The sequence below is a fragment of the Pristis pectinata genome, chromosome 28 (genome assembly GCF_009764475.1).
Source record: "Pristis pectinata isolate sPriPec2 chromosome 28, sPriPec2.1.pri, whole genome shotgun sequence".
Classification (NCBI taxonomy): domain Eukaryota; kingdom Metazoa; phylum Chordata; class Chondrichthyes; order Rhinopristiformes; family Pristidae; genus Pristis; species Pristis pectinata.
This window is the reverse complement of record NC_067432.1, coordinates 21,029,665-21,082,422: the sequence shown is the minus strand read 5'-3', so window position 1 is coordinate 21,082,422 and position 52,758 is coordinate 21,029,665. Positions and strand designations below refer to the sequence as shown.

The window sequence follows — 52,758 nt, the reverse complement described above, 5'->3', positions numbered from 1 at the left end:
AACAAGGAGCATCTGGGAAACACATCTGTTCATTAAAGCAGTTGATGATGAACTGCCTGAGACATGGTACATAAAGTGGTGCAATGGTTAACAGTGTGACATTGCCCTTTAAGGTCACAGTGACTCCAACAACCTTAAAGTGGCAACTCAACCTCACACTGATAAACATATACCACAGATTTAATGCTGCAATAACTGCAGCCGTAATAGACAATATTTGACGCGAGCCACATAAAGATATACAAGGCCGAATTTTAGCTCAAAACCTTTTTGCCACGTTAGAGATTAAAATCTTGTACAGGATTTTACATTCTGACCCTGAACTCACTTTGAACTTGTCCACTTCCTGTCTGATCAGAGGCTGGATGAAGAATGAGAAGACAATCTGGTCAAAGGAAACAGGTGGTTATTTAACCATTGTAAGGCTGGATTCTTGAAATAAGTGTCTTTACCGTACTGTTTATAGACCAGAAAGAACAAGGGTGTTTCCTGCGGAATCTGCAGGCTAATCCATTTCCATCCCCTGTGATCTGCTAACTCTGCTAGACACAAATAGGCCTCAGAACATCCTCTGTTCCAGTAATGACCACTATTTAACCACTGTTCAGCTGCCTAGCCGCCATTAGAACACCTTCTTATCCGGCCCCAGATCCATTGTTTGGACCTTTCCACTGGCTTAGGATTCCTGGAGCTTCAAACCTTCCATCCAAAATTTGGAACCATGTTCCTAACTGCTCCCCTTACCTGATCTCTCACTCCCCAGACTTCAGCCTTGTAAATCAGGCTTCGCACTTGAAGGGCCTCCAAACTCAATCATACAGCCTGGAGGCAGGAGTCCCAAAGAAAAGGTTACGTTTAGTAGAACGTTAAGGAAACCCATTCTTCCAGGTTCCCCAACCTTGCATCAGCACCTTTCATCCTTATCCGCCTACCACGCAGAGCTCCCCTGTCATTTGTAACAAATGACCGAACGTTTGATGAATGAAATAAGTTTTAGGGAACACCTTAAAAGAAGGGAGGTGTTGAGATGCGGAAACAGTTTAGAAAAGGAAATTCCCAGAAGTTGCAGCCCAAGCTGCTGAAAGCACAATTCCTAACGGTGAAGCAATGAAAGTTCAGGAAATGCAAAAGGCCGGATCTGGAGGACACAGAGATCTCAGAGGGCTGCAGGACTGGAAGATAAAGGAGGTCACATGGCAACATTCATCATTAAGGACTCCCACTATCCGGGCCATGCCCTCTTCTCATTGCTACCAGGCGTGAAGTACAGGAGCATGAAGACCCACACCTCAAGGTTCAACAACAGCTTATTCCCCACTGCCATCAGCTTCTTGAACCCACCTGAAAAACCTCTAATTCTACCTCAGATTATATTTCCCTCAACTTGCACTAATGTCATTATGTTTATTAGTTTATTGTGTTATATAAGTTATGCATAATTTATGTTAATCTAAGTTTATGTAATGTGTGTCATGTTTATAATGTACTGTGATGCTGCTGGGGCAAAAAGCCAATTTTCATGGCATGTATACCCTGGGTGTGTCTGCCCATGACAATTAACTTGAACTTAAACCTTGAAATGTCCCTCGGGGTTTGCCTGAGGTGAGTACAGTAGGGAAATGAAGTTGTTAATTCTAGCTGAGTGCAGTGACAGAATTGGATACCTGTACTGTCTTCTAATCCTCAAAATCTGAACAACATACATCATGAAAACCCTTCAGGAATAAATGCAGTACATTTGATAAAAAAAACAAGGCAGAGTCTCCCTTAGATTCTTGCTTCATATTGTATTCTTATTCACATGTCATCTTTTGTAAACAGTCATTTTGACATTGCTGCATGAACTACAGGATATATATAGTTCAAATGCAATCAGAGCATTTGATATGTTGTAATCAGTAATGAGATTCTATTCTAATATCAATATCGTCACTGTTTTTAGGGCATCTTGCAGAAAGACTGAGACCATTCAGCCATTGTACCTGTGGTAGCTCTGTGGAAGTCCTGCTTCTTCAGCATTGTTCTGCAGTTCTTTCAAGCCTCTCTGCAACTCCCTATTAAAAGTTACTATTAATTCTGTTGCTGCCAAATTTTCAGAAGGTGCAATCCAACCTATACCAACCAGCTGCACGGATATTCACATCCCCCCTTGGTTCTTATTGCACAGAACTGAAACTTAGCAACTTATTGCACTGCACAGGATAAGCATCGAAACTGACATAATTGATGTGGATTTCATTGCCGAAATCATTGGCGAAAGCATATTAAGTGCATTGTGTTTGGCACTTACATTACAATTGCTCTTAAATACACAGATCTATTAACTTTACACAACAGTACACTTGGGAGAATAAAACAGTATTAATACCAAAATAGAAAATGAACTTCATTTACAAGGCACCAATACAATTTTCTACTAATAAATTTTCTCTAATATTAAACCTGCCTACCTATTTAATTAACAAATTATGCATATTTGGGCAGAAAAATAAAACATTTAATACAATCAGGGTCTACTTGGTCTTTGGGTCTTCTTTCCTTTTTAGGAAAAACTCTGGGCTATTGATACATCTGTAGGCAAGTATCTGTGGCAGAATACCATAGAGTCCATTTATTATTAGAAAGGCCAGGTGGGTGTCCTCTGGTACTCTGTATGTATAAGGAGTCCTGGAATGAAGGGATGCTCCAATGTGTGAAAACTGTGCCTGTTTATTAAAGAAAAACAAACATTTATAAACACTGCATATGCAATATCAATCAATAAAGTGATTAATTAACAAACTGGGTCTGCATGTGCATTGTATTTGCATTTATGGCTGTTCCCATTAGAATTATATGAAGTCATGTATTTTTTTCCTATGGGGAAAAATAATTGTCTGTGAGATTGCTACAAAAGAGCTGGTGAGATGAGATGATGTGGCAGGAAATACCCCTGTTGGGACCACCACCGTCCACTCCTCCCCTCCCCACCAGGTATGACCAGTGTGATGTGGCAGGGCCCAAGGTCACAGTGGATTTCCCCTGCTCTCTATCATGCAATGCATGTCCCAGGAAATGGTGCAAGTACCAAGATGCAGGGAGAGAAGGACAAGGTTACCTCCCTCTATCTTTATACTCCAATGTGTGAAAACATTTAACAGGAAGATGTGGGGAGAGCTCTCCCCCATCCAGCCAGCTCCCGAGACTTACCTGGAATAAACCTCAGTCTCAACAAAGATCTCAGTTGGGCTTACTTCAACACTGGGAGAGAGGGGGAAGTTTCTGTTTAGCACTGGTGCATAATAGTCCATTTAAATCATGGAAGACCCACATAGCCCATCAGTCTGAGGTTTGTTTGAAGCAGGTGAGTACAGGTTTGGTCTCCCATCTAAGCAAGGAGATACTTGTGATGAAAGGAATGCTTCAAAGGATCATCAGATTGATTCCTGGGAAGGCAGGTTTGTCACCTGCGGAGTTGTTATGCAGATTAGGCCTACGCTTTCTAAACTTGAGAGGAATGAGAAATGATAATTATTGAAACATACAAAGATCTTGTGGAACTTGACAGGCCACATGCAGAGTTGATATCTTCCCTGGCTGGGATATCTGGAACCAGGGGTCATAGACTCAAAAAAATGAGTTGTCATTCAGGACAGAGATAAGAAGGAAGTTCTTCACCCAGATGGAAATGAATCTTTGGAATTCTTTTCCCAGAGGATTGTGGAGTCTCAGTCACTGAGAATATTTAAGGCAGAGATGAATAGATGTGTAGCTCTTAATCATGGAATATGGGGTTAGCACAGGAAAGTGGCGCTCTTAAAAGAGGGATGAACATCCTGCTCCTGCTTCTATTTCTCGTGTTAGGTGTGCAGGAAGGAATCAAGCAACACCATCCTTACCCATCAAAATAGGTTAGAAATTGTGATGATGCCTGAAAAGAGCAGTGCCGTGGGGGATCCAACCGCCAGTTTTATGCTCAATGTATGTTAGAACAGGCCTTGCTCAAAGGCCTGTTGTCCATGACTTCCTGCCATTGGGGAGGGTGGACTTCTTTGAGGAAGTGAGTCACGCAGCAGACAGAAGGGGGGTATATCATTGTGGGAGATGACTGTGGGGTGGGGGCATAAAGAGGATTGTGAGGGAAGGGTAGTTGTGAGTGGAAACAGTTAGAGGTGTTAATTGAGGAGGTGATCAATGTTGGTAAGCTTGGGGAGATGATTGGGGAGTCTGAAATCAGCGGCCATGAAGGCAGGGCGCTGGGCACAATCAGGAAAGAAAGACTGAGAGAAAGCTATTTGAAGGAGATAGGCACCTCAGGCTTCCAGTCAAAAGCCTAGTTAAGTTCAGGCACTTTGCAAATAACACCAAGGCACACTTCATCTTCATTAAGGTCTGCTTTAGTGTGCGAAACTTGGTTGCACAACATAACCTTGCCCAAGTAACTATAAGAGCGTTCCACATTGTTTGATATCACAGTACGCATCCCGCGGTCTCCATGCTTACGTGTCTAATACACAGAGAGAATCTGGAATAAAGTCACAGGAGTGTGCACACAACCACCTTTAATGACTGTGTCTTTTATAAAGTTCTATCACAGAGTGCACAAAACATTGAGTTAAATGATGGAATTTCAACATAAGTGGTTTCTGCGGCAACATTCAGCAAGGATAGCTGTGAAGAATCTTTTGCTTAAATGTGTCCATCTTGCCTTATTGCCATCTTTGAATTAATCTCTCTGATTGATACTGAGCGGTTGGTTAAACAAACTGGTTTCCATGGTAGATCAAGCTACAAGGTTTACACCATTCTGTGGCTATTTTTACTGCAGGCAGCTGACATTTAAAATAGCATCATTGTATCTGGGATTGGGTATGGCCATTACTTTACTCTGTAACATCAACAGAGTGCAAGTAGGAGATCAAATAATATCTTAAATTAGGAGTGCAACATGGCTCTGCAGTTTGCTTCATTCTGTGGAACACTGTGGCTCTCAAAGTACAATTTAAGCTCACTTGGCTATTTTATCCTTGATCCACTTTCAGATTCCTACTATCTATTGTTAACCAACTATCTTCATTCATTCCTCCCCTGAACCCTTCCTTCACCAACTATGGCCAATACTTCATAGCTGAAAGCACTACTCACATTCCATCCCTGTTTACAACACACATGACCTAGACGTCTTATAAATAGAATGTATAATAGGGAATAAGTAATGTGCCTCTCAATGGAGTCAAAGTATATCCATCCATGCCACTAGTTTATAAACATTTCCTCTTCATTTGAAAATGTTCACTGGTGAGCACATAAAGTGCTTAAGCTGAAATGACTGGGGGTGCGTAACAGCTTAAGCACTTTATGTGCTCATCAGTGTTTCCAATACATTCATTGTTTTGAATGACAGGATAGGAGATGGTGGCTTAGTGGTAGCACTTCTACTTCTGAGGCAGCACGTTGTGAGTTCAAGTACCACTCCAGTGATTGACATGTACCATTCAGGCTGATGGTCTAAGTGTGGCACAGAGGTGACAACCTTTTATTGAGCTAAATAACCAACTGTTCCTCGGATAGGCACAACAGGTCCTAGGTTACAATGCTAAAGAGCAGCAGGGGAATTTCCTAATATTTATCCCTTGGTTAATATCACTAGAATAGATTATCAATGCATTAACACATTTCTATTTGTGGGATTGCGCTGTTTGTAAACTGCGTGCTGTGCTTTCTGCATAGTAACAATGATTCACGTCCGAGGTACCTCAACAGCTGTAAAGCACTTTAATATGTGAAAGGCATTTTAAAATGCTAGTTTTTCTTTAATGTGGGATTTGGGGATTTGCATGCTTGTTTGCAAGAGAAGACTGGAATGGAATTTGCAGGAGTTTTCTGTAAAAGTGACTGTAGTATATGGTTTTGAGAATTCTCCAGCAAATGGAAGCAATTATCTGACTTAATGCATGGGGATAAAGAAATGTAGCTTAAACCACTGCAACAGGGAGGATCTTCTTTTTTGCTTATTTACATTGAAAGCTGTCAAAAAATATACAATGCATGAGAAACTATTCATCAAATTCACATCTTTGTATTTATTTAGCAAACAACCAGGAATGATACTGTGGTGCAGCTCAAAGAGCTGCTGCCTCACAGCTCCACAATCTGGGTACGATCCTGACCCCCAGTACTGTGGCGTTTGCATTTCTGCCTATGACCACATGGGTTTCCTCCTGGTGCTCCAGTTTCTTCCTGCATCCCAAAGATGTGCAGGTTGCTAGGTGAATTGGTGACTGTAAATTGTCGCCAGTGCGTAGTTGAGTGATAAAATCTGGCAATAGTTGCTGAGAATGTGGGGCGAATAGAATGGGTGCTTGAGAGCCGGGTCTTGACTTGATGGGCTGAAGTGCCTGAAGCTGCGCTGTATGAATATGACAGAGGCTTAGTGATCCCGAAAGAGTGTTCAAATTCACCAAGAACTTTGGTGAAATTCAATTCAACAAAACTGCTCCAGGAAAATGAGTGTGAAAGCTGCTGGATTTTTGTCACTGATGTCCCTTCAGGAAAGGAACCTTCTATGTGTCTGACCAATGTGTGGTTCTAATTCCACACTCTGTGGTCAGATCTTAATAACTTTGTGGCAAGAGACTGGCAACATTTACAACCACATCATTGATGCCAACATCAGAGAAATACAAATAAAAGGGCCAACCTGTGCTTGATATGGATAGCCCTGACCCACCATTCTGTGCCATCCCCGTGCCCGGACTAACCTGGTACAGATGGTGGGTCCAAATGTCCTCAGCCTTCTGATCCTCGAGTTGGGTGAGGTGACAGACCACCACCCTCACCACTGAAACATCCTGACAACCCTCAACAAGAAGCAAGGCTAGGGCCAGAGTCTCATTCTTTGTTGAAGTTGACAAGGGCGTATATGAGTTTTCAACCATGTCAGATGTATGGACACATTTAAATATTAAAAATGCTTTAAATAATTTTAAAAGTATTAAAACACAAATCAGTAATTGAAACCATTAAAACAAATTTTAAAAAACTGAACTTAACCACTCAACTGAAGGGAGATTCTTGGCTCTGGCTGGGGTGGGGCTAGAGGCAGATTCCGTGGAGGAATGCCAGCACGATCTTGCCTGTGGTGGGAGGGGTTGGTAAGTTCACCATCACGCAGGCTGCAGTCTGTATGGCTCTGCTCAAAATGCCTCTGAAAGTGCAAAAGTGTTTCTAAAATGCTAAAGCCAGAATCTCCAGCTAAACTTGAGTAATAATGATGTTTGCAAAGTCTGATCCTATTTTTATGAATCCTGAATATTTTTCCTGAGAGATGACTAATGTAATAATGAAGATAGAATGGATAGGATGGGTTTGTTCTCCTTGGAGCAGCGGAGATTGAGGGAGGACCTGATGGAGGTATACAAAATTATGGAAAGGGTAGAGGATGAGAAAGTGTACCCAGAGCTGAGATGTCTAAAACCGAGGGCATAAGTTTAGGGTGAGGGGGGAGAGGTTTGGAGAGCATCTGAGGCCTACTGCCATTCATCAAGATCATGCCTGATCTACTGCAACACCATTTTCCAGCACTATCACCCTATCCCTTGATTCCCTTTTAACCAGAAATCTATGGATCCACCTTGAATGACTGAGCCTCAACAGTCCTCAACTAGACAGACGCAGTCTCCTCTCATGCAGCGAACCTGCCATCCATGGAACCAGTCTAGTTCATCTTCACTGACTCCCTCAATACCAAGCACATCCTTCCTTAGGTAAGGCAACTAGAATTATCATAGAGAACTGTCGTCATACAGCATGGAAACAGGCTCAGCCTACCGACCATCTAGCACCCATTTACACTGATCCTACACTAAACCCATTTTATTCTCCCCACATTCCCAAAACCTTCACCCCTCCATCCCTTGAAATTACCAAGGGTAATTTTCTCCACCTAGCTTTGAAATTGTACTAGGGGCAATTTACCATGGCCAGTTAACCTACCGACCTGCATGTCTTTGAGTTATTGGAGGAAACCAGAGGACCCAGTGGAAACCTATGCAATCAAGGAAGAAAACTCCATATATGCTGCAGAGGAGGTCAGGATTGAACCCAGGTCACTGCAGTTGTGAGGCAGTGGTTCTACTAGTCGGTGGCCTTGAAGAGACTGACTCCAGGTGAAGTCTCACCAAGGCCCTATATGAATGCAGTAAGACTTCCCTACTCCTGTACTCAATTCCTCCTGAAAAAGGCCAACCTAATTGCTTTCTGGACTTGCATAATAGCTTTCAGTAACACGTACACATACCCCTATGGAATTTAACTCGAACAAGTGCAAAGTGTTGCATTTTGGTAAGTTAAACCAGGGCAGGACTTATGCAGTCAATGGCAGGGTGATGGAGACTATAGTAGAACAGAAACCATAAGACATAGGAGCAGAATTTTAGGCTATTCGCCCCATCAAATCTACTCTGCCATTCAATCATGGCTGACTTATTTTTCCCTCTCAACCCTATTCTCCTGCCTTCTTCAAGTAACCTTTGACGCCCTTACTAATCAAGAACCTATCAACCTTCACTTTAAATATACCCAATTACTTGGCCTCCACAGCCATCTGTGGCAATGAATTCCACAGATTCAGCACCTTCTGGCTAAAGAAGTTCCTCCTCATCTCTGTTCTAAAGGGACATCCTTTTATTCTGAGGCTGTGCCCTCTGGTCCTAGACTTTCCCACTTCTGGAAACATCCTCCCCATGTCCACTCTATCCAGGCCTTTCAATATTCGATATGTATCAATGAGATCCCCTTTCATCCTTCTAAACTCCAGTGAGTACAGGCTCAAAGCCACCAAATGCTCCTCATATGTTAACCCTTTCATCCCTGGGATCATTCTCGTAAACCTCCTCTGGACCCTCTCCAACACCAGCATGCCCTTCCTTAGATATGGGGCCCAAAACTGCTCATGATACTCCAAATGTGGTCTGACCAATGCCTTATAAAGCCTCAGCATTACTTCCTTGCTTTTATATTCTTGTCCTCTCAAAATAAATGCTAACATTGCATTTGCCTTCCTTACCTCTGGCTCAACTTGCAAGTTAACCTTTAGGGAATCCTGCACTAGGACTCCCAAGTCCCCTTTGCACCACCACTTTCTGAATTCTGTCCCCATTTAGAAAATAGTTAAAGCCTTTATTCCTTCTACCAAAGTGCATGACCATACACTTCCCTACGCTGTATTCCATCTGCCACTTCTTTGCCCATTCTCCCAACGTGTCCAAGTCCTTCTGCAGCCTCCCTGCTTCCTCAACACTACCTGCCCCTCCACCTATCTTTGTATCATCCATAAACTTGGCCACAAAGCCATCAATTTCATCATCCAGATCATTAACATACAACATGAAGAGTAGCAGACCCAACACTGACCCTGGGGGAACACCACTCGTCACTGGCAGCCAACCAGTAACAGCCCCCTTTATTCCCACTCTTTGCCTTCTGCCAGTCAGCCAATCTTCTATCCATGCTCGTACCTTTCCTGTAATACCATGGGCTCCTATCTTGTTTAGTAGCCTCATGTGCGGCACCTTGTCAAAGGCCTTCTGTAGATCCAAGTAAACAACATCCACTGACTCTCCTTTCTCTATCTTGCTTGTTACTTCCTCAATGAATTCCAACAGATTTGTCAGATCTCCCCTTAAGAAAACCATGCTGACTTTGGCCTATTTTATCATGTACTTCCAAGTACATCGAAACCTCGTCCTTAATGATGGACTCTAAAAACTTACCAATCACTGAAGTCAGGCTAACTGGCCTATAATTTCCTGTCTTTTGCCTGTTTCCATGCTGCACAACTCTATCAACAGTACTCATGCCTCACTATTTAACAAACACCCTGCTTTTCTGTTACGTATACCGAAGTCAATAACCTCATATCTTTCCACTTTAGTTTCCATGTGGCATATTCTGGCCCATTCACTCAGCTTGTCCACATCCCCTTGAAGCCTCTTTATAACCCCCTCTGTACAAACAATCCCACCTAGCTTGGTGCAGACAGCTATTATGATACTTGGTCCCCTCAGCCAAGTTTTTGATATAGATTATGAATAGCTGAGGCTCAAACTCCAATTCATGCCATTGTCCACCAGTCACAGCTTGCCAAGCTGGGAAAAATCAGGTTATTCCCACTCCTTGCTCTCTATCCAGTAATCAATTCTCAATCCACATCAATATATTATGTTTAACTCCATGTGTTTGAACTTGCTAATCAAACTACTGTGTGGAACATTATCAAAAGCCTTCAAAAAATATAAATGCTCCACACCTACTGGTTCCCACTTATCTGTTGTACTAGTCACATTCCCAAAGAACTCCAGCAGATTAGTCAAATATAATTTTCCTGTCATAAATCCATGCTCGTTCTGCTCAGTCCCATTGTTCTATTCAAGGTATTCCGTTATTATTCTTCATTATAGATTCTAGCATTTTCTCTAGCATTGATGTTAGTCTAATTGGTTGGTAGGTCCCCGTCTTCTCTCTCCCTCCTTTCTTAAATAGAATTTAAGAGCTTTTGAAATCCAGAATTTCAGAGCTTTTAAAATGTTTCTCTTTCCACAGAGCAGTCAGTATCTCTGAAGCCACTTCTTTCCAAACCCTGACATGTTGATCATCGAGCCCTTTTATCAGCTTTCAATCTCACTGACTTCCCTAGTGCTATTTTTTCACTAATGCCCAGTTCCTCATTCTCTTTAAACCTTCAAGTTCCTAATATATCTGGCATGTTGCTATTGAACCAGATTTTGCCAGCCGTACCAGTAGTGTGCACCAGCACTGCGTAAAAACAAAGTAAAAACAGAAAATGCTGGAAGCACTCTCTGAGCTGACGCATTAACTCAGTTTCTTTTTCCACAAATGCTGCCTCTTTTGCCCTCTTGTTGTTATTTCAGATTTCAACTGTCGGCAGTTTTTTGATGTTCATGTAGAAAAAAATATTGTTTTCCACTTGGATTATCTCATTACCGTATCGTGTAGCCACTAACCCTGCTGCCAGTGGAGATAGTTTCCACCATATATCATATTATGGTTCATTGCTATTAACTTACTTTTTAACTTCCTCTCTTCTAAGAACATCCTCAGTGTGTGTAGTTTATATAAACTATTCACACACAAAGCTGCTTGTTTCTTCAAAGCTACAGCACAATAGTCTGGAGTTCCCATAGCAACTTTTACTGATCCCACAACTCTCTCTACACCACAGTGTGATCGTGTGCAGTGTGAAAAATCCTCCAGAATGCATCAGGATGATTTCTTTTGCCAACATTTAGTTCAGGCTTTTCCTAAGGATGCAAACTGTTTCCTCTTCCAAATGCTTCCAGAAGAAACAGAGGATGAAACTAGTATCTGGCAGATGAAAGTTTAGTATCTGGCGGATGAAGGTTACATTTCTTGTCATGGGTTTAGATCATGGGTCCAAAAATTTCAAAGATAAGGATGTAAGAGTTAGTATTTTCTAACTATCTTCTTGTCTTACTTTTCCCAGTTAAAACAATGAAGAAATAACATTTCCCAAGCTCGGGATGCCTGAAAACCCTTTCCAACTAATTAATGTAATTAGGAAAAGCAGCAGCAAAGATAACACAGCACAATGTTCTAAACGGAATATTTTATCACTTTCTGTTGAGGGACAAATATTAACTTAAAATATCAATCTTCTGCACATAATCTTACATTTTGAGAGAGCAGTCAAGGCTTTGAGATTATATCCCTCCCTGAAAATGCATCCCCAGTTGATAGCAGTGATGAATTTCACCAGATGAGGACAATGCACTAGTCCAACCGTACAGTGTGTTCTGTATTGCTGATATCAAATTACAATAAGGGTCAGATTACAGATTTTAATATTTTAAACCTCTGACCTGTTCCCAATCCAGCCATGAGCTCTTCATTGTGGACCACAGAGGCAAGATTAACACAACAGAAAGCACTATTTATTCATCTCTATGGTATAATCCAAATTTTAATACCATGGTGATGAGCTGTGACATCTACAGCTGCTGTAAAAGATTTACACTACCTCTCCCAACCAAGTGAAAAGAGATCAATTTATTTTACAGATTATCAAGGTGCAAGATGGCTACACAGGCTGATAGGGTGGTAAAGAAGGCGCACGTTATGCTTGCCTTTATTAGTCAAGGGACTGAGTTCAAGAGTTGGGAAGTTATGTTACAGCTTTATAAAACTCTAGTCAGACCACATCTGGATTATTGCATTCAATTCTGCTGGCCCCATTACAGAAAGGATGTGGAGGCTTTGGAGAGGGTGTAAAAGAGGTTTACCAGGATGCTGCCTGGATTAGAGGGCATGTGCTATAAGGAGAGGTTGGACAAACTTGAGTTGTCTTCTCTGAAGCGATGGAGGCTGAGGGGAGATCTGATAGAGGTTTATAAGATTATGAGAGGCATAAATAGAGTAGACAGCCAGTATCTTTTTCCTAGGGTTGAAATGTCTAATACCAGAGGGCATGCATTTAAGGTGAGAGGGGGAAAGTTCAAAGGAGATGTGCAGAGCAAGTTTGTATTTTTTTTTACACAGAAAGTGGTGGGTACCTGGAATGCACTGCCGGGGTGGCGGTGGAGGCATATACAGTACAGACATTCAAGAGGCTCTTAGATAGGCACGTGAATGTGCAGGAATTGGAGGGATATGCACATTGTGTAGGCAGAAGGGATTCGTTCACTTGGATATTTGATTACTAAGTTAATTAGTTTGGCACAACATCGTGGGCTGAAGGGCCTGTTCCTGTGCTGTGCTGTGCTGTACTGTTCTACGTTCAAAATAACTTCTGTCTGCTGAAGACTTTAGGCCAATTTTGTAACTCAGTTGACCAAAGGTTCTGCTGGCACACTGAAGGCTGTGGAAAGTCTCATCATTGACATCTGCCTTTGCTGACAGCTGGCTCCGAGAAATGTGTTTTTCAAGCTCTCGACATGAAGCTTTATTGTCAGAGGGCAGTGTGTTGCAATCAGTGCAGCTGATAGAAGACCTTGGTCTTGCAGATGTTGAATGTAAGGCCCATCCTCTTGTATGAAGAATCTTTAATGGCTTGGAGCTCAGTTTCTGACTATTTGCAAACACAAGCTTCTACTACTGAAATTTGGGTAACCCTGGTTCTGCAGTGTATTTGCTATCGGCTGAATCATGGGGAAAACACACCAATGGTTGGAGCCATGTCTTGCACAAAGGAAAATGGTTGTGGTTGTAGGAGGTCAATCATCCCAGCCCAGGACATCACTGCAGCAGTTCCTTGGGGCAGTGTCCTAGGGCCAACCATCTTCTGCTGCTGCATCATTGACTTTCCTTCGTTACAAGATCAAAAATGAGGACGTTCACTGATGACCGCACAGTCATTACAAACCATTCAAAACTCCTTAACAAATGAAGTAGTCAACCTCGGCATACAGCAAGACCTAAAAAACATGCTGGGATGGGCTGAGAAGTGGCCTCAAAACTTCCAGGCAATGATCATCTTCAACAAGAGAGAGTCAAACCAGCCACCCTTGATGTTCAATGGCATTACTACTGCCAAGTCCCCACCGTCAGCCTTCTGGGGATCAGAAATTGACCAGAAACAAAAGCAGGTCAGAGATTAGGGGGAATGACTCATCTCTTAATAACTCAAAGCCATTCCACCAACTTCAAGACACAAGTTAGCAATGTAATGGAAGGCTCTTCACTTCCTGATAGGCAGGGCAATGCTTAAAAAGCCCAACATCATCCAGACCAAAGCAACCCACTTTACTGATGCCCCATCCACCACCATCCACTACAGCTGCACAGTCTACCACTATACTGCAGTTACTCACCTAGGCCACTCTGAAAGCATCTACCAAACCCACAACCTCCACCGTCAAGAAGGTCAAGGGCTTCAGGCAGAGGAGAACGCCACCATGTGCAGGGTCCCCTCTCCACCAAATCACACACCATCGCCAATTGAAAATATATCGCTGTTCCTTCATCATTGCTTCTTCTAAATCCACAACCTCCCCACCAATTAGCAGTGTGGGAGCTCCTTCACCAGATGGACTTCAGCAGTTCAAGAAAGCAATTCACCACCACCTTCTTTATGGCAATTACAAATCAGAAGTAAATGTTGGCCTTGCCAGCAATACCCAATGAAAAAATAAATAAATAAAAATAAAATGTTTCTTTACATTTTTCTAGCAAGCTACCAGCACCTTCTCAGGATATCTGGAGATGGGCAATAAGTATCACCTTGCCAAGAATACCCACCTCTTGTGAATGATTTTTTTTAAAAAAGAAAACAACACCTAAGTTGTTTTTACTGAAATCGGAAAGTGAATCGAAAACATAAGAATTTTCAGTACTATTGAGTCGTGGGCAAGTGGTAGCCATGGTTCAGTTGGCTATACCTAGCTCTTCAGAAGGTTGGAGTTACATTTTAAACAATGCATTATTCTTAAGATTGCAGCACTTAAACAATGTATTGACAGCTTTATTAGTATAAAGACTGATTTATTAAAAGGATGATTAGAGAATGTCATGTGTGCAGTTGTAGTCAGCACATTAGTTAGAACAAAATAATCTTGTTGGAACATTACAGTAAATGAAGGGAGCAGTGAGTACCATTGCTGCTGCTTTGCAGTAATGTTTCTGTGAAACACTGTTATTATTTCTGGAGGCAGAACTAGTTGGAAATTTAATAAAAGGCTTGGAAACCTTATTTGATAATTATGCAAAATGATCATGTTTTGTGTGGCCGATTGCCAAAAATGATGAGATATTTTGCCATATAAAAGCAGAAGTGACACAAACTGACTCGCGTAATGGTTTTCTGAAAAGCCTGACTCCAACACATGAGTCACATTCACAGCTGCAAAGAACAGAAAAAATACACACCAACTCTAATCCTTGTTTCCTTGACATTTTGCCTTTGTAAATATGTGATCAGAAGTGGCACCTTGTGGAGCCCAAGATGGCTGCCACTGTTATTGAATCACAACACAATGTAATTCGAGGAGCTGAGTGACTTCTGTTCATAACAACCATATTCGTATTTATATTTACAATGTTGCTAAGTACTTCCAAGGACCCATGTTACTTTCCCTCATCTTCTTTCAAGATAAACACCACTACCAATGGGTACCTCTCCAAGTCACACCCCATCCTGACCTGGACATTTATCCCCACTCATTCATTGTCACTGGCTCTAAGTCCAGGAGCTACCAATCCAACAGCACCATGGAAAATCATCACTTGAAGGTCTACAACAGTTCAGGAAGACAGCTCACCACCACTTTCTCAGTTAGGGATGGGCAATAAATGCTGTCCTAGCCAGCAAGGCACACATCCTGAAAAACAAATATTAAAAAAATGTTCTATTTTACAATCTTCTCTGAGTCACATCTCCAAGAATCAACCCTTACTCTTCTCACTGAGCATGGAACTACAACAAGTAAAAGTTATCAACCAGTATTTTACTTCTAAGGTCTCCTTACGGAACCCATTGAATGTCTCCCAGCATTTCATCACAGCTTCACCAAGTTGGCACTTACTAAATGATGCACTACTGCTCACTTTTTCTGAACATCATCCATGTTTCCTGTAGGCCTAACTACACTCACCCATACTAAATGCCCATCCCTATTCCAAGAGATTTAGTTTGATGGACAACTCATCCAGTCCCCATAGAACATTGATAATCTCTTGCATTGCAATACCATATTTTGCTACCTTCAGGCATTTTTATCTCATAATTGTTCTCCATATCTTGGCAAAATACGGATCAGCGACAGGGAATGGAGACCTAAATAAATTCCAAATACCTATGATAACTTCAATACTGGAGTACTCCCTCATGATCAAATTAATAGGATGTATAATTAAAGGACAAACTAAGAGAAATGCTCAAAGATAATTCTCCAGCCAGCGTGGAGTGAGAGTCTGGGGTGGGATGAGGCAAAACTTTTAGCCACGTGAAGGGATTCTGCGGCCAACCCTGACATCAGCAGTGGAATTCTTGTCCTGTTTTTGCCCAATTTTGTATGTTCAGATTAGCTTTATTTATTGGACAATGGTTATGTAAACTAACATCGAAAGGTTTGCAGCTTGCACCAATGACCAAATGATTCAGTAAAAATAATTATTTGGCATTTAGATATTATACAGGTTGGGGAAAAACTAACAAAAAATTACATCTGGACAGTTTATCAAAAGACCTGCAGTCACCAATTCACATTAAAAAATTCTAAATATATTCCACTCAAGCTTGGCAAGAAAGTCAGACAGAATCCCATTGACCCAGCTGCATTGCGCTGTCAGTTGTGAAGGATTAAACACAACTATGCAGTGTCATGAATGAAGCTGAATTACAAATACATTTTAAAATGCACATTTTGAAAACTGTTTTGGAATTTGAAGGTAAGTTGTGCTTGCAATCTATTTTGTCTATTAATTATACATTATATTGATATGGAGCCAGTACGGTAGTGTAGCGGTTAGCATAACGCTTTACAGCACCAACGACCTGGGTTCAATTCTGGCTGCTGTCTGTAAGGAGTTTGTACGTTCTCCCCGTGCCTGTGTGGGTTTCCTCCGGGTGCTCCAGTTTCCTCCCACATTTCAAAGACGTACAGGTTAGGAAGTTATGGGCATGCTATGTTGGCGCCGAAAGCATGGCGACACTTGCGGGCTGCCCCCAGAACACTCTACGCAAAAAATGCATTTCACTGTGTGTTTTGATGTACATGTGACTAATACAGATATCTTATCTTATCTCTTACCTAATAAGAAATAACACAAAACACAAGACACTCCATACAGAATTCCCCAACATTCAAATCCAGCCTACAGGAAATAACAAAACTGTCAGAAATCCCTCTTAGACATGATAAAACTTGTTTCTTTACAAGCTGTTCAGGTGCAAGGGGCTTTGAAAAGCACAGTCCTTTGCCCCAGGGAGTCTGTAGCCCTGTATGTGTTTCTCTGTTGTAAAACCAGCCTCCCCTCCATTGATAGTAGACACTTCCCCCACCTTGAGAAAGCAGCCAACATAATCAAGGACCCCTCCCACCCTGGTCATTCTCTCTTCTTCCCCCTTCAATCAGGCAGAAGATACAAAAGCTTGAGAACACATACCACCAGGCTCAAGGAGAGCTCACTGTTATAAAACACTTGAATGGACCTCTTGTACAATAAAGTTGATCTCTTGATCTCTCAATCTACCTCGTTATGGCTTTGCATCTTATTGTCTGCCTGCACTGCACTTTCTCTGTAACTGTAACGCTATATTCTGCAATCTGTTTTTTTTCCCTTTTGTACTACGTCAATGTACTTATGGAATGATCTGTCTGGATGGCATGCAAAACAAAACCTTTTCACTGTACTTGTGACAATTACCAGTCTGTGTCAAGGTTGGCCCTAGAATCTCCTTAGGCGGCTAAGAAATTTGGAAAAGTTTGCATCACCCCACTCCAGACTATCACTTCTAGTGATTTTAAAGCCTTTTGTAATCAAATAGCTAACCAGCACACATGTCCAGACACACAGATAACAAGTGGTTCTATTCCACATCGGCTCCAGCAGAACTTGACCCTACATAAATTCCTCAAGGAAGTATAAGCAGCTTAAGGTGTACAATATAACATATTCCAATTGTTTAAGGTGTACAACATAACACGTCTCTATTGAGGGCTTGAGGGACAGTCCATCTCACTTCTTTACCTGTGCAAGGCCTCCAGCATGAAGTAAAGCCAAGTCAGGAAGCCAGGAACATCCAGGAACCAAAAGACCATACAGGGTTCCAATGCAGAAAGGGACAGAGTAAAACATGTACACCAGCATCTAACAGAAAGACAAAAGAAGGCGTGAGGAAAAAAGATCACCAATAATTAATGTCATTAGCTCAGGAATTTATTCTACAAAATACACAGCTCAGCTGGGTTCATTCTAGATCAGAAAATTGACTCACAGCTGGACGAATTTAATGTACAAATCCAGTATTAGGATTAGGGTTCAGGTTATGTCTCCATATGCAAAACCAGGACATTCCCATTCCCCCGATTCAATTCCCTGATGGTTGTTCCAGGAAGCCTGGTTTACCAGCTTATTGATAATTCTGCATTTAACTAAAAAGGACACTGCCAAGATATACCTGGGATTAGCATCCACAAGCAGGAAGCGTGTATATAATCTCAATGCTGGTTTCTAAGGTCAAGATGTAGTGGCAGCTTCTGTCTTCCAGGAATGAAACACCAGGATGAATGTTGGTCATACACGTGGGGAGACTAGAATCACTTGTGAACCAATGGGGTCTCTATAGACTGAATTACCATCATCTAATTCACTGCTTGAAACACTCAACAAGACACTGGCACAATTCTTTCACAGCCCACCAGTTGTTCTGTTCTAAAGTGGCCAAATAAAGCGGAATCTGTCTTTATTTCTGCCACTCATCCATGCAGACATATGGTTCCTGTTGCTGATGTAATGAGAATGACTCAGGTGTTACGGCAGTTTCACCATTTACAGATTGCCGAAGCACACATACAGCACAGTCTGGAGATGCCCTCTGTCCAATCACTTCTTTCATACCCCTCTCCCGGTGCTGCTGCCACATTAAAACACAGAACATTAGACAGGCCATCTGTACATACAGCACAGGAACAGGCCCTTTGGCCCACGACGTCTGTGCCAAATACAATGCTGAATTAAACTACATTTTTTCTGGCTGTGTGTGATCCATATCTCTCCATTCCCTGCATATTCACATATCTATCTAAAAGCCTCTTTAACACCACTATTGTATCTGCTTCCACCACCAACCCTGGCAGCCCGTTCCAGGCACCCACCACTCTGTGTAGAAACTTGCCCCGCTCATCTCCTTTAAACTTTCCCCCTCTCATCTTAAATGCATGTCCTCTACTATTTGACACTTCTACCCTGAGTAAAAGATTCTGACTGTCTACCCTATCTATGCCTCTTATAACTTTATAAACCTCTACCAGGTCTCCCCTCAGCTTCCAACGCTCGAGAGTAAACAAGCCAAGTTTGTAACCGAACTAAAGTCAATCCCGCCCCAGACACTAATCTCAATGAAAACTCCTCCCATTCCTAACCAGATCATCAATGAGTATCACCTGAAGGTGTGGCTAAACAGCACCAGAGGTCAGGGATAGTTCAACCAATCAGTTATTAGCCGCATTAATGAACAGCTGAATCTATCTTTTAATAGGTACTGCTTTTAATATTGACGTACAACATTCGGCCCATCAAGTCTATGCCAGCTCACAGACCATTCTCCCATCCCCCCATTTACTTTCCCTATAATCTATTCCCTCTCACATATCTATCGACTCCCCACCACCACCCCCTTGACCCCCCCCATTTCTCTTTTCTCTTGCTACCAACCTAACCCATGTGGTCACAGGGAGAGTGTGCAAACTCCACACAGACATCATCCAAAGTCAGGATCAGTTGCTGCCTGCTGAAGCTGTGAGACAGCAGCACTAAGTGCCACCCACCAGGCAAATAATGGACTGGTTACCTGTATCTTTGGATAGGCTGCAGGATCTCTCAGGTACGGCTCTTGTTGCTGCAGATATTGTCGGCACACCTTGGCAGGGCAATCTAAAGCCACCTACAACCAACAAGAAATATTTAGCACAATAAATTGCAATAACCAAGGAAAGAGTGAGAATCCTGCATGTCGTCTCCCAGTTAACCTCTATGTTCTACACACCATCATTTAGCAGAGCATCTACCCTGTCTCACATTACAATTTACGATAAAGTGCTTCAGTTTATTGCTGGGAGTTTCAATTATTTCTGTGGCAGAGTAGCTGAGGAAAAATATAGTCCAAGAAAGCAGACAAAAATTAACATGTATTCAACAATGGAGTTCATTGAGGTCACATTTGAAAGAGAATTCCGGATGTGGAAGTTTCAAATAGTTTGAAGCCTCCATCGCACAAACTGGAAATTTGCAAATTGTCCAGTCCCGCGTCAGGTAGTTTCATTTTCCTTGTCCTGTTTGGACGAGAAAGATGAAGCTATGTCCATTTCTTGCTGGGCAGGTTAAAGGCAGAGGATCTAAAATGAAGAAGTCAAGGTGTGACTACAACCATTTCACTGGACGTGGAAGACTCAGCCAGCTGAAGACCTGCTGGCTTCTACTTTGCCCTTTGCATGCTCCACAACACAGGGACCCTGCACCAGCACGAAAAGGAAGCAGACAGATAGGAATCATAGATAGAAATGAAAACTTTATAACTTTATTTCTACAGCACGGTAACAGGCCCTTCCGGCCCAACAAGCCTGCGCCGCCCAATTACACCCATGTTAACCCCTGATGTCCAGCATCCATGGCTTTCCATTTGTTCAAACATTGCCCCCACTACATCATCAATGCAAAGTAGCCACAGACTGAGAACCTCAAGGGAGATTAACTCTGATCAGAAAATCTGGGAGGAGATTCATTGCAGGTCCATCAATTGACTTACACAATGAAACAGGTGTAGATTTTAGGACGGTGTATTGAAGTCTACACAAGTCTACTCAAGATTAGTTACTCTCAGTCAGATACATCGGGCAGGCCACATACCTGATACCAGATTCCCAAAACAAACAGTCTGCTCCGAGCTGGTAGGAGATTGATAGGCAGACAGAGGAAAAGACTCAAGGATGTTCTCAAAGCTTCCTTGAAAAAATGCAACATTCCCATTGAGTCCTGGGAACCACTGGCCCATCACTGATCAAAGTGGAGAAGCAACATTCAGGATGGTATTGAGAACCTCGTAGCCATGCATCAGGAATACATAGAAGCCCTGCATAAGTATTAGAAAGGGTGGACCATCTCACAAGCTACCTACTTGCCTGTCTCATTGGGCATCTCCTACCCTGTCTATGGAAGAATTTAAAGTTCATTAGCCATTGCAGAACCCACAAACCCAGAGCAGGTGCAAGTCACGCTCAGTCCAAAGGGACTGCCTAAGAAGATCTCTAGATAGACCTGCAGCAATTGATAAAGTTAACACAAAGTTGAAAACTACTTCATCTTATAACCTTTATCTCTCATTACATTGTGATACTGCAGAGATTAGGAACTAAAGATGTTTTCCTTACCAATCCTCTGAAGATACTGAAGGATGCGATAAATATGAGGGAGATGGCCAACACCAGGTCAAGTGGTCTCTGTATCAGATTCTTCTTTTGGACAATTTCAATTGCCTGAAATGTGGGAAACCAAACTTTGTTTCAAATAGTTCAGTTCAAAATTTAAAGTTAAAAATAACTAGTGATAATTGGCAATTAAATACATTCAGTCAATATTCTCTTATCAGAATAAACCTGTTTACTTTCAGTGGGCTGACAGTTAGCTATGACTCAGTGAATAGCAGCCTTGCTTATGTGTAGGAGGGTCATGTGATCAAGACCTTCCAAATGACTGTTCACAAAATCAACACAAATAGATGATGCAACGTCACAGCTCCAGTGACCTGGATTTGATCCTGACTTCGGGTACTGTCTGTGATGAAGTTAGCACATGTTCCCTGTGACCACATGGGTTTCTCTCACATGCTCCAGTTTCCTCCCATTACCCAAAGACCTGCCAGTAGATTAACTGGGTGTCGTAAATAATCCCCTAGTGAGGGTAAGTGGTAAAAGAATCAAAGCAGAGTTGATGGACATGTATGAGAGAATAAATTGCAGAGGTACAGGGAAATGAGAGCCGGAATGGGACTGATAGGGTTGAAACCAGTATGGACCCAATGAGCCAAACAGCATCTTTCTGTGTCATAATAAGTAAGATGCTGATATTCTGGCCCAGTTCTGAGAGAGTATTGCACTGTCATTGTTGCCATCTGTCAGAGAAAACATTAAACCGAGTCTGATCACTCAGAGTGAAGCTCTGATCAGAGTTTATTCCCCACCCAACATGAGACAGATTAGGAGTAGTTTCCACACAGATGTCAGGCCTGAGATGGATCAGCACATAACACACCATCTCGATAAAGGAAGCACATGCAAGGAAACTAGTTAAAGAACTAACACACGGTCAAATCCTCTGCTTGTGTTCATTAAAAATGTTGCACCCTGTTGCGGAAGTTCACACTTGAACTGAAACCCATCCTTACTGCGAGCACTGAAGAAATCACACCGAGGGTTTTGGGCTCTCCTTAAATGCAAACTCAGCTTTCACTGTTTGCTTTCCACTGGAGTTTTGAGGAGCATTTCTCAAACATATTAGGAGATGTAGGGATAATTTGTCAGGATTTCAACAATACTTCAGCAATATTTATTCTGGAAATTTTCAGGGGACGTCACCTAAGAGTGTGTGCTGATCTACATTACTAATTGGACAGCTGCTGGGAGGCACCGGGAAGAAAGAAATATTCAGTCATAGGCACCTCACAGGGGTCTTCCGCTGCCTCAAGAGCAGCAGAAGCAATTCCAGGAAAGGGACTGGTGAGAGTGCAAGAAATAAGACAACTAGGGGAACTCCACAACCCCTTAGGAGCCTTGAAATGTATTGCATGGAAAAGCTTTTACCAAACAAAATCTGTGGAGGTTACTACATTGCTTGCAAAATCTCTGGCTTTCCTCCCAAGTGTCTGATGCATTTTTAACAATATATTTGGTCATAGAATGTGGCCCTTGGTACATGAACCAGCATTTATTGTCTGTTCCTAATTGCCGATTATCTGACAAGATTACCGGACCATTTCTGATGTGATAAAATTGGTTGTGGATCAGGGGTCGAGTAGAGGCCAGACTGAGAAAGGGCAGCAAACCTCCATCCCTGAAGATTATTAGGGAACCAAACTGGAGACTTGTGCATAATAGAATTTTGCCACAGCCAACCTTCTAAAAAGGAGTGTGGGTCTATCATACACTGCCGATGTAACATCCCTTACCAAATGAAAGGAATTTCCAGGCCCGGGATGAACTGATTAACATTTAAATTGATGGAATGATAAAAATACTTTGGTCCAAATCAATTGTGTCAACTAAATGGGTCAGGAAGGACCCATGACATGTAAAGCTGTGTAAAGGTGATGCTTCATCTTGGTCTGTGGAGCATGCAGTGAACAGTGAATCAATGAATTCCTTCAACTAAGAGGCAGATGTTTTCCTTGCTAGGACAGGGATTTGCTCCCACCTCTGTTACCCACAGAAGTTATTCAGCAGCAGGATGGTCTCCCAGACTAGTTTTGATCAGCTGTAGTGCAGTGAGGTGGGGTGGTCTAAGGACAGAAGAGGTGGACAGAGGAACCACAAAGACGAATTTTCCAAATGTTCTTTCTACCTGAGTTTATTGTCTGATTTTTCCCAAGAGATCACATGACAGGGGGTGTATGCTACAAGAGATCACAACTATAAGAGACAAGCTAGGTGAACCAGCTAGTTTACTCCTGCTCTGTCTGCATGTTTGTGTGTCAAAGACTGGGCATCTTGATGGATTAATCAAGTACACTTAAAGCTACTAGGGACAAGTAGATGGTTGAACAATAACCTATGGGGGAGGAGTTCTTTCACCACTGATGCAGCCTGACCTGCCAAGTATTTCCACCACTTTCAGCTTTAACATTAGTCTACTAAACCTGCTCTGGTCTGCTTCTAACGCATTTACATTCTTCCATAAAGAGGCCAAAACCACGCGAGTCCTCCAGATGTCATAGAGTCATGGAGTTGTACTCTTGCTTAAGCCAACAATTTTAAAATGTTAAAAAGAAATACGGAAGAAGACTAATTCCAACCAGTGCAAAAATTAAGTGATAATTTCAAGCCAATGCTAAAAGCATTGCAAAATAAGTAGATAATGGAGATAACTAGAAAATGATGTTTTGAGTATGAATAATGCCATTGAATCAGCATATGCGAGAAATATGTTAATACTTTTATGTAAATTAATCTTTCTTATTCCTGAGTATAGATCATTTGGACAACACAGAATTGAGTGGTTTAAAGTGGTAAATGGATTTTATATGAAAGATGGAGAAACTTTTGATGGATGAATCAGAGAAAGGGGACATATTCCTAAAGTTAGTGCCAGGCCGTCTAACCAGGAATACAAGAAGCACATTTACCACAGGAAGGGGAGTGAAAATCTGGAAGCTGGTCTAGCTTTCAAAACTGAAGGTGTTCGATTCTTGTTACACCAGGGTACCAAGAGACATGGAGCAAAGATGAATAAATGGAATTAAGGTGCAGGTCAGCCATGTCGCAACTGAAAAGTAGAGCAGGATTAAGGGGCTGAATGGTTTCCGCTCATTCCTCTTTGTCTCAAGCCATTGTGAAATGTAAATCCTTGTCAGCAGTGATAAAGTACCTGAACCTTCTCAAGGAAAGAATGACCTATTTCAACACTTGCTTACAATACACCAAACCTACAGTCATCAGGATCATGTTTATTGGCAGAAGTTTGCATAAATGCTAGGATTTCAAACAGACTTGACAAGATTCTAAATAACCTCTTGCAAAACAAATTAGTGAAGCTACAACATATCCTATTAAGGCTAACATATAGAGAGTTGGTTAAGCTTTATGTAAATGAGTGCCAGATTGACTCTATATCAGATAAAATACATCACCTCACAATCCTGGAGTTGATAAACCAATTAATTTCCTGGAAGATGCTCTCATTCTATCTTCCCTGCAATTTTCTAAGCAGAATTGGAATCTGGATATTTATTTTGGACGTGCCGGAAATCAAAGCTTATAACAACAGGAATTCAAGGTGTGGAAGACCATCAAAAAATGGGATATCTTGCTCAATAGCCCTCACTTATAGAGGTTAAGCATCAAAACAAGGAATGGAGCCACTTCTGGCCAGAATCTAAAGCAGTGGAGAAATGGAGCAGGCATTGATCCCCTATATCAGGTCCACTGTCTGAAGCTGGAACACAGCATCCTGACTGGTTACATCACTGCTTGGTACGGCAATTCCGACATACAGGAACGCAAGAGGTTGCAGAGAGTACTAAACACAGCCTGGTCCATCGTAGGCACAGCCCTCCCCACCATCAAAAGCATCTACATGAGGCTCTGCCTCAAGAAGGTAGCATCTATTATCAAGAATCCCCACTGTCCCACTTCTCGATGCTACTGTCGGGCAGGAGGTACAGAAACCTGAGGTCCCACACCACCAGGTTCAGGAACAGCTATCTTCCTACAACCATTAAATTCTTGAACCCTAACCCTACCTCAGCAACAAAACACTACGGACCACCTCTTGCAATGCCCTGGACTTGTTTCTAATTGTGTTTTTTTGCATTAATGTCTTGTTTTACACAAGCTTTTTCTTCACCATCTTGTATAATTTATGTACAATTTATGTTCCATGTGCTGTCTGAACCCACATGCCTGTCATCTGCTGCAAGCAAGACTTTCATTGTACCTGTACCTCACCGTACTTGTGCACATGACAATAAATTTGACTTGCCTTGAATGGGGCACATTCCTCTCCCCACACATGTACACACACACGCAACCATGCTGGGTCCTAAATGATTGCCTTGTGGCATCCTATGTTTATAGAGAACCTCCCATAGAAAGTTGATTACACTTTGGTATTGGCCCCAAATATATCCATTTCACCATGCATTAGGTCAGTAAATAGATGCTCCGAGCACCACACTGGGGGCAGAACCCATTGTCCACCAGGTTTCTATCCCTTAATGGCTGCCTGGATATTTTAAATCAAGTCTGGGACTTCCATGTGTTGACAGAGGGTTGCAAAGCTATATAACTGTGCACTCTCTTGAATGCATGTGGTGAGTCTTAAATATTAAGGGGCAAATATATGTACACACTTCCATAAACTCGAGGTATATGTTTCTGATTATGGTGATGGTACTGAGTATAGGAGTTGGGAAGCTATGTTGCAGTTATATAAGACATTGGTGAGGCCGCACTTGGAGTATTGTGTACAGTTTTGGTCACCCTGTTATAGGAAAGATGTTATTAATCTAGAAAGTGCAGAAAAGCTTTACCAGGATGTTGCCTGGACTTGGGGGCCTGAGTTACAAGGAGAGGTTGCGTAGACAAGGACTTTATTCTCTGCAATGTAGGAGATTGAGGGGTGACCTGATAGAGGTATATAAGGTCATGAGGAGCATTGACAGGGTGAAAACACATAGTCCTTTTTTTCCCCAGGGAGGGGGTGCTAAAAAAAAGAAGGCATAAGTTTAAGATCAGAGGCGAGAGATTTGAAAGGCACATCAGGGTCAGGTTCTTCACACAAAGGGTGATGTGTATTTGGAATGATCCCCCAGAAATAGTGGTTGAGGTGGGCATATTTAAAAGCATTAGATAAGTACATGGATGGGAGAGGTGCACAGGGCTTTGGGCCAAACACAGGCAGATGGGACTAGCTCGCTAGGCAACACAGTTGGCATGGACAAGTTGGGCCAAAGGGCCTGCTTCCATGCTGTATGTGACTCCATGTGTACTTGTAGCCTGCATTAGCTGACACCACAGGAAATGTTTCAACTTGGGAGTTTACGATTAAAGGAAATGTTGAAGGATAATTAACTGAGTTGATGGAGTTTTTCACAGAAGGTTTCAATGATGAGTTCCATGAGAAAACTGCCCAATCACATTTTTCTGTCTAGACGCATTACAACCCTTAGGTTTCAACAATGAATTCAAAAAACCTTGAACAAGCCTCTCAAGTTCCAATGGAAAGGCATCAATCTTTAACATTAAACATTTTTCTATCTCTACAGATGCTACCTGAGCTGGTGGGCATTTCCAGCAATCTCTTTTGCTTCAGATTTTCAGCAACTACTGCGATTGGTATCTCAGTATTAGCAATATTTTCTTCCTTCTCCTCTTTCATGTCCTTTTACTTCCATCTCCTCCAGACAGGAATGGGAATGTTTGAAGTCAGGAATGGGAATGTTTGCTGATGATTGATCATATTCAATTCACAACTCCTCAGTGAATTAAGCAGCCATCTCTCGAAATCTGGACAACATTCAGCCACGGACTGGTAAGTGGCAAGTGACACTCACCTCACAGAAATTCCAGCCAACGACCTTCTCCAACAAGAGAATGTCTAACATACACCTCTGACATTCAATGGCATTACCACCACTGAATCCCCCACCATCAATGTCCGTTGACAAGAAGCTCAACAGGACCAGCCATATAAATACCATTAACTATAAGACCAGGTCATAGGCTGAGTATCCTACAGCAAGTGACTTAACTCCTGACACCTCAAGGCCTTTCCATCATCTACATGACATAAAGCAGGAGTACAATGACATACTTTCCACTTGCCTGGAAAAGTACAAGACCAAAAGCTCTCAGGAAGGTCAACACCATCCAGGACAAAGCAGCCTCCTCAATTACACTATACCCATTCTTCTTTCCATCACCAGCACACTGTGGCTGTAATATCTACCATCTACAAAATAAACTGCAGTTACTCACCAATGTTATTCCAACCGCACCTTCCAAACCTACAACCTCTACTGTCAAGGACAAGGGCAGCAAGTGCATAGGAACACAACCAACTGCAGGTTCCCCTCCCATCCCGATTTGGAAACATTACCTGTCTCTCACCGTCGCTGGGTCTAAACCCTGGAACTCCCTCCTCAACAGCAACGTGGGAGCACCTTCACTAGAAGGAGTGCAGGGATTCGAGATGACCACTCACCATCGCCTCCTCAAGAGCAATAACTGATGGGCAATAACTGCTGGCCCTCTCAGCGACGGGTACCCGGATGCCAAAATTGAATAAAATAGCTGCAATGAACAAGCTTTGGCCACCCTCCCCCAGCCAGCACCACCATCATTTGTCTCTCAGCTTTTATCAACCTCCACCCTGTCACAGACATTCCCTTTATCCTGTCAGCAACATAAAATACATTTGATTTCCAACTTTCCCCAGCTTCAAAGATAGATCATTGATTTGGAACGTAAAATGTAAACTCTGTTTTGCTCTCTACAGATGCTACCTAACCTGTTGAGTATTTCTAGGATTTTCACTTTTTATTTCTGATTTCCAGCATCTGCAGTGTTTGGCTTTTAAAAGGGACCTTAGCCAGCTTTTACATTTGTTGCAAAGATCATGCACTTCAGTGGAACTGTATGCTGGGGTATGAGTACAGTCAGCAGCAGATACTCTCAACTCTTCAGCTCATTTATCTCCCTGCATTATGTTTTTATATTTTACAGTGGTGGGGACAAATACAATACAATTAGGTCAAATTATGTGCAACAGTTCATCTAAAAATGACTCCACTCTATCAGCACCAAGTGACTTTAGACTTCTCGCCAGACCCTACATCATGTTAAAAATAGATTATTCACATACCAGTCACCTCATTACTAAAGGGCTGGTGGTGACAAACAATTCCTCGGAAGGTTTGTACTAGAATATATAAAAACCAAAGCTGAATTAATCGTAAATAATTTTGATCTTGTTCTCTTGTTGAGTTACTGTGCTCTGTCTTTTGTTACATTGGAATAAGTTACTATTCATAATAAATAATGATGAAATCTAGTAATCCAGGCAGGATAACAAGATCCCACGAGAAAATTTACCAATAGTAATAACAATTCTGTGGAATCTCCCATGTGTGAAGTGCCGTGTTCACGATGTGACACTTAGGATTAACATGTGCAATGTTGCTTTTACTCTATATTGCACGTTATAATCTGCACATACATATTAAAAGCAAGAGTAGGCTACTCAGTCCCATAAGGTGTTTAATAAGATGGTGGTTCATCTGACTTTAACTTCAACTCTGCGTTCCTTCTTATCCCCCAGGATCCTTTCACCTCTTGCTTATCAAGAATCTTTCTACTTCTACCTTTAAAATATTCAAAGAATCTGCTTTCACTGCCTGTTGAGGAAGAGAGCTCCAAAGACTTGTATCCTTAGAGGAAAAGGTTTGCCTCATCTCTGCCTGACATGACTAACTTCTTATTTTTAAACAGTAGTCCCTGATTCTAGGTTGTTCCACAAGAGGAAACATCCTCTCCACATCCATCTTGTCAAAACCCCTCAGGATCTTTTGTTTCAATCAAGTATGCTCTCCACTTTCTAAATGCAAACAGATACAATACCAGCCTGTCCAACCTTTCCTCATCAGACAACTCTTCTAGCAAATGAAAGTCAAAAAACTATAGATAGTGAAAATTTGGGGAAGTGCTTGAAGTACTCAACAGGACAAGCAATGCCCGTAAAGAGAGAAAAACATAATTTATATTTCAGGTCAGGCACGGTAGTATAGCAGTTAGCATAACACTGTAAAAGTGCCAGCGACCCAGGTTCAATTCCCGCCGCTGTCTGTAAGGAGTTTGTACATTCTCCCTGTATCTGCATGGGTTTCCTTCGGGTGCTCCGGTTTCCTCCCACATTCTAAAGACGTACGGGTTAGGAAGTTGTGGGCATGCTATGTTGGCACCGGAAGAGTGGTGACATTTGCAGGCTGCCCCCAGAACAATCTACGCAAAAGATGCATTTCACTGTGTGTTTCCATGTACATGTGACTAATAAATAAATATCTTATCTTATCTTACAATGATCTTTTAATAGGTCTCATGACTTGAAACATTAACTGTTGCTTTCACCACTGATGCAGCCTGACCTGCCAAGTATTTCCACCACTTTCAGCTTTAACATTAGTCTGCTGAACCTGCACTGGTCTGTTTCCAGCACATTAACATTCTTCCATAAAGAGGCCTATACCACACAAGTCCTCCAGATGTCATGGAGTCATGGAGTTGTACAGCACACAATCGGGCCCTTCAGCTAGCACGTCCATGCTGACCTTTTTACCCTAATCCCATTTGTCCACATTAGGACTGTATCCTTCTACACCTTGCCGATTTATAAGTCTGTCTAAATGCCTCCTAAATGTAGTAATTGTATTTGTGGTCTCACCAATGCCCAATATAACTGAAGCAAAGACAAAACCACACACATGATGGACAAGTCAAAACAGCAAAACCTTTTTGATGTGATTACCCAATTTGAAACTTTACTGGAAAATCAAATTCTTCTCATCAATATTCCTAAATATTTAAGAATCTAAACACAGGCCTGAAACCTCCACGAAGAAGTCCACAAGTATGCACAAATGTGGAGATCCCAAACACACTTGGTTGACAGCCGCTGCCATTCCCACCGTGCCTGGACACTAGATCCCTCTCAGAGTTCAATGATGAAACAGTAACTCCACCGTTTTTCAGCTAAGACCACCCACTCAACTTGTGCCAGGGTAATCCTGGTGCAAGTTCCGTCCCTCCATTTATTTCACTGGGGAAGAACAGCTCCAAGGCAGCGAGGCTAGTTTTAAGTATTTCAAATAGATTTAATTATTTGTAGATGTTATAATTCATTTTTAAATTATAGGCTTGTTTTTTTTTCAAAGTTTGTGAATTCACAAACATTCCCAGTGTTTGGGAGCTTTATCAGCTGGTTCAGCCCAGGGGTCGGCTTAACAGATCATCAAAGTACTGACATGGAATTGACAATCAGAAGGCCCTCTCCTTCTCCGGTACTCTTCAGAGCCAATGTAAGCTTGAGAGACAATGTAACAAGGCCCAACGTAACTATAAAGAACATTATCTTATTTTCCATCTGGGCAAGTTGCAAGCTTCCAAACCTAAAATCAGAAAAGAATTCCACAACTTCAGATAACTTGCTTTCTCTGTCTGCATCAGAAGTGGCCAGTCCACTTGTGATATTGGCTCAGTTCTTCACTCCGAGCCTGACCCATTGGGTGTGTCCTGCGACTCTGTATTTTGCATCCTCTGTGTTCCTTTGTTTGTGTTCACACTCACTACTTGCCCTCATTTCATAGCTTTAATGCTCTCTCCAGCTGCCCTCACTAATCCACCAACCAAATGACCTTGTTTAAGGCTTATGCACACAGCAGATCTGATCTCACCTTATCAGAGATATTTCCCTTATCCCATCCATTCCTGGGCCACCTTCTCTGAAAATTAAAACCAGGTTGTTTTCTTTCTTTCCCAGTTCTGAGCAAAGAGTCTCGGACCTGAAACGTTAACTCTGTTTCTCTCTTCACAAATGCTGCCTGATCTGCTGAGTGTTTACATATTTTCTGTTTATTTCAGAAGATACTTCGAGAAAATTTATACCAAGGATTCTGCTCAAGGTGCAAGTGGATTGAGAGACTGGTGAACATTAAGCAGCTAAGTGGAAATTTTGGGCACATAATTTCTTTAAAATAAATAATCCTGTTACCCCATTTTGTTCAACAAGTTTTTTTTCCTTATCCATTAAAAGTCCTGATTCATACTGGAGTACCATCCTAGAAGTCTGAAGGCCTCTGAAACCTTACTGAAGCATCCACTATTCATGTGAGGTTAGACATGTTGCGCCGAGAAGCAATTAGACAAGAATAACATACGGTCAAGCCTCGTTTACCAAGCAGTTTTCAATATGTGTCAGATTTTGCACAACAGTTATCAGCATCCTTCCAAGCCTAAGGTGCTGAGGTCAATCGGTGTTTATGATGAAGTTTTCCAAATGCCCAAATACACGGCTGCATCAACATTCATGAAGCTCAGCGTTACACAAGAGGAAGCAGACTGCTTGACTGTAACATCATCCAACACCTCAAACAATTACTCTCTCTACCACTGATTGTGGCTAAAGTCACTGGATATTGTATAATAAACTTCAACAAGACATCTCCAACAGCACTTCCCAAACTCTGGAGCTGTACCATCTGTACATGGATAACAACCACCCCGTAACACCTCTTCCAGAATCCTTTACTGTTACCCACCAAACTAACACCAGTCGTTCATTATCAGTATATCAAAATCCTTGAAGTGTGAGAATAGCCTCACCACATGACCTAATGGGACTCAAGAGAAGTCACAAGATCACAAGACAAGGGAGCAGAAGTAGGCCATTCGGCCCATCGAGTCTACTCCAAAGAAAAGGGAAAAAAAGAAAAAGAATGAGAAATGGGGGGGAATGAAAAAAAAACTATTCTAACCCCAATTTACCTTACCCCCCATATCCCTTGATACCTTGACTAATTAGATATCTATCTATCTCCTCCTTAAACACCTCCAGTGATCTAGCCTCCACTGCTGTACGTGGCAAGGAATTCCATAAATTCACTACCCTCTGGCTAAAGAAATTTCTCCTCATCTCTGTTTTAAACCTGTACCCTCTAATTCTAAGATTGTGCCCTTTGGTCCTGGACTCACCCACCAAGGGAAACAGCTTGACCACATCTACTCTGTCCAGTCCTTTCAACATTTTAAATGTTTCTATGAGGTCCCCTCTCATTCTTCTGCACTGCAGTGAGTGCAGTCCAAGAGCTGACAAACGCTCATCATATGTAAGGCCTTTCGTCCCGGGAATCATCCTCGTAAATCTCCTCTGAACCCTCTCCAACATCAATACATCCTTCCTAAGATATGGGGCCCAAAACTGTACACAGTATTCCAAATGAGGCCTCACTAGTGCCCCGTAGAGCCTCATCAACACTTCCTTACTCTTATACACTATACCTCTCAAAATGAATGCCAACATAGCATTTGCTTTCTTTACCGTCGATCCGACCTGGTGGTTAACCTTTAGGGTATCCTGCACGAGTACCCCCAAGTCCCTTTGTACTTCTGTACTTTGAATTTTCTCTCCTTCTAGATAATAATCTGCCCGTTTATTTCTGTTTCTGAAGTGTACAACTGCACATTTCTCAACATTGAATATCATCTGCCACTTCCTTGCCCATTCTCCTAAACTATCTAGGTCTCTCTGCAACCTACCTGTCTCCTCAATAGTCTCTACTCCTCCACCTATCTTGGTGTCATCCAGAAACTTAGCCACAAAACCATTTACTCCATCATCCAAATCGTTAGTGTACAGGGTAAAAAGAAGCAGCCCCAACACCGACCCCTGCGGAACACCACTAGTAACCGGTAGCCAACCAGAACAGGATCCTTTTATTCCCACCCTTTGCTTTCTGCGTACCAGCCAATGTTCCACCCATTCTGTTATCCTACCTGTAATTCCATGACCTCTCACCTTATTAATCAGTCTCTTGTGCGGCACCTTGTTGAAGGCCTTTTGAAAGTCTAAATACACAACATCTCAGCACATTCGCTAAGCAGCTAGGGATAGGAAGTAAGTAAATGCAGGCCTTGTTAGCAAAGCTTATAACTAGAAGAAAGAATTTTAAAAGCACTCTGCTAAATTCCATTGAATTATATCAGCCAGTAGCAGTGACCAAACCTCCTTGGTCTGAGTGGCTTGCTTCTCAGTCATTGGTATATTACCACCTGCACCAAGGTTAATTCTAAAGGAAGACAATCAACAACTAACACTTGATACTCACCTTAGGTGCAGACTCATTCTGTAAAGGCTGGTTATAAATCTGGAGAACAGCCCACATTGGAAGAAGAAGGTAAGGAATAATCAGGAAACTGGCGGGGCCAACTTTTGTACCGTATTTTCCTAGTGAATATATGAAAGTAAAGATTCAGGACCAAGTTGTGTGGCCTACAAATTACTAATTTAAATAAACAGAAAGAGCAGAGGCACAATTGCTTCTCTCTTCATCCTTTTCCTCACTTTAGCCTTCAAACTTACAGATCACATTAACTTTAAATTCTTTATTTCATAAAAATGTTTCTCTATTGCACACAGTTCAAACCTGGAAAAGTAACTGAATAAAGAGGATGAGGGAGGAAGATACAGAGATGGTCACACACGCACATAGTCCAGAATAACTCAAAGAAACAGCAAGGAAAGCTCATACCAGATCAAATGCAGACAAGAGACACAGAGACCCATGATAAGTCTGTTCTTACCAACAAGGTTTCCAGATAAGAATACAACAGTACTCATCAGAATCGATCCAACCCAGTATAAGCCAATCGTTCTGTAACTCTGCCTGAAAAACACAAAGTAGCATGTCCACATAAAGTCCTGATCTAACACATCACAAAGTGGAACATGTGAAATTTTACTGAACCAAAAAAGTCTCTTCAGCAAATATCTACAAAGATATAATAGAACATATCATACATTTCCAGTGAAAACAATTCACCTCTTCTTTTAAAGTAGAACTTCTGTAATAGGCATACTTGCTTAGGCTAGTTTGTTTTAACAGAGAATGCATTAATGGAACACTTGTCTTTTCAGTCTTGCCTGCCTGTGCCCTCCTCTCTCTCTACCACAATTACTTCTGCTCTCCCGAAGGTCTCAAGTGTCCAGGCTTTGTGGAGTTTAACAGAGAATGTCAGGACATGTGGCCTTTCTCCACCTCACTAAAGCCTCTGACTCCATCGACCAGGAGGGAATGTTGATCACCCTCCTCACAGCTAACATCCTGCAGATATATCTCCATCTTATGCTTGCTTCATGATGCATGTTAGCCATGAACCTAACCAACAAGCCGCCAACAGAGCCAGCCTCAGTGCAGACCAGTGTCAAGCAAGACTGCATCATTGTTCAATGCTTTTCTCGATCCTTCTCACCATGATGATCCACGTCACTTCCAGCATGCTTCCCGCTGCAGAGAAATTAATGGAAAACTGCCTCACCTGCACTCCAGAACCAAGGTCAACCTGACCTCAGTCAATGTCCCACAGTACACAGACAATGCTAGTATTGTTCATGTTTGGAGGTCGAGCTCCAAGTTATTGTTTGATTTGTTGATGACAGGTGGGTTTTACACTCAGCATCTGCAAAACAAAGGCCCTTCATCAACCTTCCCCCACTGTACAAACCACTCTCTGACAATGAAGTTTCATTGTGAGCTCTGGGAAAACATGGACTACTTTCCCTATCTCAGGAGCTGCATCTCAGCGAGGGCAGATACTGATAACAACATTCACCATCACCTTCTGTGCACCAGCACAGCCTTTGGCTAAGGGAAAAAAAGAGTGTTTGAAGATTAAGACTTCAGACCTGGTACAAAGCTCATGGTCTACAGGACAGCGATGATCTCTGTCCTCCTATGTGCTTCAGAGACCTGGACTACCTACAGTAGGCACCTCAAAGCACTGGAGAGGTATCACCAATGCTGTGACTTGCTTCCACTTCTATTTTGTGGGCTCTGAAGCCAAAGTAGGAACAGCAGACTCTTCTACAGATGGAGCAGGGAGTACCAGATGGGATGGACAGGTGGGTTGAGTCATAGTCAAAGAGCTATTCAGCACAGAAACAGGCCCTTCAAATATCCCCAGCACAGAGATTGAATAACAGTTAGCTCCATTAGACCATGTTACTTGCATGCACAACACCAGACTTCTGAAACAAACAGTCTACACTGAGTTCTGTGGTGGGAAGTCATTACCAGGAGGACAGAGGAAAAGAATTATGGATATGCTCAAAGCCTCTTTGAAAAGATGCAATATTTCTACTGACTCTTGGAAACCTTTGTCCCATGATCACTCAACATGTAGAAGATATTTTGGGGTGGTATTGACAGCCTCAAGACCATGTATGAGGAGCACACAGAGGCGTGGTGTAAAGAGCAGGAGCCACCACCTCAGAAACCACCCACCGGCCCATCCCACCTGCCCCATCTGTGGAAGTTTCCTGTTCCCAGTTTGGACTTATCAGCCACCTCAGGCCCCACAAAGCAGAAGTGGAAGCAAGTCATCTTCCATCCTGAAGGGCTGCCTCAGGGAACTATTTATGCTGTGAAAACCGATCTCAGCTCAGACTGCCTCTTGCCACAAGACAGCCTCTTGGCATTCCTGGGGAATAATCAGTGCCAGCTCAGATCTTGCCCTTTGTTACCCAACTGATGAACTGTACTTCCGCCAAGACCATCCCAATTAACCTAACACTGACCAAACTAATAGGCAGCTTAGAAATCCTCATTGTTAAGTACATTACCCGTCAGTGCATTTATTAGTATTTAGAAAGAGTAACTGCAAGCCTAGACATGATCTGGAAATGATGTCACTGAAGAACAACTCACTCAATCACCATCCAGTCTCTAACTCCATTTACAAATTTGCAGATGACACCACTGTAGTGGGCCGAATCTCAAATAATAATGAGTCAGAGTACAGGAAGGAGATAAAGAGCCTAGTGGCAGGGTGTTATGACAACAACCTTTGCCTCAATGTCAGCAAAATAAAAGAGCTGCTCATTGACTTCAGGAAGGGAGCCAGTTCACATGTTTACATCTGACTCGAGAGGTTTGAGAGTTCCTAGGAGTGAACATCATCAATGGCCTATCCTGTTCCAAACACGTAGATGTCACGGCCAAGAAAGCTCACCAGCACCACTACTTCCTCAGGGGGCTAAAGAAATTTGGAATGTCCCCATTGACCCTCACCAATTTCTATTGATGCACCATAGAAAGTATCCTATCCGGATACATCACTGCTTGGAATGGCAACTGCTCTGCCTGAGACCACAAGAAACTGCAGAGAGTTGTGGACACAGCTCAGCACATCATGAAAACCAGCCTCCCTTCTATGGACTCTGCTTACACTTCTCACTGCCTCAGTAAAGCAGCCAACATAATCAAAGACCCCACCCACCCTGGGCATTCTTTCTTCTTCCCTCTCCCATCGGGCAGAAGATACAAAAGCCTGAAAGCACGTACCACCAGGCTCAAGGACAGCTTTTATCATGCTAAGACTATTGAACGGTCCATTTGTACAATAAGATGAACTCTTCACCTCACAATCTACCTCATCATGGCCTTGCACCTTATTGTCTGCCTGCACTGCACCTTCTCTGGAACTGTAACATTTTATTCTGTATTCTGTATTGCTTTTCCCTTGTACTACCTCAATAGCTGTATGGATGGCAGGCAAAACAAAATTTTTCACTGTACCTCAGTACGTGTGACAATAATAAATCAGTTTACTAAATGGAGGAACGCCCCCTTGCTTGGGATCTCAGAAGTTCCAAGTGATACGTATCAGATCTCAGAATGGACACATAATTGCAAAGGGAGCAACACTGGAGGAACAATCTTGTTTCCATGGAGTCACTGCAATTATATTCTATCTAAATGAACCAATCTACTGTGTACAGCACTAAACAAAACGGTGTTCAGTTCTTCCTTTACAAAGCAAGTCTTGACAAACAAATTTATTAAGAAATAACCTTATACTTTGAAGTCTGCCCACAAATGAAATCAAAATTGAAATATTTTCCATTTTAACACGCTATCTTTTGAATTACAGACCAACAACAGTCAGTCTAATACTGTTCCAGAAAATATTTATCACTACAGTAACTAACAATGGAGTAGTATTGACAGAAGTTGGACATTGCTTCAAATTAAGTCAAATTGTAAACAAAGTTCTGTTTTCACTCTGCGTTGCGTTTTTAACGAATATGCCATAGGCTTTAAATAAGAACATTTCACTGAACCAACAGCAGCCTGAATGGAATTAGATTGTCTGAAGATTTCCATTACCCCACAACCCACCACGTCATCGCCAGACTGTGCAGAAGTTTGGTTCTAAGAACAAGAAATAATTCAACAAGATAAACCCTAAATGTCACATTAAAAGAAATAGAAAGATAACAGGGCCTTCTTTCCATAAACAAGGATTTAGCAAAAAAAAATGGGATGCAAGTTAAAATAAACCAAGTACAGAAACCAGAATACACTTGTGGAGCTGGAGGTGGAAAGCGACCATCTTCTGCTGGTTGCTAGGCTGCGGATGTATGTGTCCCTCATAGTGGTTAGCACTAATTACCCTGAAGAAGAGTCCTGACCGAAACATTGACCGCCTGCTTTTCTCCATGGATGCTGCCTAGCCTGCTAAGTTCCTCCAGCATCATAGTGTTTTTCATCTAGATTCCACAGTCCTTTGTTTCTCGACTAACTACCCATCCCAAGTAAGTTTGGAACAAGCACAACTAATTGTGCGAAATGTTGAGGGCACCCTGTGAAGCTGTTGATGCTGCCTAAATCATTTAGTGTCAGTGTGTCGTAGAGTCACACAGCATGGAAACAGGCCAGTCGACCTACCATGTCCACACCGACCAGTGGGCACCCTTCTGTATCAATCCCATCTTCCAGTACTTAGCCTGTAGCCTTCAATGCCTAATGATTCAAATGCTCATGTAGACACTACTTAAATGCTGTCAGTGACTCTGCTTCCACCACTCTCTCTGGAAGTGCATTCCAGGTGCTCACCAATCTCTGAGTGAAAAAGGTCCCCCTCAAACCTCCTCTAAATCTCTTACCCCTCACCCTAAATCCATGTCCTCTAGTTTTATTCACCTCTGATAAGGGGAAAAGATTCCTGCAGTCTACCCTGTCTGTACCCCTCATAATTTTATATACCTCAATCACGTCTGGTCTTAACCCCCTCCGCTCCAGGGAAAACAAAGCTAGCCTGCCCAGTCTCTCCTCATAACTAAACTGCTCCATCCCAGGCAACATCCTGGTGAACCTCCTCTGCTCCCTCTCCAGCTCTATCACGCCCTTCCCTACAGTGTGGTGGCAGATACATTAGGGACATTTAAGAGACTCTTAGATAGATATATGAATGATAGAGAAATGGGGGGGGCAATCTGGGAGGGAAGGGTTAGATAGATCTTAGAGCAAGATAACATGTCGGCACAACATTATGGGCTGAAGGGCCTGTACTGTGCTGTAGTGTTCTATGTTCTATGTTCTAACTGCATGCAGTATTCCAGCTGAGGTCTGACCAAGGTTTTCTAAAGCTGGCACATAACCTCCCTGCTCTTGTATCCAGGGATTTTCAGTGCACTCACAACATTGTTTTAAAAATCATGCCAAATAACCATCAGGAGCTGTAACTGTTCACACGCAGAGTTGTGCCAATATTCAAGGAAAATTTTGATCTCTTTAAAGCTTATATAACTTACTCCCAGGCAATCGCTGCTACCATCAAGAGATACATCAAGTAGTGTGCGGAACCATCCCAGTAGCAAATCATGTGACCATGGCCAGTGCTCAGGTAAGGTTCACCCTGCATAACAAAAACAAAAAGGGCAATAGCTGTACGTACACACACCTACAGCATTTAGCAGCAGATTTTACCGCTTGCCTTACTAAAGCACTGGTTCTACTCAGTGTCATCAAATAATCAAGGCAAGATCATAACTTTAAATCTTCTGTTACTGTGAGAATTTAGCTTACTAGTTATGAAGTCTTTAAATGATATCAAAAGAAATACATTTGATTAATGGGAATCAGTCACGTCCAGCATTGGTTTATGCAGCCATAAATAAAGTCGCAGGTAATTTTGTAATAGATGTTCGTTAACTGTATCAAGGCCATTGTTAACTTTGCTTTGAACCACGTAAAACTTGGATTATTTCACATTTCCTAGCTCTCATTTATGTTAAACTACTTACATTGGCACAAAGACGAAAACTAGACCAGACACAATTATAGAGGCCAAGGATGGCTGGAGGAGAACTTGGAGCCTGGAATATCTGAGCAGATTTCTATCAATTGCAGAGATTATTGGGCATGAATTAAAATCTGTGAATTTTCTACAGTGGAATACCTTCGCAATATGCCTGAAAATAGTGCTGAAACATGCTTAATAAAGACTGATTAGAAAGCGTTGCATATATTAAATAAATATCACAGTCTCAGTAGATCATCAAGCTTCACAACAAATGAAGCTCATTTTAAGTGAACTTGGAGACACAAGAGATTCTGCAGATGCTGGGATCTGGAGCAACACACACAAAATGCTGGAGGAACTCAGCAGGTCAGGCAGCATCAATGAAGGGAAATAAACAGTTGACGTTTCAGGTCAAGACCCTTCATCAGAAGTTAAGTGAACTCAGTGCTTTAAAAAAAGTGGCTTTGCATATGATGTATTTAAACCACTTTCAAATCCCTACCGGGAGAATCATTTTACTTTCATTGATTAACTGTATGTCAGCAATAAATTTCAACAACTCTTGAGTTGACATTTTTGTTCATTTTACTTTATGAATGCCAAACAGAGCTTTCAAGACACTCATGAAGATGACGGGCCAATCCCACTTGACTATAGGATGAGCTGATCAGTGATGTGACACTGGTGGAAAATGTGAGGAAAGTAAAAATGCCCGTGGGAATAAGCACATAGGAGCAGGAGTAAGCCACTCAGCCCCTCAAACCTTTCCCTATCATTCAATATGATCATGGATCATCTCCCCTAGGCCTCGTCTCCTCCTCTGTGCTAGTTCCCCGTGACCTCAATTCCCGGATCTTTCAAATATTTCTTTCCTCTCTAAATACCCACCATGATCTAGCCTCTGGGGCAGTGAAGTCCAGACACTCACCACCCTCTGAGAGAAGAAGTTCCCACACACCTCCGTTTTAAATGACTGCTCCTAATCCTGTAACTCTGTTCCCTCGATTATCCCACCAGTGGAAACATCTCAATATCTATCCTGTCATTCCCCCTAAGAACCTTATATGCTTCAAAACAAAGCAAGAAATGGTGTCTGCAATTACTTCAAAGAGAGTGAAGATTTTGTCAAAGAAATTATTAAATTCTGAGCTAGTCTATATTTGTTATTGTTATTGAGGTGGCTGTACTTTAGAAAGACCACAAATTGATAAATCTCCAATTAAACATTTTATTGAATAAAAATGCCTCTTTTTACCCAACACTAATAAATACTTGTGTTATTTCATATTTCCTAGCTCAACACACAAAAAAAATTACTTTTCAAATTCCATGTTGCCCTTTCTTCATCTTACATGCTTGACAATTTATAAATCTAGATTGAAAATAACATGAACTAATTGAATGATCAACTCATTATCTTCATTTCCAATAAACCATTGCTCCATTTAGAGCCCATATGAAAACTGCCTTCTTAATCTTGCACTTGATCTCTGTGCTAATGTTCTCTGACAAAATTTGATGCAAATGTGGTGCAGGATTTTCATTATTGCCATTTAAATGCACTGAGAACACTGTGCAAAAATGCTGATGAGGTTAATTACTGTGTCAACCATTTCAATGGTATCCAACTTAGTTCAGGAATGGAACTCCTGAGAAGAGTCTTTATTCTATGAAAAAGAATTGACAAACATGGACTTGCAGTAATTTATTATTCTCCAGAGTTTAAAATCATACTGATAACTGGCAACACAAGAGAACTGTGTTCCCATTCCCCAGGATTGTAGGTCTTCCACATGACAGCAGGAAGCCATTTGGCCTGCCACACTCAAGACAGCTCTTTGCTGGTGCAATCCTAAATCAGCACACTCTCCAGTTCTTTCTCTGCAACGTTTTCCAAATTCACAAGACAATTCTAACGTGCAAATCCAATCCTGGTGAATCTGTTTGGGATTAACGTGGTGGGCAGTTTTCCCTATAAATCACCGGGATCATGATGGTAAACATTTGAGAATAGTACTCCCATGAGACCACACAAAGGACTATCTGCAATTCTCTCCACAAGAAGAGTGATTGGGAAAGGGGTCACCAGTTATTGGAGGTGGGGCTGATAATCAATTAGAAATGGCTGAGAAAGAGGAGGAAGTTTAAAACATCTTATTTTCATATTTAGCCTCAACAATCTTATGTCAGTAACTCTCCTAGTCTACCCAAACTCCAGCAACAAAAATTCTCTAACCCCTCACTGACTTTTGCATCTTTATCACCCACCATTTCTGGCTCACTCCCTGAATTCCTAAAGCTCTCCACTTCCTTTATGATCCTCATTAAATCCCAAGTATTTGACCAAGCCTAAAAATTAAAGGAAAGCTTCTTCTATTTATTGTTTGCTGAAAGTAACAAATCCAACCCCTATGTACAGGTTTATAATTTCACCATAAAGAGTGTGAAGAAAATCTTCCCCCATCGTCACCCAAAGGATAAAGGAAATTCACATATCTCTGCCTCTGCAGTTTGTTCTTTGATTTAGCAGGCAAGGAGGCAGTCCTGCGGCCAGCATTCCTCGTCCTTAAACCCTTCCTAGCTCTGTGTCTACAACTCAAGGTGATTCAAGTCAATTGGTACTCATTAAAAGAGTGGAGGGAGAAAAGGAGGGATTCTGCATGCCAGTCCAGCCCATCATCATCAGCAGCAACATCAGCCCAGACTTTGTCACCAATGGTAAGCCATCTGCGCTCCGCACAGAGATCCACCAACATCAACTTCCTGTCTGAAGTGGTTCCAATTCTCGATGGCAAGGCTCTACATAAACACAAAGGCCATAGTGGGGCTAGAACAGGCCGTTCCCACAAAACAGCTGGAAAGCTTTCACAGCCAGCTAAGCTATGACCCATGTCTTAGCCTGGTGTCAAATCAAAAAAAAAAATCTAGTTTTAACAATATCCCCATTTTCTACATAGACAGGATTCCCAAACCTGGTGGCACTTATATAGGAAAATTCAGAAGATCCATAATGAACTACCTGTATTTCCGCACAAAATTCTGGCCATCACATGTTTATGAAGAAGTTTTGTCTTTTTAAGTGTATTCTCCATCATATGGAGCATCACGGTGGTGCAGCTAATAGAGCTGCTGCTTCAAAGCTCCAATGACCCCAGTTCAATCCTGACCTCTGGTGCTGTCTGTGTGGAGTTTGCACGTTCTCCCTGTGACAATATGGGTTTCCTGCGGATGCTCTGATTTCCTCCTACATCCCAAAAATCTGCCAGTTGGTAGGTCAATTGGTCACTTTAAATTGCCCCTAGTGTGTAGGTGAGGGGCAGGATCTGGAGGTGGCGAGGGGAGGAATTGATGGGAATGTGGGTAGGATAAAATAGGTTAGAGTATAATAAATGTAAGTGTAGGGCTTGTTACATGCTGTACCTATCAAGGATTCTATGACATTATCATAGATTACCACTCACAAAGAAGTACCTTTAGAAAATGGATAACCTTCCTTACACAATCTGCCAGGAACCACCTCAGGAAAGGTTGATTTCCCCAAGTCGAAGAATTGTATTGACATTGGAGGATTTATTTTCTTTTTTTACCCAAATTAGATGTGATGTTTAAAAGCCATTGACCCTTTCCCACTATTTTTTCACTGTTGCCTTGAGACAAAATTATCACCCGTAATCACTTGCTGAAGATTACACACTACTTCTGCCTTACCTCTTTCAGGTACAGGGTCATGAATCCATCAATGAGTCCATCCTGCTCAAGTCCGATAATAAGATCCACTACACTGGTAAATGCAAACACTGCATAAACTGTCATGAAGAAAACAGTACACAATTATTATGGGATCTATTTCAGGGTTTTTCCAAAGCATAAATTACACTGATTGTACTTATATTTGGCAACTCTTAACATTATTATGTTTTACTCACCGTAGAATAAAGGATCCTTTGGAGGATTTTTTTTAACCAGTAAAATTGCTATTATTGCAATCGAAATCAAGACCAACAATGCAACGATAAGGATTGTCCATGGGCTGCTAAAGTGAAAATAAAATTCACATGCTTTTTTAATGTTTTATTATTTATTTTATATTAAAGAATCTTATTTTTATTTAAGATGGTATATCAAATAGCAAAACTCTTAAAGGAAGAAAACATCCAGTCAAAACATTACATCAAGATATATGAGAAGATATAAGAAGGAAGTTCGACCATAACAGCTAGTTAAAGAGGCTGCATTTAAGGAGGAAACGGAAGTTGTGAGGTGGAGAGGTTTAGAGAAAGTCAGTGACAGACAGTCACTGGTGTCGCAATTAAAGTTGGGTAAAAACAACAGGTTATAACATAGAGATACATAACCAGACCCCAGGAACATGCCATTCCTGTGGTTTGTACAGGTCAATGAGTGCAAAATCAACAAAGTATTGTTTCCATATTCCTTACAAATTATACTCTGATTTTGGTTCAGTCTTTTGTTAAAACATCAATGGCTAAGAAATTCCTCAAAAGCTTCTCACATTCCATCAATGTAACAGATGCAGGTTTACTGGAAACACCTCCTGCTTGACCAAACCTGACTACCAAAATGGAACTGATGGTTAGAATGACGTCCCTAGGAAGTTCATCCACAGTATTTTTTTAAAAAGACAAATAAATCTTTGCATCAATACAAGGGCTTTAACATAGTAAAATGCCCCACAATGAGCCAGGAATTCTGCCCCGAATCTTTAACCAACTAATTTGGCTGGAAGCAGAGATGTGCGAAGGAACAGCTTGGTCTTTACCAATTCTGCCAGTTACTGACACCTCTCAACCTCCACTGATCTGAAGGATCAGACGACTATTACTCCTGTCGAACCATCCCTCAGCAAGAAGCCAGAATGAGGAAGGGCAATCTCCCATTCATAAACTACCTTCCACAATCTCTAGACATCTCATGAAGTACTTTTGATGTGGACTCACCATTATAACAAGGGAAACGCTGCAGCCATTTTGCATGCAGCAGGATTCTGTGAGCAGCAATTAAGTAATCAACTGAGTGGCTGGAATTTTCTCGATATCCACATGGTCCCCTTACTTTATTGCCAGGTGACATGCTAACAACAGTTCATGGGTCGGGAATAGGTCAGTTGCGGGGCTGCATGTGTCGCAATCAACAAGTGGGGGTGGGCAGGCAAAGGGGTGGTGGGGGGTAGAAGAGCTATGTCAGGTTGGTGACTAGAGGTTTGGATGATGGTCGGGTGAGTGTTGTGACCTTGGGAGAGGTAAAAAGGGGGCCTGAAGAAGACCTGGTAAGTAAAGAACTCAGTCAAGTCTCCAGGACCGGCCAGAATCTGCACCTTAATCAGCCCAATTGCAGAGCAAGGGCCTTGTAAAACTAGATTGTGCTGTGAGTTACTCATGACTGCCACATTCTGCCTCTATGGAGACACAAGAGACTGCAGATACTGGAACCTGGAGTGACACACAAGATGCTGGAGGAACTCAGCGGGTCATCACCATCCATGGAAGGAAATGGACAGTCGGTGTTTTGGGTCAAGGCCCCCTTGTGTCTGGTCCAGATGAAGGATCTCCACCCAAAACATCGACTGTCCATTTCCCTCCATAGATGCTGCCTGACCCACTGAGTTCCTCCAGCATTACTTGTGTGACAGTCTGCATCTAAATCGCTCCCAGCATCTGCTATGGGAAGGATATCAATATATGCAAGAGCAAAACAGAACAAAAAATCATTCTCTCAACTGCATCTTGGAATGGAAAAGGCCTGATCAAATTTCTGGAGGGGTGCAATTTATTCCAAAAGTTCACTGGGAAATGGCAATTTTTAGACATGCACAGTGCCGAAAAAAATCAGCACCATGCAGCCGAATTTCTAGGCAATATGTTTAGTGATGCTGGTTAAGGGATAAGTTTCCCACAGGATACCCAAGAGATCAGGGTTATAGCTGCTTGAAAAAGCAGGCAGGAGTGGGGTGGAATAAAAGGCCCCAGAAACTAAAGAAAAGTGTTCAAATTCAACACTTTACCACATTCAGGCCAGAGGAAAATTTACTAACAGAATAAATGTTTACAGTAATTAATTAGACAGAATGAGAGGGTAGTTACAGCACAGAATAAGGTCTTTCAGTCCACTTCCCCACTCTCTCTGCAGCTCTGCAAAATTCTTTCCCATCATATAATTATCATTTTCAATTCCTCAGACGAAACTGCCTCCACTAATACATCTGGCAAGGACATTCCAGACCCTAAACAGTCAATGCATAATAAAAATCTATTTCCTCATGTCATGTTTGGTTCTTTTGCCAATCCCTTTGTTCCCAACCCCTCTGCTGATGGGAACAGTTTCTTTCTATCTACCATGTCTATACTCTTCATGAGTTTAAATGGCTCTATCAAATTCCCTCTCAACTGCCTCTATTCCAAGGAAGACAACCCCAACTTTTCCAATCTACCTACATAACTAAAGTCCACCATTATTTCTGTAAATCTCTTCTGCACCCTCTCAAAAGCCTTTACATTATTTCTATAGCGTGGTGTCCAGAACTGGATGCAATATTCCAGTTGTGGCAGAACTAGGGTCGTCATGATCTCCCAGCTCTTGTGCTCCATGCCTTTATTTATAAAACCCAAGATCCCACATGCTTTATCCATCATTTTCTTAACCTGCCCTGCCACTTGCAATGAATGATGCACATTTATCCCCAGACCTCAGGGTTTTTGACTCTCTTGTGATAGGGCCAGCTTCTGAAATTACAGTTTACTGAAGAACCTCCCCAAGGCAGGCTGATCACAGTCCCTCACTAGTCTGGCAACAAGGGAAACAACATCATTCTAACGGTATAATATTTCAGACACAATGCAGATCCCAGTTTCAATTCCAGCCACTCTGGCAATGTAGCAAAGAGTATCCTACACAAGGCGAATTAGACTTTAAAAGAAGTTAATACATACAAGCAAACTTATTTTGGTCCAGAATTAAATTTAAACACAAATTATAAATGCCTGCTAAAATGGAAATAGGCAGTCTCAGTTTTCACATTAGCTGGTAACGTCCCGCTTGATCAATGCTGGTTAAACAAGGCTATAGAGCTCACTTCAGTTTGGTAACATATACATACACACACACACACACACACACACACACACGTTTGGTTTAATGGACTCTCAATACAATTTCCTCAATCTTGCTGCTCTTCAGTCCAGCCTACAGTCAACAAACCCACATCAACACCCCACTTACCTGCTGCTGGAGGACAGCAGATTAAAGAGGTAGGTCACTGGGATTGACACAAGAGATAACACAAAGACCCTGGTAGCGGAAGAAGCTGTCATGTTTTACAGAAAAATAGATTATCTTTCGTCTTAACTGCGTCGTTCCTTTTTTTAAAACTCTTCTTGCTGTGATTCCGTTATATGAGACTCCAGTATTGTATTCTCTCCCTGCCTCTTGTCAAGGTTATCACAAAGGAGAGCTTGCTCCCCCTCCAAACAGATCTGTAACTTCCTTTCCTCCCTCTCCCTTCAACACGCGTGTAGAAAAAATAATAATAATGATAAAGGCTGGAAGCCCAGGTCCTGTGCTGGGGGCGCGCCTCTCCCTGGGACCTAGGACTGCGGGCGCCGATCCCTCTTGACAATCACATTCCAGCTCAGAGGTCTGGAGGGGACTTCACATCTCTGAACGTCAGCACGGCGCTGGGCTGTCACTCACAGCACGGTGACCGACGCACCGGAGATCTTTCCCTTCCTCTGTGGCGGGGTTGCTGTGAAGTAGGAGGGTGCATCTGATACTGATTTGCATGCAGTGTTTGTCCTTTAGAATTAAACGCTGCATTTATCCCAAACGTCACCGTGCACATTGCAACCGTGTTAAATGTGCAGTTGTCCTTCCCTCTGCACGCTTTTCACCCTGAGACCGAGTCGCAGGTTCTTGTTTCTCGAGCAGTGTCCCCATGTGTCCGTTATTGATATTCGTGCAAAGCGAAAACAATACCCGCAGATGTTGGGAACTCTCAGCAGGTCAGGCAGCATCTGTGGAGAGAGAAACAGCTAATGGATAGAGGAAGGTTATCGATTTAAAATGTTGACTCTGTTCTCCCTCCGCAGATGCTGCCTGACCTGCTGAGAGTTCCCGGTATCTTATGCTTATATACTTGATGCATATTTGTAACAGTCTGCTGATGGCGTTAAATAGGGAACAAGGAAAATGCAGAATTTTAATGTATGACATATAATCTAAGAAATGCAGGAGTGGCCCATGGTGGCTGATCCACCTCTGCACTACATCCCTGAATCAACCCAATATCCCTTGATTCCCTTAATATCTAGATATCCGTGAATCTCTACCTTTAATGTAATCAGTGACTGTTCCTCCACAGCCCTCTTGGGCAGGTAATGACAAATGCAGTTATGATTTGGACTGCTTGGTATATTTTCGGCTAAGTAGAATGCAGATATCCTGTAGATTGTACAACTCTTAGTGAAATTGGTTCAGTTAGAAGGAGAAAATGAAATTATACAACGTGCCAAGCCATCTTCGGTGCAGCCCAGTGTCCAAACTCATCATCCCCGTCCCCTGGCACTTATTTTTGCCAGTTGCAGGCTGGGTAGGGTGATGCCTGCTCCTGGCTGGTATCCCACTGGGCACAGCAGGCTACATGTGGGTGAGTTGGCCTCAGGTGTTGAATCCTGAGGCCCAATCCTCAATAACCTTTGACACCGCTTTGGCTTTCAAAGGCTTTTTCATGCTTCTGATCATCAGAGACAATTTTTTAAAAATCAAATTGATTTAAATAAACTTCTTACAATTATTTTAAAATATCAATTGAATTCAAAATAATTAAAACAAAAGTAAAATGAGTAAGACAACTGCTAGTTTCATTAATGATGACCAACAAACTACCAGATGATCATAAAACCCAATCAGGTTCACTAATATCCATCTGCCTTCATTAACTGGTCTGGGCTACATGTGACTCCAGACCAACAATTGTGGCTCACTCTCTGTCATGGCCTACCAGGTCACTCAAATGAATCATATCCATTGCATTGAAACAGAAAAAGAATAAAACTGGACAGAGCACTTGGAATTGACCCAGATACCAAGTTCAGTGAAGACAATGCTGCTCCCAGCCCAATTGACCTTGCAAAGTCTTCCCCTGGGAGCTCTGCTGTCTAAACTGGGTGACCTGTTCAACAAACTAGCCATCAGCAGTTTGACATAGTTGTGCTGACAGAATCACATCTTACAGACAACATCACTGGGTGCACCCTGCCCACTGCAGGACAGACCCACCAGAGGTGGGGTGGGGGGGGGGGATGGGGTGTGGACAGGCAGAGGGAGGTCGTCCTGGGAGTCCTTGACATTGACGACAGCCGCCATGAAAACTCATGGCGTCAGGTCAAACCCCCTCCTGATTACACTTAACTGTCCTCTCTCCGCTGACGGATCAGTACTCCTCCATGTTAAACAACACTTGGAAGAAACAATAAAAGCTTGAAAGCAGCAAGGACATGTGTACTTGAGCTGGAGGTCTTCAATGTCCATCACCAAGAATGGGACGGTAGAACAGTCATTGATTGCGTGAGCTGAAGGGCGTAACTGCAGCAGGCAGTGAGTAAACCAACATAAAGGATAAACCTGCTTGACTTTATCCTCACCGACCTACCTGTGGTAGATGCATCTGCCCATGATGGGATTGGTAGATGTGTCCACCGCACAGTCCTCATGGAAACAAAATCCCATCTTCCATCTTCGCACCAAGAACATCCTCCATTGTACTCTGAGACACTACAATAGTACTAAATGGGATAGACTCGTTTTGTGAGCAGGTCATACCAGGGAATTTCTCCCAGGTGAACGCAGGAGTCTAACTGTACTGGAGCAGCTTAGCTGGAGGTGCAATTAGTTCTAGAGTGCAAGCCAGGATGTTGCCTGGTTCCATGGCCTTTGCAGTACCCAGTGCCCTCAGCCTTTTCATGATATCACACTGAGTGAATAAAATTGACTGAAGACTGGATTTTGTGATGGAGGGGATCTCAGAAAAAAGTCATGATGAATCATCTACTCAGCCCTTCTGGATGAACATGGCTGTGAGTGTTTCAGGACTTGTCTTTGGCACTCACTCTGCCGTCAGTGAGGATGGGGATGTTCTTGGAACCTTCTCTTCCTATCAGCTGTTCAGTTGTCCACCACCATTCACAATTAGATGTGGTAGGTCTGTAGACGTTCATCTGAGCCATTGGCTGTGGATTGTTCAGCTCTGAGGCAATCTATTTTTGCCATTTAGTGCACATGCAGTCCTTGGTTTCACAAGGCTGACTGTTCCTCTTTAGGTACCTGCTCCTGCATTGTCCTTTTACACAATTCACTGAATCAGGATAAACCCCCATCTTGACAGCAATGATAGAGGGAGAGATACACTGGCTGTGAGATTACAGATTATGGTGATGTACATTACCGCTACTGCTGATGGTGCACAATACCCCATGGATGCCCAGTTTTGAGCTGCCAGATCTGTTCTGAGTCTATCCCTTGCAGCACAATTGTAGAGCCGCACAAGATGGAAGGTGAACATGATTGCAAATGTGACCATGGCTCCTCCATGTGAAGAAAGGACCTTGTCTCCAAGAGGAACCCACCTTGTGACCGCCCCCCCCCCCCGCAAAGTCTTTCTACCAGACATAAGGCACAAGGAAGGTGTGTGATGGAATCACGCATCAACAGCTCTCAGGAAAGTCAACACTATCCAGGACAATGCATTTCACTTGATTGGTTCCTCATCGTTCACCATAAACATTCAATAACAGTGCACATTAATTGCAGTGGATTCCACCTAAAAGATGCACCAAGCTACCCACCTTAGCTACTCCGACAGCACCTCCCAAATCAATGACCTCTATCACCAAGAGACACAAGGGCTTCAGATGCTGGAAATTATATCATTTGTAGGTTCCTTTCCAAGTCTCATACCATCCCGATTTGGAAAACTGTTCCTTCATTATCTCTGGAACTAAATCATGGAACCCCACCCCTTCCAGCACTGTGGAAGTACTTCACCAAATCAAGGCAGCAGCTCACCACTACCTTCTCAATAAATATTGGCCTTGCCAGGAATGACGCAGGTGAATAAATAAAACAAAATTCAAGCATTTACCCACACTTACCTTTATCCACAGGGGTCGTGATCCCGTTCAATAAATAGGGCAACCATCTATATACTCACCCTCCCTGCTGTAAAGCTGAGGGACTGAATGCCAAGTATATCTGGACCCTTACGTGAGTTACAGTTCCACTGTTAAGTCAGCTGCTGCCTTCAGCACATCTTGTACTTCTGCATTTGACTGCATATCTCTGGCTGTCAGTCAGCATGATCCAGCCCATTGCCTTATCATCTCCTTAAGATAGGAAAAGGAGTAATGGCATTCAGTCCCTGCAGTCAATTCCACTATTCACTTACCACAAGACTGTACTTTATTTTATCTCCATCAAGCCCTTGGCTCCCATATCACCAAATGCCCTTGCCTAACAGAAAAGTATCAGTCTCATTTTGATATTTCCAAATGACCCCCAATCTCAACAGATTACTGAGGGAGATATTTCAGAATCCATGACATTTTGAATGAAAAAGAGCTTCTTGATATCATCCCTGGCCAGCCCTTCTCCAATTTCAGGAATACATTTAGGAAAGGTATATTTACCTTGGTGTGCATCAATGCAGATTCACTGGAATGATACTAGAACTTTCACTCCCTTAGTTTATGGAGAATTAGAGGATGGTCTGAGTGGGGTGTTTAAGATGATTAAAGGATTTATAACACAGTCACAGAGGGAGAAAGCATGGAGCAATCAGGGACTTCACTTCAACACAGTTGCAATCTATGCTGATGGCTCCCTCTGGTGGGTGAATACAGGATGGAAGGAGTAGGTTTTACAGAATCTTGCCTTTATTAGCATATGGACAAAAACACAGCAGTTAGTGCGGGAGAATCAGAAGAAAGATAAAGGGTTGCAGGAGACAGTTGACGTTTTAAAGGAAAGCAATAAGATGTTAAAGGCAACACACAAAAGAGAGACACGAGAAACTCTGCGGATGCTGGATGTATCTGGAGCAATACACAAACAGTGCTGGAGGAACTCAGCAGGTCAGGCAGCATCCATGGAGGGAAATAAACAGTCGGCGTTTCGGGCCGAGACCCTTCATCAGGACTGGAAAGGAAGAGGACAGAAGCCAGAATAAGAAGGTGGGGGGGAGGGGGAGGAGAGGGGTAGGCTGGTTATCAAGGTGGGGGGAAGAGAGCCACAGGAATAAGGGAAGACAAAGGAGTGGGGGGGGGGAGAAAAAGAAAGGGTGGGGTTACTTGATGTGAGAGAAATCGATGTTTAAAGGCCATCTGGTTGGAGACTCCCAAGGCGGAATATGAGGCGTTGTTCCTCCAACCTGCGCCTGGCCTCAACATGGCAGTAGAGGAGGCAATGGATAGACATGTCAGTATGGGAGTGGGATGTGGAATTGAAGTGGGTGGCCACCGGGAGGTCCTGGCTGTTGCGGTGGATGGAGCAAAGGTGCTCGACGAAGCGCTCACCAATCTGCGTCGGGTCTCACCGACGTACAGGAGGCCGCACTGGGAGCACCGGATGCAATAAATGACACCCTTGGACTCACAGGTGAACCGCTGCCTCACCTGGAAGGATTGTTTGGGTCCCTGAATGATGGTGAGGGAGGTGGTGTAGGGACAGGTGTAGCACTTGGTGCGGTTGCAGGGATAAGTGCCGGGGGGGGGGGGCACAGGGGGGCGGAGGTGGCAACGAAAAGGATTGCAGCTGCTGGAGAAAAGGCAAAAGACTTCAGGAACAGGACGTAAAGCTTCGGAAAAAGGATATTGTAATAGCAAGATTGATGGAAGAAGCATCGGAGCTTTGACAGGAGAAAGATGCAACAGCAGCAAAATTGATGAATGAATTGTCCAGGATTAGACAGGAGAAAGAAGAAGAAGAAAAAGAATGAAGACAAGGTCCAGCTATTTGGAAGACAGGGCAGCTGGTTACAGAAGCAATGCTATAAGACCATAAGAAATAGGAGCAGGGGTAGGCCAGCCTGCTCCACCATTCAATAAGATCATGGCTGACCTGGCCATGGACTCATCTCCACCTACCTGCCTTTTCCCCATAACCCTTAATTCCCCTACTATGCAAACATCTATCTAACTGTGTCTTAAATATATTTAATGAGGTAGCCTCTACTGCTTCCCTGGGCAGAGAATTCCATGTTTACTACTCTTTGGGAAAAGCAGTTTCTCCGCATCTCCATCCTAAATCTATTCCCCCAAATCTTGAGGCTGTGTCCCCTAGCTCTAGTCTCACCTACCAGTGGAAGCAACTTTCCTGCCTCTATCGTATCTATCCCTTTCATAATTTTATATGTTTCTATAAGATCCCCTCTCATTCTTCTGAATTCCAGCGAGTA

At 42.5% G+C, this 52,758-nt stretch overlaps 1 protein-coding gene across 3 annotated transcripts; it reads right to left on the bottom strand.

Annotated features, from left to right (window-relative positions):
- Positions 1 to 1,768: 1,768 nt before the first annotated feature.
- Positions 1,769 to 47,077, bottom strand: LOC127584022 (transmembrane 6 superfamily member 1-like). Of its 3 annotated transcripts, none has more exons than XM_052040536.1 (10): positions 46,533 to 47,075; positions 43,223 to 43,329; positions 43,005 to 43,102; positions 38,806 to 38,909; positions 33,795 to 33,877; positions 33,320 to 33,438; positions 21,102 to 21,206; positions 19,526 to 19,618; positions 17,704 to 17,823; positions 1,769 to 2,705 (listed from the first exon to the last, which is right to left on the bottom strand). In XM_052040536.1, exons 1-10 carry the CDS (start codon positions 46,622 to 46,624, stop codon positions 2,514 to 2,516), a joined length of 1,113 nt encoding a protein of 370 aa, XP_051896496.1. In that variant the 5' UTR covers positions 46,625 to 47,075; the 3' UTR covers positions 1,769 to 2,513. The 3 variants fall into 3 exon arrangements, with proteins under 3 accessions (XP_051896496.1, XP_051896497.1, XP_051896498.1); XM_052040537.1 differs by having other exon boundaries at positions 1,781 to 2,705; positions 43,223 to 43,326; positions 46,533 to 47,077; XM_052040538.1 differs by having other exon boundaries at positions 1,781 to 2,705; positions 46,660 to 47,074.
- Positions 47,078 to 52,758: the final 5,681 nt, after the last annotated feature.

Excerpts from the sequence above, each read along its gene's own strand:
- LOC127584022 (XM_052040536.1), bottom strand. The coding sequence starts at position 46,624 with ATGACAGCTTCTTCCGCTACCAGGGTCTTTGTGTTATCTCTTGTGTCA. Across the intron at positions 21,207-33,319 it reads AGAATGAGTCTGCACCTAAG|GCAATTGAAATTGTCCAAAA; the intron begins GTGAGTATCAAG and ends CCCACATTTCAG. Across the intron at positions 19,619-21,101 it reads TCAGTATCTTCAGAGGATTG|GTGGCTTTAGATTGCCCTGC; the intron begins GTAAGGAAAACA and ends TGTTGGTTGTAG.